General features: G+C 40.6%; 1 protein-coding gene across 4 annotated transcripts; it reads left to right on the plus strand.

Annotated features, from left to right (window-relative positions):
* Nucleotides 1-8,992: 8,992 nt before the first annotated feature.
* Nucleotides 8,993-51,465, plus strand: UBE2D2 (ubiquitin conjugating enzyme E2 D2). Of its 4 annotated transcripts, XM_086411959.1 has the most exons (8): nucleotides 8,993-9,346; nucleotides 39,225-39,288; nucleotides 43,693-43,724; nucleotides 43,804-43,881; nucleotides 43,969-44,074; nucleotides 49,214-49,307; nucleotides 49,528-49,591; nucleotides 50,535-51,465. In XM_086411959.1, the coding sequence occupies exons 1-7, from the start codon at nucleotides 9,323-9,325 to the stop codon at nucleotides 49,589-49,591; spliced, it is 462 nt and encodes a 153-aa protein (XP_086268085.1). In that variant the 5' UTR covers nucleotides 8,993-9,322; the 3' UTR covers nucleotides 50,535-51,465. The 4 variants fall into 4 exon arrangements, with proteins under 4 accessions (XP_086268085.1, XP_086268087.1, XP_086268088.1 ...); XM_086411961.1 differs by lacking the exon at nucleotides 49,528-49,591; XM_086411962.1 differs by lacking the exons at nucleotides 8,993-9,346; nucleotides 49,528-49,591 and adding an exon at nucleotides 10,388-10,463.
* Nucleotides 51,466-66,495: the final 15,030 nt, after the last annotated feature.

Raw genomic sequence — 66,495 nt, forward strand, 5'->3', positions numbered from 1 at the left:
AACACAGATGTTATTTTCTTCCTATAGCACATCCATTATCTATATTGTGTGATCTCTACACACTATTGGAAAAAGAAATAAGTAACAAATACTATGTAACTGTTAGGACTTCCCAGATTGCACTAGCGATAAAGATTTTGCATGCCAATGCAGGAGACACAAAAGACAAGATTCGATTCCTGGGTCAGGAAGATCCCCTGGAGTAGGAAATTTTTCTTCTACAGGTAGTAGAGGAAAAATTACATACTATGAGTAAATTTATTCTAATTAATTGGACAACTTAAATGAAATGAACAAATTCCTTGAAAAATGGACACAAGAAGAAAAAAAATCTAAATAGCCCCATACATATTAAAGAAATTAACTTATTATCAAACTCCTCCTGCAAAGAAAACTCTAGGACTAGATGGCTTCACTGGTGAATTCTATCAAATATTTATTTAAGGAAGAACAAAATAACAATCCTACACAAACTCTTTCAAAACACAGAGGAAGGAACACTTTCCAACTTATTTTATGAGGCCAGGATAACCTTGATATGAAAAGTTGACAAAGATATAACAAGAAAAGAAAATTATAAATTCTTATCCCTCATGAACTTAGATGTAAAAATCTGATTAGTCTTTGACAGAGCAATTTCATTTCTAGGAATTTATACCCAAAAGCCCTCAGAGTTTTACAAAAATTAACTACAGAATATCCACTATACCAATATTTTTGTTGCTATTTAGTCACTAAGTTGTGTCTGACTCTTTTCCACCCCATGGACTGCAGCATGCCAGGCTTCCCTGTCCTTCACCATTTCCCAGAGTTTGCTCAAACTCATGTCCATTGATTCAGTGATGCCATCCCACATCTCATCCTCTGTCATCCCCTTCTCCTCTTGCCCTTGATCTTTCCCAGCATCAGAGTCAATTTTTTGGTGCTCAGCCTTCTTCCTGGTCCAACTGTGACATTCGTACATGACTCCTGGAAAAACCACAGCTTACTAAACAGACCTTTGCTGCCAAAGCGGTCTCTGCTTTTAAAAAATATATATTTTTATGTTTCAGTTCAGTCGCTCAGTTCAGTTCAGTTGCTCAGTTGTGTCCGACTCTTTGCGACCCCATGAATCACAGCACGCCAGGCCTCCCTGTCCATCACCAACTCCCGGAGTTCACCCAGACTCACGTCCATTGAGTCAGTGGTGCCATCCAGCCATCTCATCCTCTGTCGTCCCCTTCTCCTCCTGCCCCCAATTCCTCCCAGCATCAGAGTCTTTTCCAATGAGTAAACTCTTCACATGAGGTGGCCAAAGTACTGGAGTTTCAGCTTTAGCATCATTCCTTCCAAAGAAATCCCAGGGCTGATCTCCTTCAGAATGGACTGGTTGGATGTCCTTGCAGTCCAAGGGACTCTCAAGAGTCTTCTCCAACACCACAGTTCAAAAGCATCAATTCTTCGGCGCTCAGCTTTCTTCACAGTCCAACTCTCACATCCATACATGACCACAGGAAAAACCATAGCCTTGACTAGACAGACCTTTGTTGGCAAAGTAATATCTTGGTTTTGAATATGCTATCTAGGTTGGTCATAGCTTTCCTTCCAAGGAGTAAGCGTCTTTTAATTTCATGGCTGCAGTCACCATCTGCAGTGATTTTGGAGCCCCCCCAAAATAAAGTCTGACACTGTTTCCACTGTTTCCCCATCTATTTCCCATGAAGTGATGGGACCGGATGCCATGATCTTCATTTTCTGAATGTTGAGCTTTAAGCAACTTTTTCACTCTCCTCTTTCACTTTCATCAAGAGGCTTTTGAGTTCCTCTTCACTTTCTGCCATAAGGGTGGTGTCATCTGCATATCTGAGGTTATTGATATTTCTCCTGGCAATTCCAGCTTGCGCTTCTTCCAGTCCAGCGTTTCTCATGATGTACTCTGCATATAAGTTAAATAAGCAGGGTGACAATATACAGCCTTGACGTACTCCTTTTCCTATTTGGAACCAGTCTGCTGTTCCATGTCCAGTTCTAACTGTTGCTTCCTGACCTGCATACAAATTTCTCAAGAGGCAGATCAGGTGGTCTGGTATTCCCATCTCTTTCAGAATTTTCCACAGTTTATTGTGATCCATACAGTCAAAGGCTTTGGCATAGTCAATAAAGCAGAAATAGATGTTTTTCTGGAACTCTCTTGCTTTTTCCATGATCCAGCAGATGTTGGCAATTTGATCTCTGGTTCCTCTGCCTTTTCTAAAACCAGCTTGAACATCAGGAAGTTCATGGTTCACGTATTGCTGAAGCCTGGCTTGGAGAATTTTGAGCATTACTTTACTAGTGTGTGAGATGAGTGCATTGTGCGGTAGTTTGAGCATTCTTTGGCATTGCCTTTCTTTGGGATTGGAATGAAAACTGACCTTTTCCAGTCCTGTGGCCACTGCTGAGTTTTCCAAATTTGCTGGCATATTGAGTGCAGCACTTTCACAACATCATCTTTCAGGATTTGAAATAGCTCCACTGGAATTCCATCACCTCCACTAGCTTTGTTTGTAGTGATGCTTTCTAAGGCCCACTTGACTTCACATTCCAGCATGTCTGGCTCTAGGTGAGTGATCACACCATCGTGATTATCTGGGTCATGAAGATCTTTTTTGTACAGTTCTTCTGTGTATTCTTGCCACCTCTTCTTAATATCTTCTGTTTCTGTTAGGTCCATACCATTTCTGTCCTTTATCGAGCTCATCTTTGCATGAAATGTTCCCTTGGTATCTCTAATTTTCTTGAAGAGATCTCTAGTCTTTCCCATTCTGTTGTTTCCCTCTATTTCTTTGCATTGATCGCTGAGGAAGGCTTTCTTATCTCTTCTTGCTATTCTTTGGAACTCTGCATTCAGATGCTTATATCTTTCCTTTTCTCCTTTGCTTTTTGCCTCTCTTCTTTTCACAGCTATTTGTAAGGCCTCCCCAGACAGCCATTTTGCTTTTTTGCATTTCTTTTCCATGGGGATGGTCTTGATCTCTATCTCCTGTACAATGTCACGACCCCATGGACTGCAGCATGCCAGGCCTCCCTGTCCCTCAGCAACTCCCAGAGTTTACTCAAACTCATGTCCATTGAGTCCGTGATATCATCCAACCATCTCATCCTCTGTCATCCCCTTCTCCTCCTGCCTTCAATCTTTCCCAGCATCAGGGTCTTTTCTAATGAGTCAACTCTTCGCATCAGGTGGCCAAAGTATTGGAGTTTCAGCTTCAGCATCAGTCCTTCCAATGAATATTCGGGACTCATTTCCTTTAGGATGGACTGGTAGGATCTCCTTGCTGTCCAAGGGACTCTCAAGCATCTTCTCCAACACCACAGTTCAAAGGCATCAATCCTTCAGTGCTCAGCTTTCTTTATGGTCCAACTTTCACATCCATACATGACTACGGGGAAAACCATAGCCTTAACTAGATAGACCTTGATGATGCTGTGAAAGTGCTGCACTCAATATGCCCCGAAAATAAAAGCCCCCCAAAATAAAAGTCTCTGTTTCTACTGTTTCCCCATCTATTTGTCATGAAGTGATGAGACCAGATGCCATGATCTTAGTTTTCTAAATGTTGAGTTTTAAGCCAACTTTTTCACTCTCCTCTTTCACTTTCATCAACAGGCTCTTTAGTTCTTTGCTTTCTACCATAAGGGTGGTGTCATCTGCATCTGAGGTTATTGATGTCATCTGATAACAATAACAAATGGTGGTGTCATCTGAGGTTATTGCTATTTCTCCCAGCAATCTTGATTCCAGCTTGGGCTTCATCCAGCCCAGCATTTCTCATGATGTAGTCTGCATATAAATTAAATACACAGGGTGACAATATACAGCCTTGACATGCTCCTTTTCCTATTTGGAACCAGTCTGTTGTTCCATGTCCAGTTTTAAATGTTTCTTCTTAACCTGCATACAGATTTCTTAGGAGGCAGGTCAGGTGGTGTGGTTCTCCCATTTTTTAAAGAATTTTCCACAATTTGTTATGATCCACACAGTCAAAGGTTTTGGCATAGTTAATGAAGCAGATGTGTTTCTGGATCTCTCTTGCTTTTTTGATGATCCAACAGATGCTGGCAATCTGATCTCTGGTTCCTCTGCCTTTTCTAAAACCAACTTGAACATCTGGAAGTTCATGGTTCACATACTGTTGAAGCCTCGCTTGGAGAATTTTGAGCATTGCTTTACTAGCATGTGAGATGAGTGCAATTGTGCAGTAGTTTGAGCATTCTTTGGCATTGCCTTTCTTTGTGATTGGAATGAAAACTGACCTTTTCCAGTTCTGTGGCCACTGATGAGTTTTCCAAATTTGCTGGCATATTGAGTGCAGCACTTTCACAGCATCATCTTTTAGGATTTGAAATAGCTCAGCTGGAATTCCATTACCTCCACTAGCTTTGTTCGTAGTGATGCTTCCTAAGGCCCACTCGACTTCACCTTCCAGGATGTCTGGCTCTAAGTGAGTGATCACACCATCATGGTTATCTGGGTCATGAAGATCTTTTTTGTATAGTTCTATGTATTCTTGCCACCTCTTCTTAATATCTTCTGCTTGTGTTATTATTTATGGCTGTTCTGAGTCTTCATTGCTGTGTGAAGGGTTTCTCCTGTTGCTGAGAGCAGGGACTACTCTCCAGTTATGGTACATGGACTCTAGGGCATGCAGGTCATGCGGGCCCAGCTGCCTTGCAGCATACGCGACCTTCCTGGACCAGGGATCGAACCTGAGTCCCCTGCACTGGCAGATAGATCTTAACCACTGGACCACCAGGGAAGCCCTAATGCCTCTGCTTTTTAATAAGCTGTCTAGGTTTGTCATACCTTTTCTTCCAAGGAGCAAGTATTTTTTAATTTCATGGCTGCAGTCACTGTCCACAGTGATTTGGGAGCCCAAGAAAATAACATCTGTCACTGTTTCCATTTTTTCCCCATCTGTTTGCCATGAAGTGATGGGACCAGATACCATGATCTTAGGTTTTTGAGTGTTGAGTTTTAAGCCAGCTTTTTCATTCTCCTCTTTCATCTTTATTAAGACGCTCTTCAGTTCCTCTTTGGTTTCTGCCATTAGGGTGCTATCATCTGCATATCTGAAGTTGTTGATATTTCTCCCAGCAATCTCGATTTCAGCTTGTGATTCATCCACCTTGGCATTTTGCATGATGTACTCTGTATATAAGTTAAATAAGCAGGGTGACAGTATAATACAATACAACCTTGATGTACTCCTTTCCTGGTTTTGAACCAGTTAATTGTTCCATTGTTAATATTTATTTATTTATTTGATTGCATCAGTTGTTAGTTGCAGCATATGAACTCTTAGTTGTAGCATGGAAGAATCTAGTTCCTTGACCAGAAATCGAACCAGGGCCCCCCACTCTGGGATCATGGAGTCTTAGGCACTGGATCACCAGGGAAGTTCCATATAGTAATATTTTTAATAGTAAAAATATTAAAACAACTTAAATGTCCCCCAAAATGTGACAATTAAATATGGTACATTTATGATGGAATATACAACCATTAAAATATAAGAAAAATATGTCTTGACACAGGAAGATTCGCCATATATTTTTTATTTTAAAAGTAAGTTACCTGACAACCTAGAGTGGGATGGGGCAGGGGATGGGAGGGAGGTTCAGGAGGGAGGGGACATATACATACCTATGGATGATATCATGTCGATAAGTGGCAGAAACTAGCACAATATTGTATAGCAATTATCCTCCAATTAAAACAAATATTTTTTAAAAGTAAATTACCAAAATTTCAGGTGTTTTCACTACACACACACAAAATGAATAGAGAAGTTAACTGTCGTGACTGAAATCATGCCATTATGTTTACCTATATCAAATCAACATGTTGTACACCTTAAGTCCATATTTTTTTTTAAAACAGGTATATGACGAAATAGTATAATGGTATGATCCTACATTTTCAAAGAAAAATATATATTTATATATAATGGGAAAACACAGAAAGGACAAAAACCAAATGTCACAAATGGTTAATTGTTGGATGATGGGAGTATAGTAGACTTTTATTTCCTTCCTTTTGCTTATCTGTATTATCTGTATTGCTTATTTCCTTATCTGTATTTCTTGCAATGAAAAATGTAAATTATTTTTTAATGCAAAGTATTGTTGAAAAAAAGTTTTAAAAATGTGACCAATGAGCATTTTTGTACCTCCCCCATTACAGTTCTTAGGAAGAAAAGATTTAGGACTTTGGAATCTTCCTCTCTACCTCCAACCTAAAACCTATCCATCCTGGGCTATTGGACATAGCTTTGCCCTTCTTTGACACTGGATCCATGGTGGCCCTGCCTTATGGGTCCAACCTGTATTTAGTAGGTTAGGCGTTAAAAGTTTTGCGGCTGACTTATGGCATGACTTTTAGAAAAATCCTTTTCCTTAGGGGCTCCAGTTTCTCCTCTCTTAATCAGTGATCTTTAAGGTGCCTTCCAGACAGAGGAAAGAACAGATTTAGAATCAGGAACCTCTGGGGGAGACTTGGGAATGTAGTCATCACTGCCCAGAAGAATATTACTTATTATTCTTTGTGTCTTCAGGGTCCTCAACCAGGTAAAAAGCATCTCCCAGACCAGGCCTTATAAAACCAGTCAGCCTTATATTTCTCTGGTCCTGGTTGCAGGGCTCCACACAGAGTAGTTGCTCAGTGAACTCACTTTTTGCCTCTATCTTTTAAAAGTAATCCCAGAATAAGTTTTCTTTTTTAAAAATTTATTTATTTTAATTGGAGGCTAATTACTTTACAATATTGTAGTGGGTTTTGCTATACATTGACATGAATCAGTCATGGGTGAACATGTGTTCCCCATTCTGAACCCCCCTCCCACCTCCCTCTCCATCCCATCCCTCAGGGTCATCCCAATGCACCAGCCCTGAGCACCCTGTCTCATGCATTGAACTTGCACTTGTGATCAGTTTCACATATGATAATTTACATGTTTCAGTGCTATCCAGAATAGGTTTTCTAAGCTTGCTTTTGATGGTGAGCTGAACGTAAAGTTGGTTTTAATTATTGGGGCACACATTGTGCAAGTTTTTTGCTGAGGTATTGAAAAAGCAAGAGAGTTCCAGAGAAACATCTATTTCTGCTTTATTGACTATGCCAAGCCTTTGACTGTGTGGATCACAATAAACTGTGGAAAATTCTGAAAGAGATAGGAATACCAGACCACCTGACCTGCCTCTTGAGAAACCTATATGCAGGTCAGGAAGCAACAATTCAAACTGGACATGGAACAACAGACTGGTTCCAAATAGGAAAAGGAGTACGTCAAGGCTGTATATTGTCACCCTGCTTATTTGACTTATATGCAGAGTACATCATGAGAAACGCTGGGCTGGATGAAGCACAAGCTGGAATCAAGATTGCCGGGAGAAATATCTATCACCTCAGATATGCAGATGACACCACCCTTATGGCAGAAAGTGAAGAGGAACTCAAAAGCCTCTTGATGAAAGTGAAAGAGGAGAGTGAAAGTTGGCTTAAAGCTCAACATTTAGAAAACAAAGATCATGGCATCTGGTCCCATCACTTCATGTCAAATAGATGGGGAAACAGTGGAAACAGTGTCAGACTATTTTTCTGGGCTCCAAAATCACTGCAGATGGTGACTGCAGCCATGAAATTAAAAGACGCTTACTCCTTGGAAGGAAAGTTATGACCAACCTAGATAGCATATTCAAAAGCAAAGATATTACTTTGCCAACAAAGGTCCGTCTAGTCAGGGCTATGGTTTTTCCAGTGGTCATGTATGGATGTGAGAGTTGGACTGTGAAGAAGGCTGAGCGCCGAAGAATTGATGCTTTTGAACTGTGGTGTTGGAGAAGACTCTTGAGAGTCCCTTGGACTGCAAGGAGATCCAACCAGTCCATCCTAAAGGAGATCAGTCCTGGGTGTTCATTGAAGGACTGATGCTAAAGCTGAAACTTCAATACTTTGGCCACCTCATGCGAACAACTGACTCATTGGAAAAGACCCTGATGCTGGGAGGGATTGGGGGCAGGAGGAGAAGGGGACGACAGAGGATGAGATGGCTGGATGGCATCACCGACTCGATGGACTTGAGTTTGAGTGAACTCCGGGAGTTGGTGATGGACAGGGAGGCCTGGCGTGCTGCGATTCATGGGGTCGCAGAGTTGGGACACGACTGAGCGACTGAACTGAACTGAACAGCTTTATTGCTTATTTGTAACAATTCAAGTGGAGCACCTCTCCTGACAAGCCAGAGACTGGGAGACATTAAAATTGTCACTTACTTGGGGCCTTCCTGGGGAAAACCATCTCAGGGCTGCCGGCGGTGTGCATGTAGAACCATAGTCCCGCAGGTGCCCAGGCTGTTATCACGCGGCTTCCCAAGAGAGATTTGACCAGACTCTAGACTTGAGGGAAGTCCCAAGCTATGCCACTGTGGAGCTGTGTGACCTTGGACAAGTCCTTTCCTCCTATGGCCCTACGTGCTCTTCCCCGGTAGGTTTATGCTATGGGGACGGTCGAGTGATCTGGAAAACATTCGCTTTTAAACGTTTATTCATCTCATGTATCACGCGAATGAGAGCCGAGAGCCCACAGGCAAGGCGATCAAGGACCACTACTGGCAAGCCTCTGCGACCCGCGCCACAGGTCTCGCGAGATTTCTCCTCTGCGCTTCGCGGCGTCATCCTCTCGCCGTCCGCGGCAGCGACAGCGACGGCGCGTGAGGTACACAGGGGCGGCCCGTATCCCTCCGCCGCCGGCGCGGCCCGGCCCTCCCTTCCCCCGGCCCGCCAATCCCCGCTCTCCCGACCTGCCCCTCGTCCTGGGCCCACCCCGCGCTCCGGCTGCCCCACCCCGGCGGCGCCGCCCGCCCGCGCGTCTCTCGGTCCACCTGCAGCAGGCAGTCCCTCCGGCTGTCCTACCCAGAGCCGCCGGCCGAGCCCGAGGCCTGAGCTCTTGCTCCCCGGCGGAGGGATCCGCGGCGGCTGAGGAGGCGGCGCTGAGCCTAGAAGGAAGAGGCAGCTACCGCGGTGGCGGCGGCAGCGGCGGCGGCGGCGGCTCGGGCGGCAGCGCATAAAGGGGCCGCCGCCGGGTGATGCGGTGACCGCTGCGGCAGGCTCAGGAGCCGAGTTGGCCCCGGCCCTAAGTCCGTCCCGCCGGACCCGCGCTCCGGAACTCCCCATCTTCTCCGGCCCTCCCCATCTTCTCCGGCCGATCCGCAATCACCGAGGAGGCCTCGCGCCCCCTCGCCCCTTCCCCGTCCCTCCCCTGCCCCCGTCCCCGCCCCGGGGCCGCCGCCACCCACCTCCCACGATGGCTCTGAAGAGAATCCATAAGGTAAGCGGCCAGGGATCGGCTGTGTGTTCGGGCAGCTAGGCGGGTCCGCCGAGCTGGCTGCGGCCTGCACTTCCCGCCGTCTTCTCCGCCGGACTCCCGGCTTCTTCGGACCGGGCTGTTGGCGATGGCCCGGCCGGGCGGCCTTCACACCCCACTCCCAGTGATGGCGCCCGTAGAGGCCCCGGCGCGCTGCCCGCACTTAGGCCGGAGGTATGCTCGCCGGTTCAACGTTCCTTCCCGGCCTCCTTTCTAGGCCCCGCGTGGTATGGAGTCCCAGGGCCTCTCCCCGGCCTGGGACTGCTGTGCCAGAGGGCCATTGTCCGGCTGTGCCAGGAGGGGGTGCTGGAACTGGGGCGTTGGAAGGCCCCATCGACGGAGGTCGAAAGGGCTCTGTGCCCCATCTCCGCCTGTGCACCCCCTATCCCCACCTGCCTAGGTTCACTCCGCAGAACCCCTTGAGCTTGGGACCCGTATGAGGAAACCTTTTTGTCCGATCCAGAAATATTTCTTGAGTTCGCTTGCCGTTTAGCGGCCGCACGCTTCCGTCCACTCTGCTCGTCCAGAAACTAAGTAGGAAGTTGAGGAAATAAGCATGACTTTTATAAGGAAGGAGGGAGGTGGAGGGAGAAGCATTTTATTCCGTGAGGTTGCCAAATGTAGTCAGAAACATACTTCAGTTTGCAGGAGTGGATTTAATAGAAAGGGTATTGTCAAGGGTAGAGGTAGAAACCTGAACATTTGAAAACCACTGGAGAGAATTTCACAAAGTTTCCTTTTACATTCTCTTCGCAAAATGGGTTTTAACGCTTAAATTAGGTGATGTTTTCTGGGAGATCCTTTTAATGTAAAAGGGATTTTGCTAGATTTTTCCATTAGAAAAGATTTCTTTGCCCTTTAAAATGAAGGGTTATCTGTAGTTGTCTCTACGGAAGCTTTTGTAATATTGCTTCTAGATTATGGACTTCGCTTAAAATTTAGGGTTTTTTCGCTTCCTTCTAATATTATAACCTCCTATTATCTCTCACTATCTTTTTTACTTAGAGGGGGGAAGCGGCACTGATGATTTGTTTCGTGTTTGACTTGGCTACTTGGAGAGGCTGTACTAAACCTCTAGCCAGTAAGTAGTAGATCCTGGGATACATTATCTAGGATGGGATGGAGATGCAAGGGGGAAGAGAACTAATTTTCACCTTGCATTTAACTCAGTAAAAATGGAGATCTGGTCAGTTTAAACACTTGAGTTCAGCAGTTGGTCCTGGTTTTATTCTTGATCAAAGACCTTTCCTGTGGAATTAATCCCAGTGGTTATTGTAAATTAGGTTAGATCCTCACCAACTTCTTTTGACTTTGATTTCTATCAAATGAAAAAGGGCAGACTTTAGACAGTAAATCTTGTACTAAAGTGAAGCAGGTTGTTTGTTAAAAGAAGCTCATCCCTAAGTAGAGCTCTTTTGAAACTTTTTAAGGGGCAGGAGCACACTGAGGACAAGTTATGCAAGTAAATAATAGCATTTTTAAGGCTTGAAGGAGTTAATAGATTCTTGAGGACTAATTGAGAAGTTATCAACTTGAGATTATACTTGTAGAAGATTGTGCACTTTTAAAACCTGAAGAAGAATAAATATAATGTGTGATCACTTACAGATCAAGAGATATAGCCCTTAATCTCTACTCTGAGTGATATGTGTGCTGTGGAGGTTTTTTTAGAGAAGGAAATAGCACTCAAAACATGCATTTTAATCGTCTTCCTTGCCTTCTTTTGAGATAATGCATGTTTGCTAGATTTTTCTCTAAAAGATACCTTTATTAAAATTTTAGTAAGAAAAATCAAGTGTATACCATGATTATTTGAACTTTTAAAACTCAAGTTTTTTTATTAACCTTTTTTCACCTGGTTTATAATCTAGAACTGTCCTCGAAGTATGGCTCAACTTAGACTGCCAGGGATTTGAAAAATAAACTTAATTTTTGGTATACATACTAGTCAATAATATTGTGAAAATAAAATGAAGATTTTTTTCCCCCAAGCATTTTGTATAACACTAATTTTAAATTGAATACAGACTTAACCTAGCTATGGATAAGACCAGTCCTATCTCACCCTCAGCACTAGTAATGTATCTGCGGTGCAGTCCCCCAAAGACAGACTTGGCTTACATAATTGGTCTTAGTCTTGAATCTTCCCAGTTACTACTCTCTGAGAAAGTAGTTCTGTTTAAATACCTCACAACTTCGGATAGCATGAACTACTGCATCTGGGTTCTAATAAAATTTTATTAAGAACAAATACTTTTGACCAAGGCAGCTTCAGGAATTCTTTGTCTTGTGTTTCATTGACAAAGGGTAATAGTGTTGTGTGAATCTCACAGTCCTTTAAATGCCATGACTTTTTTGGAAAAAGCTCTTGATGGACTTTATTTTGATAGAAACTTTAAGGTCGTATATGCTTTAACAGAGTTTACCAAAGAGTTTTCATTTTGAACATCCATTATGGTTCCATGAAGGGTTTGGGACCCTTTGGTATGGTTTGTATCTACACCAAATGGCCCCAGCCTGCTACATTTTGAGGTTTTCTGCTGACATTATGGGTCTTCAGCTTTGATTTTGATGCTTTGAGTGTCTGCCTCTAGCAGCACCACCCCCAGCCTTTTTCCAGTTGGCTGCGTCTCATCTGTTGTGGGCTGGGAAACCAGATCACTGAGCTTATTAAAATTATGTCTAAAATAAGATCCAGTAGGCTCTGAGTGAAGAGGGCTTCATGTGTTTTGTGAACTGTGTGGTCTGTTTGACTGATCAGAGACCTTTTTTTTAAACTTGCTTCCTGTTTTTCTTCTTTACTTTTGTTATACAGTGCAGGAGGCTTTTTTGTGCTCTTACAGTGCCACAATATTGAAATACAGGGTAAATTTCTTTATTTTGAGGAGGAGTAAAAGGCTAAATATCATGAGGAATTGAAGACAGACCAAAGTTAGGATACTAAAAGCTCTTAACAATAATAGTGACTTGTACATTTTAATGATGTCCTGCTAGATATAATTAACATTTGGTATACATAGCTTTAATGCCAGGACTACCGCTTGATTTACTGTATTTCTATGATTAAAGCGTCTTAAATTTCCTGAAAACCCCAGTCAGTTAGTTAATATTCCAGTAAAATAAAATTTCAAACTCTGATGACTAGGCAGGTAACCAAAGTGAGCAAAGGGAATTGGAGGGAACTAGAAATTGCACGTGCTTTTAGAAGAGGGCAGCTGCTATTCAGCTCCCTCCAAATGTTGCTATTGCCAGGATCTGTGCCCAAAGTTACCAGATTTTTTTTTTTTTTTTTTTTGAGGTAAGCCACAAAACCAGAGTTCTGGCAACCAATTCAAATTAAAAACAAGGACAGCAAAACCAAAAGACACCTCCACACTTTTTTTGGTAGATTGGTAGGTACCAGTTTAATGTATGAATTAAAATTAACAAAAGATTGAGGTTCAGCAAGTAACCAGGAACGTAAGGATTAAATCATTTGAACCATACTTTCTGTCTTTTTCAAAGTTTGGAAGTACTGCTTTATGTAAATAGGCACAATTAAGTAATTTTTGGGGTAAACTTTTAGTTAACTTCTTCAGTGAAGTTTTGTATGGTTATGGTTGTAGGAAAAACCAGTTTAGTAGACACATTGATCCCAGGCAGATGCTTACAACTTACTCTTCATTGTAATCTGTTTCATGTTATGAATCATCTTTCTGTAGACTACATACTTTCAAAATATCTACGATTGCCAGTTACCAAAGGATGAATTTTAAGGATATGGGAAGGGAGTTGTAATATCATAATAGTACTAGTTTCAAGATTATTTTAAAATAGAAGTGTGATATGATACATTACATTAATCTTATCAGAGGTAAGGATTCAGTTTATTCCAGTCAAAATGATGAAACAAATTAGCAAATAGTCTTGTGGAGTATTTGGAACTTTAATATAATAAGTGGTTGACAGAAGATGACTGTATTAGTTATATATTGGAAAACAGACATCCCTTCTTATTCCACAAGATAAGCTTCTTGAAATCTCTGGGAAGATTTTTTTTTTCCTTTAGAAACGATTCGTTGCTTCACAAAGGTTTGTTGAGTTGAGAAACTTTCTTTGGCTCGTTTGGGGTTGCTATTTAAATATAATTTAAACAGCCTTCATTAACTTCATAAATCTAGGGGTGTGTGGGGGTGGGGGGGGTTGTGTATGTGTGTGTGTAAGTCTCCCAAAGTGGGGTGGGTGTGTGGGTGTTTAAAATCTCCCAAAGTGTATTACTGTACTGCTGACTGACAAGGAGGAAGTTTTGACAAAGTCCAATTCTGGATATTTTAGTCCAGAGAGAGAAGGCTGCTAAAATATCCTAGGCAGTTCTCAGGATAGGAATACCTGACTCATGCTTGATGCTGCCAGCAACCTTTGCAGCCTCATCCCAAAATTGAAGGCGCACACTTGTTTTTTCTGTAGAAATAAAGTTTCGGTGGTGAGGTTCCCAGGCTAACCTTCAAAACCATGTTAAAAATATTACATAGAAAAATAAAGTACCGTTTCTTCTTCAGTATACACAATCAAGTGAGATTTCAAGTAATAGAATCATAAAATTTTAGCTCTGCATCACATCTCAGAGCTACGGCCTAAAAAGGCCATGTGACTTAGTAGGGCCGGATTAAGAACCTGGATTTCTTGACTGCTCAGTGTCTTTTCTGGCAGGCACTGTACCCTTACACAGTCATTAGGGGTGTAATCCCAGGGAATGCAATTTTTTCTTTTGTTCAAACAATTGAGTATTTATGCTCTGGAACCAGAAGATTTTACCTTTGGCATCTCTTTTTATTGTTGGAGAGGTGTCTATGAATTCCCTTAAAACAATGCCATTTTTGTTTTGTTTTTCAGTGTTTTAATTCCCATAAAGCAGAAAAATAAGAAACTATGCAAATTTTGGGTGTTCTATCCTCCGTATATCTTTCATCATAGTCAAATGGGTTTTTTAATCTCTCCAAAAGACTAAGAATCACTGTCCTACCTCCTTAAACACTCTGTTTTAATCTCAGTAGGTGACCCAATTACCTATTCTGTAGAGAAAATAGAAATCTGCATGAATCCTTTCAAAATTTCCTTTGAAGACTTTAAAAAGAAAAAAGAAAAACCAGACCTCACAGCTACAATCTTCAGAGTACTCAGTGTGCATCATTCAGAATGACTGAATCTTCTGAACAACCCTGTGAGAATTCTGTTCTCAGGTTAGAAGAGAAAATGGAGGCTTGGAGAAGTAAACAAACTTGCCTGTGATTATATGGCTATGATATGAGGAGCCAGGATTCAGATGCATTCAGTCTTGACCAGGGAGCCAACCATTGCTCCAAATATATCTTGGCCATCACTCTTCTTCCCTGTTGTCTCTGGAGAAGCTCTGCTTTTCCCATTGCAAGCTAACTTTTGCTATTCATCCTATTCTTTTGCCAGGTCCTTGCTCTCTAGTAATTGTCCCTGTTCTCCTAGTTCTCTCTTCTTTGACTCCTCTCAGTATCCAAACTTATTTAAGACTTTCCTCCTTAAAAAAAAAAAAAAAGCTTTTAACCTCCTCTCCCCAACTAGAGCTGATTCCTTTCCTTCCTCTTCTTTAACGCTTCCATCTCTGACATTTCAGTGCCAAAATTCTTGACAGAATAGTGTCTATTCACTGTTTTGGAACTGTTCAGTAAGGTCACTGATGATTACTTTATTGCCAGATGCAATGGATACCTCAGTTTTTATTTAATTTCTGTAACAGTTGATGTGATTATTACTCATTTCCCTCGGCTTCTGATAAACTGTTTCCTCCTTCTGCATATCTAGTGTTCTAATAAAGTTAGTGTTTCCTAACTTTTTTAGAATAATTTTAAATTAATATTATTGATGGATACAAATAAGAGTTCATGAAATAATGTATACTTGGATTAAAATTGACAGCACACATGACCCCAGATAAATTAATATATAATATTACAAGCACAAAAATAGGGAAATTATTTACAAACAAAATACATTAAGAGGAAGTATTGTTCACTGTCATTTTGCTGTAAAGTAACAACTAAGAAGAGTATTTTAAGAAAATAAAAGGGATCATCATCAGATGCTGCATTAAATGTGTTACTCTTGAGAATTCCCTGTGGTCCAGTAATTAGGACCCCTCAATTTCACTGCTCATTTCACACCCACTTTCACCTGGGTTCAATCACTGGATAGGGACCTAAGATCCCACAAGCCACTTAGTGTGGCCAAAAAAAGATGTGTTACTCTGTGTTGTTTTCATTACAGTATACTGCGACATTTGTTTTAAACAGGTGCACTGCAGCGAAAGAAAGAATTAAAGTTGCATATTTTGCAATATTCATGCAGTTAGACTACTACCAACATTATTGTCTCATGGACAGACAGGTCACTTAATTAAAAAAAAAAGTATTTGCTTTACTTATCTTTATTTTAAAATAATCTGTTATTTTTGGGTTTAAGAAAGGACTCTGCTTTTCCTTTAAAACTTCCATATTCTAGCTATAGGCCCATAGGGAATGAATTGGTATAGTAGAAATATTAGTGTTCAATATGCTTTGATTAAATAACTTTTCAAATGTGTATTATAATCAGAATAAATCACTGAAGTTAAATAGATAATACCCATGGTTAAATGCTGTTTGTGCATCAGAGCATAGATATAATTTGCTTTGTAGTGTGCAAATTTCTTGAGGCATATTACTGCTTTATATTAGTGTAAATATGTAGTATTTCTTAAAAACATGTATTAAAGATAGGTAAAATTTAGGACAAAAATATTGCCATCTTTATCCCTGTAATACATGTTAGCATCTCATAAGAAATACTACTGTAATTGAAACAGTTCTCAGAATTATTTTCCTTTAGTCTTTGTGCTTTTCTGTATGCCTTCTCAACCCACCCCCTCCTCCTTCTGAATTCTTATTCATCCTTGGATATCCAACAGACCACTTCTCTGTGAAGCATGCCCCAGGCATGCAGGCAATAGGGTTCTACTATAGAACTGTTTCTTAGTATATAGACATGATTGATTATTACCCCCTCTAGACTGAATTCTTCTGGGCAAAGTCCCTGTCTTATTCATTATATTCCCAGTACCTGACACATAGTAGGCATTCAGTTTTTGCCAGCAGCATTTAGTGAATGTCAACAGCAAGTAGTATGGTGGAAAAACTAGTAGAATTTTGGAGCTCCATGTCTACTCAGTCATGTTCTAACCCTGTGTGTGTGGCCTTAGGCAAGTTACTTCACTGATTTTCTTTGGTCTCAGCTTTCTTGCCTATAGAATGAGGATAATGTCATATACTTTGCAAGCCTGTAAGGGATGAGTAGAAAGGAAATATGGACCACATAAAAGATAGTTGTTAATATTAATTACCACTGGCTTAATTGCCCAGTAATGTTGACCCGTGAAATTGGCAGAATCTTGAAATCTTAGATGGTGTCAGTGGTAAGTGTTTTCCATTTTACTTTGTTGCCACCCCAGTCAAAAAAGAAGGAAAAAAATGTACACCCTGATGTTGTAAAAATTATGTTTTATAATACTTCTAATCGGAAAAAGGGATTGAATTCCAAATTTTTTCTTCAATAAACTATCTATTGTAATCTTAATATATTTCCAGTACATGTGATGTTTTTGTAAGCTTAGATGTAAGAACAATTTTCTTAACAGTATCTTGTGATAGAAGTATCTGCTTCTGTCCTTTGAGCACATACCCCTCCCCGCCCCCGCCACTTGCAGAACGTCAGTACCTGTTTAAATCATAACACTCCTTCGTCAACTTTTTAAGGGCCTATATCAGATAAAAAAATTTGAAATCAAAGCTGAATTTTACAGAAGCCACAGTGATAATAGTTTAGAAATAGATTTCTTAAAATAATAGTATACTATTGGGAGTGAGTGATTTTCTTTAGATTAAATGTCCTCATGTACACCAGCTGTATCAGCTTCGTAGGGCTGCTGTAATAAATGACACAATAAATTACTGAGTAGCTTAAAACAGCAGAAATCTATTCTCTCACAGTTTTGGAGGCCAAAAATCCAAAATCAGCATACCAGCAGAGCCACACACCCTCTGGAAGCTATGTGGGAGAATCCTTCCTTCCTTCTTCCAGCTTCTGGTGACTGTAAGCATTCCTTGGTTTGTGGCCACATCACTTCAGTCTCTGCCTTGTCTTCACACTACTTTCTCTGTGTGTGGTTTCTCTTTTGTCTTTTAAAAGGATACTTAGGGCCCATCCAGGTAATCTAGGATGATCTTATCTCAAGATCCTTAATTTTAAGTATGTTTACAAAGACCCTTTTTCTAACTAAAGTAACATTTATAGGTGATAGGAATTAAGATGTGTCACATGTCATTTTGAGGAGCATTCAATGCAGTGTACCATCTAATCCCCAAATTCTAATAAATGACTGTTTTAGATTGTAGTTGCCTTTAGGCTTTTCTGTTTTTAACTTTCTAAAATTCTGAAACAGTCTCAGACCTACAGGGAGTTGCAAATACAATACCTAGAACATCTTTTTCTTTGACTATTTCAGAGTAAGGTACCAACATGATGACTCATCAACCCTGAATACTTTAATGTATGTTTCTTACAAACATGGACATCAAAATTAGGAAATTTCCATTGAAATATTACTGCAATCTGATCCTCAGACCCCGTTTAAGTTTTTCCAGTTGTTCCAATAATGTGCTTTGTAGAAAAGGATCCAGTCCATAGTTACTCGTTTAGTTTCCTTTGGTTCCTTAGTCTTTCCTTTGCTTCATGGCCTTGACACTTTTAAAGATTAGAATCCAGTTATTTTGTAGAATGTCCCTCAGTTTGTGTTTTTCTGCTATTTCCTCAAGATTAGGTTTAGGTCACGCATCTTTGATAGGAATGTCACAGAAGCATTACTCTTTCCCTCTCTGCATCCTATCTAGTGATGTGTGATTTTGGTTCATTTTTTTCATTCCATCCTGTCAGGTACTATTCAATTTTAGTTTGACCCATTATGGAGAATTTTCACTTCTGCCACTTGATTAAGGGGGTATCTACCAGGGTTTCATACTATGAAGTTACTTTTTTTCCCCTTTATAATGAGTAAATAATTTGTTCAGAGACACTTTGAATATATGTACTTCTTCTGTGTTGTTTTTTTTTTTTAATTTATCTATTGCTGCATAAGAAAATACCCTAAAACTTAGCTGCTTAGAGCTGGGTGGTTCTGGCTCAGGGTCCCGTGGTTATTGGCAGATCTCAGTTCTTTATGGGTTGCTGGACTTAAAGATTCATCTCCTCCCCACATACATTTCTCCCCACTGAGGGCTGCCTGAGTGTACTTGAGACATAGCGCTGGGTTCCCTCAGAGTGATCTGCCAGAGATGGAGCAGCCAAGTGAAAGCTGGAGTATCTTTTATTAACTTAATCTCAGAAGCAACATACCATGACTTCTACTGTGTTCTGTTGACCTCACAGATTCCCCCCCAGGGCGGTGTGGCAGAGGAGTGAATATGGGAGTGAATACCAGGAGTTAAAGATCACTGGGAGCCAATTTGGGTACCATGCGCTTACTCAGAAGTTTTAATTTATTCATTTTAAAATTTATATTTGTGTGAACTCGTGCTTTCTTGTTTTTAATTCATGTGAGTTATACTAGATTACTATCATTTACTTTAATGCTCAACTTGTCCCCAGTTTGCTTTTTTCCCCATCAGTTGAGCACTTCTTTAAGTTCTGGCACAAAAGATGTTTCCTCCTTTTTCTTACACTTTCCCTGCTCCAGCTCTGTAATCATCTAGGTATGCTGATTGCTTTTGGAATCTCACTGTTTCCACACTTTCTCAGTGTAATTAGTGGATGTAGCTAGGGAATATGTGAATGTGTAGATTTGCTTTTCTCTCTGTGTATCAGAGACCATGAATTTACACTGATGAATCTTAATTCCAGTCCAGTACCATAGGATTCATCCTGTATTTTTTCTTTTCGATATTGACATTCCTTTTCTTACAGTGAAAAACTTGGCTTTCATTAATGTAATTACTCATTTGATCAGTTCCTCTGTGTATAATCAACTTCCCATTGCTGTGGCCCTCCTGCATAGATACTGTTCTTTGCTCCCCTCTCTCCTAGGGGTGCCCTTCTTAACTCCGTCCTTCCTGACTTGGACATCCTGCCCTGAGTTAGGCCTATCCCAGTGTGGATAGCCTCCCTATTTTTAAAAAACAAAATACAGGACTTATTTGACATAAATATTTAGATTAAAAACTTTAAAATAGTAGTGCTAATTGTTTTTTAAAACAGATATGGAAAAATCAAGTCTAGTGACTGTGACCACATAGCACTTTTCCCAGTTAGAGAATATGGCATTTTCTGTAGTCCTTTTTTTGAAAAGACTAAAACCATAATTTTAGTTTAGTGTTATTATTATGAAACAATTTTGGTAATTCCAGAAGCCTGTGTAAACTCATCTCCATTCTTAGAAATAATTGGAAACAATCATAATTTAAAATCCTGAAGCTTAATCTTTTATTATGTAAGTTTTAGATACTGGTAATGACCAACACCTAGGCGCTTACTATCCAGCTTAAGATTCAGACCTACCTAATTTAGCTTCAGTGTTAAAGTTTAGTCAGCAACCATGGGTTCTCTTGATAATTTATGAGCTTGGGGTCTTTGCATATATTTAGAAATAATCATGTTTCGATAAAAGTACATTGTTGTTAGTGATGGTTGTGCAACCTCCTCTACTTTACCCATTATATCAAGGCAGTAATATATCATCACTGAGGTTATAGTAGGTCAGTTTCCTGAGGTTACATACAACATTAATAACAAGGTTAAGAAAATTGTTCAAACTTTGAGGAACAAGTAACAATGTATTGGCATTTGAATCATGAACATGACTTGAATCTCAGAGTCTGAGGCACTCTTTTTACTTTTATAATCAGTATTTTCATTATCTTCTAGCTTCTGTTAAGTCCAAAACTATTCTGATTCGTGATCCTATATATGTTACTACTTGCCTTTCTGGAAGCTTACAGATTTTCTCTGTCCCCAGTATTGTGAAATTTCCTGATGTTTGGTGTGTAGGTCAATTTTCATTTGTTTTGCTTGACATTCAGTTGGTCTTTTTGGGTCTGTCTATATGGATTTGCTTATTATGGACATTTCATATAAATAGAATCGTACAACATATGACCTTTTGTATCTGGCTTCTTTCATTGAGGCAGTGTTTTCAACGTTATCCAAGTTGTAGCGTGTATCGGTACTTAATTCCTTTTTCTGACTAAATAATATTCCATTGTATGAATATACCATGTTTTCTTTTTCCGTTTATCAGTTGATGGGCATTTGGTTTGTTTTAATTTTTTAACTATTAAGAATAATACTGCTATGAACATTTATCTTCAGATTTTTGTGTGAACATATTTTCATTCCTCTTGGATATATACCTAGGAGTGGAATTGCTGGATCATATGGTAATTTTATTTAAAATTTTTAAAATTATTTCCTTCTAAGAGTTTTTTAGCTATAACTCTTATATTTAGATCTTTGATCTGTGTTTTCCAATTTTTAATTTTTGTAAAATACATATAAAATTTACCATTTTCACTGTTTTTAAATATACAGTTCATTGCTAGTAAATATATTTGTATTGTTGTACAACCATTGCTATCTCCCGAATTCATTTTTCAAAAGTTACCTTTCTCCCTAGCCTTTAAGAACCCACCATTGTACTTTATCTCTCTATGATTTTGACTTGGTTACTCATGGAAGTAGTATTTCTCTTTTTGTGACTGATTTTTTTCACTTAGCACAGTGTCCTCAAGATTCTTCTATAGTGTCAGAATTTCCTTCCTTTTTAAGGCTATTTAGTACTCTGTTGTGTGTTTATACCATGTTTGCCTATCCATTTATTTGCTGTTGGACACTTGGGTTATTTACACATTTTAGCTCTTCTGAGTAATTCTGCAGTCAGCATGGGTGTATGTTTAAAAGATCCTCCTTTCAGTTATTTTGGGTATATACCAAGAAGTGGAATTGCAGGATCATATGGTGATTATTTTTTAATTTTTGAGAAACTACTGTATTGTTTTCTACAGTGGCTCTACTGTTTTACATTTAGCCCTTGCTCCCCCTCCCTGCTTGTGATACACAAGGGTTTCAATTTCTCCACATCCTCACCAGCACTTATATTTTCTGTTTTTGGTTGGTTTGTTGGCCCCCCCCCCCTTTTTTTTTTTAATAGTAACCATCCTGATGGAATGGGATGGTGGTCTTTGATCCATTTTAAGTTAATGTTTATATCTAGTGTTCAGTAGGCATCTGAGTTCATTTTTGCATGTAAATATCCAGTTGTCTTAGCACCATTTGTTGAAAAGATCATTCTTTCCCGCATTGAATTGTTTTGGCAGCTGTGTCAAAAACCAATTGGCCATAAATATATGGGTTTATTTCTGGACTCTCAATTCTGTTTCATTGATCTGTATGTCTTTTCTTATGCCAGTACCATACTGTCTTGAATACTGTAGCTTTGTATTAGGTTTTGGAATTTGAAAGTGTGACTCCTCCAACTTTGTTCTTTTCCAAGACTGTTTTGGTTTTTTAGATCCCATGCATTCCCTATGAATTTTAGGTTCTGCTAGGTTTTTTTTAATGGCAGTTGGAATTTTGATGGAGATTGTATGGAATCTACAGGTAAATTTGGGGAGTGTTTGAGCTAGTTTTCCTATATTTTCTGTTTTCCATGTTTATCTTTTATCTGTTTTTTGGAAAGACTTTCTCAGAATGTTTGCTTGCTTGCTTGTTTTAAGGATTTTCCTCTTATTTCATAGAAGCAGTAGCTTCTCTTAGCTTTAAAGATATTCATGATAGTTTTTAACTTTTTTCTTCTCCCTGCATGGTCTTTGCTTTTTCCTGCTTTTTTTTTCTTCCCGTTGTTTTGGTCTTTATATGTTGAGTGATGTTGAAGATGGCCAGTTTCTTTCACTGTTGTTGTTTATCCTTATTTTAGAATAGGGCATTAAAAAGCTGATTAAAGGGTCTGAGCATAGGGGAGTGAGGTTTGGCAACTGATACTCTATGGTTTGCTGGCAGGGCTATTCTCCAGATGAATCACTGATGTCAGTGAGTCATATAGCTCTTTATCTTGTGCTGGTCAGTTTTTCTTGAGAAGGGTCTTTTCATCTCCTGCCTGGAATGTACAGGTCAAACTTCCCATGTTTTCAGGACATTGTGTGTATGTTTTCAGGACATTGTGTGTATGTTTTCAGGACAAAGTGTGTATGTAAACATTCACTTAACCTTCTGATTTCCATACATCATTCATGCCATTAACTATGCTCCATGTCTCTGAGTTCTGAGATCTTATGTTTTATCTTCTCTGGAGAACAAACCTTTGGTTTGCTTGGATGGGAAGGACAATCACTGGTAGAATCAGGGAAGTGATCTAGATGTCATTTTTAGTTTTTATTTTCAGCTTTTTACCCATAAACAACATATAATACTGCTTTGGATGTTGTCAATTTACATAGATGTTATGGAAATGTATACATTTTAAATAGCATGCATTTTCAATGAATATAAATATTCCAACAATATATTTAAAATTTATTCCTCCTATAATAGACATTTTGTTTCCAAGTTTTTATTAGTAAAGACGCTGAAGCTCAGTGTTGCCTTGATGCACATAGGTGAGAGTTTCTCTTTATAGTCAGTAGGAGTGTTTGGTTGTAGAAAGAGGCTCTTTATTTTTGTAAGATAATGCCAAATTAACTTTTTTCTTTAAAATTTTTCATTATTTTGACCATAACAGGCTATATAAAGGTACACAAAAATGTGAAGTCGCTCAGTCATGTCTGACTCTGTGACCCCATGAACTGTAGCCCCCCAGGCTCCTCCGTCCATAGGATTTTCCAGGCAAGAATACTGGAGTGGGTTGCCATTTCCTTCTCCAGGTATCTTCCAGACGCAGGGATCCAACCCCGGTCTCCCACATTGCAGGCATACTCTTTACCATCTGAGACACCAGGTGTCTAATAAATTTTAGTGAAAATTTCAGATATATCCAGACATTCAGTAGTCTACAACATATCACCATGTGTCCCATCACCCGTCATTTTGTGTTTATTCTTGATTACCTCTTCCACCTTTGTGGATTATTTCAAACTCAACCCCAAATGTCATATCATTTTATCTGTAAAGAATTCAGAATGTGTTACTTAGAGATAATGCATTGGTTCTCAGTAGGGATAGTTTTGCCTACCAGGTGACGTTTGGCGTTGTAGACATTTTTAACTGTCACAGATGGGAGGCTACTGGGTGCTACTGACATGTAGTAGATAGAGACCAGGGAGTTACTGAACATCCTACAGTGTGTAGGACAGGCCCCCACAACAGAGATTTATCCTGCCCCAAATGTCAGTCATTTCCCAGATTGAGAAATCCTGAGATAAGGAAGTCTGAGGTACATTCAGTGGTTCTTCCTGTATATATTTCTAAACACATGCTGTTGTATTACACAAAAATTTAATTTCTGGGAATTATAACTCTAAAAGAATAAACACTTTAAAAGTCATACAAAACTCCTGTGAATCTTACTCTGTTTATGTGGCTGATAAAAGTATTGGACATTTACATATTTTTAAAATAGTTCATGAATATTATTTGGTGTTATAAAGAACCCTGGGCAATATATTGAAATGTCAATTCTGAAGGAATGTGGATCACTTGAAATAAACTACTTTTGTCATGACTTTCCACCTTTCTTGGGCCAGTAACTTTCAGTAGCAGGGTAGTTTGGGGTGGGGGTTGTGTGTGTGTTTGTTTTCCAGTATGTTGCAGAATTAGAAATTGGTATTGTTTTGCTGAGAAGTTGCTATGGTAATAATTGTTGGAAGGATCTATCATTGAGTCTTATTATTTTTAGAGGCTGCCTAGGGATATTTATCAGTTAGTTTTGCTGTATAACAAATGATTCCAAAACATAAAACAGCAGTGATTTATTTCTTAGGATTCTGGATTGACTTGAAGGTTTTGTTTCATGTGTTATCAGCCACGGTTATTCTTGGTGGCTGTGTTCAAGGTTAGAGGGTCCAAGAAGATCTCTCTCATGTGTCTGGGGCCTTGATGCTGACTTGGCTGCAGTGTGCACCACTGTCCCCCAAATGGCCTTTCCAGCAAGAAAGCCTGGACTTTCTGTGTGGTGGCTTAGAGCTGCTGTGGTGGAAAGAGCAGAAAAAAAAGCTGTCAAGTCTCAACACTAGACTTGTAACTGATGCAGTGTCATATTTGCTTAATTTTTTTTTGGTTGAACAAGATCCAAGGCCAGCTGGGATTCAGGAGGAAAGGAAATAGACTACTTCCTAATAAGAGAAGTGGTATATTCTTACAGGGAAGGAAAAATTGTTGGGATCTTTGGAGATTATTTACTGCAAGAGAAGTTGTAGTAAGCGTTGTCTTATACTGGCATATTTACTTCTTGGATAAGGTCCCTTGTTATAAATTTAATTCTGTAGTAGTAGAATTTTGCTTCTTTGGATTCATTAAAAACAGTTCTGAATGGTTGAGTAATATTAAGTTATTAATAACATTTTTTCCAGTTTTAATTCAGAGAAGTTTTTTATGAAGATTTGTTTGGCCAATCAATAGGAGGGAGGAAGGGAAGAGTAGAGGGGAAGGGAAAGGCTTGTTGGATGTGAAATGTAAAAATGTGGTTGTTTTGAGAAGAGGTATATAACCGTTTACTTGGGGGTTTGTCTTTTCCTGTCAAAATAACCTAAGTTTCTTTGTTTACCTGCTTTATTTTTAATAAAATATATAATTGATATATAACATTGTGTAAGTTTCTTATACAGTGTGAATTTGATATTTACATAGTGTAAAAAGATTACCACCATAGTGTTAGCTAACACTGCCATCATGTCCTATAATTATTTCTTTTTTTTTTGTGGTTGGGACCATTTTAAGATCTACTCTCTTAGCAAGTTTCAAATATATAATACAGTATTGTTAACTATAATTGCCGTGTGCATTAGATCCCCAGAACTTATTTATCTAATAACTAGAAGTTTGTACTCTTGTTGTAGGAACAAATAATTTTATACTACCAGTCTTATTCTTTCCAAGACTGTCACATAACTCATGATCTTGATAACATAAGGCTGACTGCTTCTGCTGCTGCTGCTAAGTCACTTCAGTCGTGTCCAACTCTGCTCGACCCCATAGACGGCAGCCCACCAGGCTCCCTGGTCCCTGGGATTCTCCAGGCAAGAAGACTGGAGTGGGTTGCCTTTTCCTTCTCCAATGCATGAAAGTGAAAAGTGAAAGTGAAGTCGCTCAGTCGTGTCTGACTCTTCATGACCCCATGGACTGCAGCCTACCAGGCTCCTCCATCATGGGATTTTCCAGGCAAGAGTACTGGAGTGGGGTGCCATTGCCTTCTTCGAAGGCTGACTAGGATATGCTGGGTTTTTTTTCTTTTCTACTTGATTCATAATGTTTTCATACTTTTCCTGTTACCATAACAAAGAACAACTTCTGCCTGTCACCTCCTCTTTGTTAAAAAGTGCTCTCAGAATCCTCAAGTAGCACCACTATAATGCCTATATAGGTTAAACATTCTCTGTAGGTTAATTGGTCAGATCTGCCATATCAAAAACTGCTTAGGAGAACTAAGCTTTGTTGTTAACATCAGGAATTTAAAATGTTTTTGAAGCAGGTAATAGTACCAAACCTTTCTCCAGCCTAACTATCGACTTGAATTTTCTATCTGGCCCTCCCCTAATCTTTGCTGCAGACAAAATGGAAATCCTTTTATACTGAGAATTTCATCATAGCAAAAAGGAAACCGTTGTTTTCTCTTACTGTCGTGATACTATAGTACCTTCCCCAAGATAGTAGTACATGTTTCTATTATTGTGTAGCATATAGTTGATTAAATGGCATATCAAGTGATTTTAATGTGGACAGAGAACTCTCCTGTCTCTAGGCTAACTTAAAATGTAACTTTGAAAAGACATTTCTTCAGATGTACCTATTCATGCTTTGGTTAATACTGTTTAGTGTCATGTTTTAGAGGTTGGACTGTTCCTGAGGGATGGACAAGTCATTTTTTTATCTGTCTTTATAGTTGTTCTAAAGTACAATCCCAAGCAAGTATGTAGCAAGTCATCTAGCAGAGTACAATTTAAGTTTACTTGAGTGTTGGTCACATCTTATAGAGATTTCAACCTGTAGGAAGACTGATTTAACTGTGGATAGATTCATCATCTTGAACAGGTGGTGCAGTGGTAAAGAATCCACCTGCCAGTGCAGTAGATACAGCAGACTTGGGTTCAGTCCCTGGGTCGGGAAGATCACCTGGAGAAGGAAATGGCAACCCACTCCAGTATTCTTGCCTGGAAAATTCTATGGACAGAGGAGATTGGTGGGCTACAGTCCATGGGATCACAAAGACTTGGACATGACTGAGCAACTGAGCACATGCTGATTCATCGTCGTGAACTCCTTGAGTTGGTGTTAGAGAACTCATGAAACAGAAGCTGTGCTTTGGAATAGTGAAGAGTAAAGTCCATGGAAAGTGTTATTTTTAAGTTTTGAGGATTTACAGTCTTATAGTGGTTTACTCACTAAGTTATGTCCGACTCTTACGACTCCATGGACTTAGGACTCCATGCAGGACTTACAACTCCTGCCAGGCTCCTCTGTCCATGGGATTCTTCAGGCAAGAATGTTGGAGTGGGTTGCCATTTCCTTCTCCAGGGGATTTTCCTGACCCAGGGATTGAACCCGGGTCTTCTGCATTGCAGGCAGACTCTTAACCAACTGAACTACAAGGGAAGCCCTAGTTAAATAGTATTTATATATTTCAAAGCATCTGAGTACCAGAACTTAACCATATGCTACTACTAAAAATAGTACACGTGAATTATTTTAGGGGCGAGTAGGGTCTCATGGTTTTATGGAGTATAATGAGAAAAAGGATGTCGTTTTTAACTCTTTTTAAGGTCCTCATTGTCCTGCCACTTTTAAGTAGCCTAGAAGCACACCAACATAGTGATAATGTCATTTGTTTATTTCCCCATTTTCTCAGACTTTGGACTGTGGTACATGGTGATTAGTGCCATAAAAGAGTTCTTTAGGTTTCTAGTTTGTTGTGTAGTTGTTAACTGAGGTGGAATCAACTGGTGTAGATTCTGGTTATTCGAATGCCAAGAACAGAGCTCTTTTCTTAGTTATTTCAGTGTTTTCTTCTGAGCTTAGTACTGAAATCTTTTGGCATATGTAATAAGCGCATAGACTCTTCCTATCTACTTGGCTATATGCCAGGCTCATTTTGGAAATAGAGTGTGGAAGAACACTGACCACTGCCTCAGTAATTAAAGGAGAGGTAATTTCAGATCCTGACAGAGACCCTGTGTGGAGTCTGACCTAACCTTACAATTTAGCTACCAGCCATCATCAGCTCCAAGAGCAAGAAGCCGCTACTTGCCTGTTTTGCTTCTGGTACCATTTGTACCTCCTTAATATTTTTGTCCCCTTAATTATTACAGAATTAGTCTTCTGGAAGACTTGTGATTTTCCTATCATAACTGTCATTTACTCAGGCACTTTCTACTTTGTCCTTGATTGCCAAAATTCTAAACTTGTTCTTTGTTAGGTATTCATAGGATCCTTTGGCTGCAGTATCAGACTATTACTGCCTTCTCAAGTGCCTTACTTCATTAAATCTAAGATGCTATCCATTGAAAGATGTAGAAGTGAAGTCACTCAATCATGTCCAACTTTTTTGTGACCCCATGGACTGTAGCCTACCAGGCTCCTCTGTCCATGGGATTTTCCAGGCAAGGATACTGGAGTGGGTTGCCATTTCCTTCTCCAGGGGATCTTCCCAACCCAGGGATCAAACCCAGGTCTACCCGCATTGTGGGCAGACGCTTTACCGTCTGAGCCACTAGGGAAGCCTTGAAGGTTGTACTACTAAGAAAAAAAGATATTGCCAATGAAGCTGACATACCATTGATTATAGTAGGCAGTTTGATGTCAGGTATATTAAAAAAAATCATACAATCAATGAAAGATAGTATTATCCTTCTCTAGGTACTTAAAGGAGAAGGAAATGGCAACCCACTCCAGTACTCTTGCCTAGAGAATTCCATGGACAGAGGAGCCTGGTGGACTGCTGTCCATGGGGTTGCACAGAGTTGGACACGACTAAAGCGATTTTGCATGCATGCATGCATTGGAGAGGGAAATGGCAATCCACTCCAGTATTCTTGCCTGGAGAATCCCAGTGACAGAGGAGCCTAGTGGGCTGCTGTCCATGGGGTTGCACAGAGTTGGACACGACTAAAGCGATTTTGCATGCATGCATGCATTGGAGAGGGAAATGGCAATCCACTCCAGTATTCTTGCCTGGAGAATCCCAGTGACAGAGGAGCCTAGTGGGCTGCCATCTATGGGGTTGCACAGAGTTGGACACGACTGAAGCGACTTAGCAGCAGCAGCAGCAGCATACGTAAAATTACTGTGTGTAATTGTAACAATCTGTTCTTCAACAGGTATTTACTGGGACTCCCTCTGTATCAGGAACTGTGCTGGATATCAAATTCCTATTTGTCATTGGGTCGAGAGACATTAAATAATCATACATATAAACTATCTTGAGTTGCTAAGGCAACTTGCACTTTTTCATCATAGTATTTAACAGAAAATGGGGGAAAGGGGCTTCTAGGAAACCTCTCAGCACATTTAAGTGAAGGCTAAAGGTGCTTGTGGTAGGAGGGTGCCTAGAGTATTCCAAGAACCCTGTTCTGGAGTCTTGAACTAGTTGAAATTTAAAAGCTAATTGACGAAGAAAAAGCTTTGAAATGAGTAAATGGTAGTTCATATAGGTAAAATAAGGTCTTGAAAAGGTTCTTGATCCTCAGTAATGAACAAAGAATATTATCTTTAATTAGAACATTTTCATCTAAGTGGTTATTGCTAAAGTGCTCAAAGAAATGAACTCCTTATTCTCTAGTGTTACCCAGTCTCACTCAAAACACCTATTCCATTCATGTTCAGTAATTAAATCTGAATATATTTTTGTCACTATAGACTTTCTATTTTCTGGCACTGTAGGTGATTAGGCTGAATTGGACTGGACTTCCTCCTGGAAGTTGTTAATGTACTTTTGTTTATCATCTCATTTGCCAGTGTTTAAACATCAGTTCGGCTTGATATTGTGCTAGACATTCATTCATCTACTCATTCAGAGATTTGAGTGTCTCTTAAGTTCCACTCTGGAAAATGCGGTAAAGATTGTATTATACCTTGTCTCTAACTCAGGGAATTTAGAATTAAGTATTCCAGGGGTAGCGTTAAGGGTACACATAAATTTTGATAGTTGTGAATAAAAAATTGATCATAAGGTATTACTATACCATATAATGCTAGATTTGTATAGTATAGTTAATAATAAGCTGCTTGGAAAAAGAAGGAAGTCTCTGGGAAATAAGATTTTTTTTCATCCTAAAAAAAAGCAGTATATGGACAGTAATCTTTTAAAGTGAAAATATTTAGTGTTGATGTGTTTTAAAATCATAACTGTGCTATTGTGAAGATAGATGAAAGTGAACTGGGCCTAGCTTTTTTAAAACAATTTTTTAACCTCAGATTCATAATTAGGTTAATCACATGCATTGTCAGAATTTCATATTGGTTTCTCCTTTGTGTGCCAAAACAAATATGAATCCTTATGACTCAGCTGTAATTTGTTTTATAGAAATTTCAGGGAATTCACTGGTTGTATAAGCTTTCAGTATTTGCAAACTTTTAGTTTGCAACAGATAAGATTATATAAATGACTAATTTTGCTAATATCTTTATATAGCATATCATTTCCCCTTTAAAAGATATGTGCTCCCCCCCCACCCCTTTCTATACAGAAAAAGTATTTTAAGCCAGAAACACATCCGCTATATATTTGATCACTACTGGAAGCTATCAACATTGTCACACAAATAGCACTTGTAAGGATTTCCTGGAATTTGACAAAAGTAACTTCATAAACAAACAAAAAAAAACTGTCTTTAAAAATTAATAAAAACATGTGATTGCCTTAGAAAGGAAATTTATATTGTATTAACTATATCTGAAAAGCTATTCATAATGTGCTTTCTCTTACTATAAACATTTTCTTAAAACATTTTGATCACAGTGTTATTAATGTACTTTATACCACTGAACTGTATACTTAAAATGGAAAAAAAATGGATAAGATGGTAAATTTTATGTTTGTGTATTTTACCACAGACAGAAAACCACACTGAAGTAATTTATAGTCCAGATTGGGGGTGGAGGGGACAAGGTATAGATAACTTTAGGACAGTATTAGCCATGTTGGGTAGATTTCTTTATGTCATGTTTAAAAGTCTTTTATTCTACAACAAAAAAATTTCTTTAGGATAAAAAGTGTTCCTGGTTTCTTCAGACTTATTTCTGACTTTGCTGCAGACATTAGGCATTTGTGAGAATAAAATCTTGGGTGGGGAACATGGCATTGGAAGAATGGGCCACAGAAAGAAGCAAAGCCTGGTTCTGTGCCCAAACAATAGTGTTGCCTTTATTCAGAACTTGCTTAGAATCTTGAATATTCTTATAAGGATGTGGATTATAACATTTCCCAAATTGATTTAACCCTTAAACCTATAACCAAACCATGTTTTTTTAGTTTAACTTCATTGTTTTATAGATATGGGAGTTCTGATCTGGAGAAGTCGAATGACTTGCTTAAAGTTACCTAAGAGCAGAATAATAAAACATCAAGGGATGTTAAGACTTCGGAAAAACTGACTTCTGCCTGTTGCCCCTGTTGATATCAGCAGGAACATAGTTGTAGAATAACCATTATAATCCTTATGAAGCTAATTTTCATTTAACATAATTACACGATATGGTTAGTTTCCAGTATTTACAGAAGGCTTGTCAGATAGTGGTGAATGACGATTCAGATGGCAGATAGTTTCTATCATGTTCATCTCTGTGTTCTTAAATTGTTGGCAGGTGAATTAACCTCTTGGTTAAGCATGCTCTAGGAATAATTTTCCCATCTCTAGGCAATGATTGGGTTTGCAAGTTCCAGTGTGTTGAACAGTACAGTTATTTCTGCCTGGGTGTATAGGTTGAGGAAATAATTTTTTTAAACCCATATATAATCAAAGGCTTTGATACACAGTTAAAAAAGAGGAGGGGTACTTATTATTTATAGGGCTTCCCTGATGGCTCAGCGGTTAAGAATCCACCTGTAATGCAGGAGACGCCTGCTGGAGACATGGGTTCAATCCCTGTGTTGGAAAGATCCCCTGAAGAAGGAAATGGCGACCCATTCCAATATTCTTGCCTGGAAAATCCCATGGATGGAGGAGCCTGGTAGGCTACAGTCCATGGGGTCATGAAGAGTCGGACACGACTGAATGACTTCACTTTCACTTTTATGCATTGGAGAAGGAAATGGCAACCCAGTCCAGTGTTCTTGCCTGGAGAATCCCAGGGACGGGGGAGCCTGGTGGGCTGCCGTCTATGGGGTCGCACAAAGTCGGACACAACTGAAGCGACTTAGCAGCAGCAGCAGCGTTTAGATTGGGCTAAACTGAGTAAAGGTCAGTTTTCATTCCAATCCCAACGAAAGGCAATGCAAAAGAATGTTCAAACAACCGCACAACTGCAGTCATCTCACACACTAGCAAAGTAATGCTCAGAATTTGCCAAGCCAGGCTTCAACAGTACATGAACTGTGAACTTCCAGATGTTCAAGCTGGATTTAGAAAAGGCAGAGGAACTGGAGATCAAATTGCCAACATCCGCTGGATCATGGAAAAAGCAAGAGAGTTCCAGAAAAACATCTACTTTTGCTTTATTGACTATGCCAAAGCCTTTGACTGTTTAGATCACAACAAACTGTGGAAAATTCTTAAAGAGATGGGAATACCAGACCCGCTGACCTGCCTCCTGAGAAATTCGTATGCAGGTCAAGAAGCAACAGTTAGAACTGGACATGGAACAACAGACTGGTTCCAGATTGGGAAAGGAGTACGTCAAGGCTGTATATTGTCATCCTGCTTATTTAACTTATATGCAGAGTACATCATGAGAAACGCTGGGCTGGATGAAGCCCAAGCTGGAATCAGGATTGCCAGGAGAAACATCAATAACCTCAGATATGCAGATGACACCACCCTTATGGCAGAAAGTGAAGAAGAACTCAAAAGCCTCTTGATGAAAGTGAAAGAGGAGAGTGAAAAAGTTGGCTTAAAACTCAGCATTCAGAAAACTAATATCATGGCATCTGGTCCCATCACTTCATGGCAAATAGATGGGGAAACAGTGGCTGACTTTATTTTTCTGGGCTCCAAATTCACTGCAAATGGTGACTGCAGCCATGAAATTAAAAGATGCTTGCTCCTTGGAAGAAAAACTATGACCAACCTAGACAGCATATTAAAAAGCAGAGACATTACTTTACCAACAAAGGTCCGTCTAGACAAAGCTATGGTTTTTCCAGTAGTCATGTATGGATGTGAGAATTGGTCTATAAAGAAAGCTGAGCACTGAAGAATTGATGCTTTTGAACTGTGGTGTTGGAGAAAACTCTTGAGAGTCCCTTGGACTGCAAGGAGATCCAACCAGTCCATCCTAAAGGAAATCAGTCCTGAATATTCATTGGAAGGACTGATGCTGAAGCTGAAACTCCAATACTTTGGCCACCTGATGCGAAGACCCTGATGCTGGGAAAGATGGAAGGCGGGAAGAGAAGGGGATGACACAGGATGAGATGGTTGGATGGAATCTCCGACTCAATGGACATGCTGCTGCTGCTGCTAAGTTGCTTCAGTTGTTTCCGACTCTGTGCGACCACATAGATGGCAGCCCACCAGGCTACCCGGTCCCTGGGATTTTCCAGGCAAGAACACTGGAGTGGGTTGCCATTTCCTTCTCCAATGCACGAAAGTGAAAAGTGAAAGTGAAGTCACTCAGTCGTGTCCAACTCCTAGTGACACCATGGACTGCAGCCTACCGGGCTCCTCCATCCATGGGATTTTCTAGGCAAGAGTCCTGGAGTGGGGTGCCATTGCCTTCTCCCAATGGACATGAGTTTGAGTAAACTCCAAGAGCTGATGATGGACAGGGAGGCCTGGTGTGCTGCAGTCCATGGGGTCACAAAGAGTTGGATACGACTGAGCGACTGAATTGAAGCTGAGTAATAGGTTTTTGCTGGGTATTTTCTATAGTCTTAGTTGACTTGAATTTTTTAAAAAGAGTACAGACATTAATCTCAAATAAAGTTACTACTTCTGCTTATACTAAGTTCAGGGAAAGATTGCTGTTGATAGATTTTTTATCAATTTGTCTTTAAAATAGAAGGTAGCATTATTAAGAGGGAAATAGAAAATATTTCAGAGTGCCAAGGGATTAAGTCTATCAGTACCAGATATAAAAGATTCTGTAATTTGCTATTTTCAGAAATCATAATTTTTTTTCAAACTGATCTAGGATAACTGAGTTACTAATATTTCCAGAGTTTTAAAAATTTGTAATTTTAAATACTCTAGCAGTTAATTTTTAAATACTAACTTCAGATATTATGCTGGACACATGAGTTAGCGTTTCTGTTGCAACCCAGGTGAGATAGGGTATGGCAGGGAGAATGCAGTACTATGGTAATGACAGACTGCTTGCCTTCACTGTGTCTTGAAAATGTGGAAAACACCCCTTTCTTGAGTTCTTCATTCTGTGCTGCCATGTTTTCCTTCAGCTTCCCTTCATTTTGAGTCTTGCTGGTAATGAGTTTTCTAGCCTTGTCTTTTGTCTTTGATTCTTAATTCGTCAAACATAAAGGCAGTCAGGATTTAGTGTACATCACAATTTCCTGGGGGACTTGTTAAAATGCATCTTGTTAGGCTTTGAAACAGCAAGAGTTTCTGATTCGGTAGGTCTGGTTGGAGCCTGAGAATTTGCATTTCTAATAAGTTTTCTTGTGATAATGATGCTGCTGTGCCAGGGTCTCATTTTTGAGAACTACTACTTATCTAGCTGTTCTTTTTTTGCTGTTCATTCATCTTAAAGGAGGTTCAGTTATAGATTCTCAGATATTCTAACTTGGACATTTCTACTATTTTAGATTCAGACTAAAGAAGCATGATATAATAGAACATATATAGTAAACCATATCCTTACTCTAATTATAAGTTTTCCTTGGATTAGCTACTTTGTATCTTTTTATATATATAAAATGGGCGATTAGTCTAGATATCTCTTCTGATGTTGAATCACAATTTCTGCTTAAATCGTCTCATATCCTGATTTTCCACCAAAGACCTTTGATTTGTACAGGAAATTTTAGAACTATTAACGCTTGACTTTGAAGCCAATTTTCTATGAAAGTAACTACAATCTCTCATTTTCCCATCTTGTTCCTTTTACCATTTGCCATAGGGTAAGACCAAAATGGTGAAACAAATCTGTGTTCCATACTATGTATATTTTGCTTCATAATTGTTAAGACTGGGGAAACAGGGTTTTTTTAAATAGCTAATATCATTAAGTTTTAGCAATTAATGACCTATTTGAGTATTTGAGGATACAAGGAAAGTCAAGTCAGCATAGCCCTTGTAGGACCCCCTCCCCACAGTTAGGAAGTCCTCTTTCTTCTTGCTATAGTGCTGTAATACAGAAATATCCCAGGCTTAGAGGCTTTAATGTTTTGTTTTCTTTAACAGTGGTCCCTTTTAAAGAAGGGTTAATCCTTTGGAAAATAGGTATTCTTAAGATAATAATATACAAGGCATTATAATCATTCCTGTGTGTCTTTATTGGAAAACATATTCCTGAGCCAAAAAAGATAGTAGTAGGAAATGTATTTAAAAGTTTGAGGACTTCCCTGGTGGTCCAGTGGTTAAGACTCCACGATCCACTGCAGAGGGCAGGAGTTCAGTTCCGGTCAAGAAACTTAAGATCCTGCATGCCACGCAACATGGACAAAAAAGTTTGTAGTGAATTAAACTTTACTTGAAAATAATTAATTGGTATAAGGTTTGAGGGCTGTTTGAACTAAATTAAACACTTGGGAAAGTTTCAGATAATCAAAATTGTCTATAACCCTTAATCTTTAAAAATAATGGTTCTGTATACCTAGAAACAAGGGGAGTGTACAGTGTCAAAGAAGAAAATCTTAATTGAGAACTCTATTAAAATCCACAGTTTATTTTTTTTTCACAGTTTATTTTGAAAATAAGACCTTTATTGTAATATTTTTTTAGATTTCAAAGGTAAGACCATAAAGTCTCTTTAGAAATTGAGGATTCTTTACCTTAACTGTCAAGCTTCCCTCCTCCCTTTTTTTCCCTAAATTTAATTATATGTACTTTGTCTATAATGGCTTCCCACGTGGCTCAAATGGTAAAAAGTCCACCTGCAATGCAGGAAACCTGGGTTCAGTCCTTGGGTTGGGAAGATCCCCTGGAGGAGGAAATGGTAATCCACTTTACTATTCTTGTCTGGAGAATTCCATGGGCAGAGAATCCTGGTGGGGTACAGTCCTTGGGGTCACAAGGAGTCAGATATGACTGAGTGACTGACATTTTCACTTTCTCTCTATTGCTCTTTCTACAGAAAAGTTTTCCAATAAACAGAAAAATTGCTTGGTTTTGGGTTTTGTCCTAGCTCTACTCTGAATCCCAGTAATGTATGATTTGCTATATGATATACAAGACAAATCTGAATACTATTTGGGGGGAAATAAAAAGTCAAGAAAATTAATGTATAGGTATAAAGCCATATGATAAAGCCAACAGCCTGATGTAATAGGGTATTTTTTTCTGCCCAGTGATTTAGATAGATGTGCCTTTAATTTCAAGATTTATCTTTATTTTGTTTTCTTTTTGCCACACCACTCGGGTTGCAAGATCTCAGTTCCCCAAGTCCATGGTAGTGAAAGCCCAAAATCCTAACCACTATACCAGTAGGGAACTCCCTTCAGTTTTTTTTCCCCCTTCAGTTTTAATCATAACGCAGGGACATCAGATTTTGTGGTTGTGGTTGTATAGTCGCTAAATTATGTGCAACTCTTGTGACCCAGTGGACTGTAGCCTACCAGGCTCCTCTGTTCCTGGGATTTCTCATGCAAGAATACTAGAGTGGGTTGCCATTTCCTTCTCCAGAGGATCTTTCCAACCCAGGGATCAAACTTGTGTCTCCTGCATTGTAGGTGGTCTTCTTCATTGCAGGTGAATTCTTTACCACTGAGCCACCAGGGAAACTTCAAATTTTGTAGCTTCTGTGTTTATTTAGTCTAACTGGGTTTTCACTATTCTGATTACTGTTCAGATAGTCACAGCTTTTTCAGAATTATTTTTCTTTTATCCAAATGTATAGTCAGAACTGGTACGTTATTTTTTAAATAGACAATAAATATACTTGTTAAAGGTATAAAAGAAATACATGTAGTTCCTATTCTTACCCCCAAAGCAAAGTTTCCTTCTGAAGGCAAATACTTTGAACTAGTTTTGTATCTATTCTTCAGAGATACTGTATGCATAATATGAAGATGAATGAATATATGCCCTTTTAGTAAACAACTTTATGGTATATACAATAAAATCAACAATTTTAAGTATACAGTTTGAGTTTTAATGAGTATAATTCACAGTTTTGCAGTCCCTACCAAAGTCATAATATAGAATATATCCATAGCCCCCCAGATTTTCCTCATGTTCCTTTGTAATCAGTCCCCTCCAACTCCCTCTAGCACCTAAAACTATTAATCTGGTTTCTATTGTTATAAATTTGCCTTTCCTAGAATGTGTATCAATGGAATCATACAGAATAATAGTCTTTTTATGTCTCATTTCACTTAGCATACTTAAGTGAGTGCCTTCAACCAAGGAAGTGTTGGAATAAGTATGTTAATTGTGAATTAGCACAAATTTGAGTTAAGGTTTTCTTTTTTTTTTTTTAATTATATAATACTGACTTATGAAGAGGACAAGGATTTTTTTTTCCTTTTAGCTTTTTGAGATGTAATTGGCATAAGTTTAAGATGTTCAGTATAATGATTTGACTTACATATATCATGAAATTATTATCATGATAATAAGTTTAGTGAACATCCATTATCTCACAGGTACAAAATAAAAGATAAAGAGAAAATTTTTTTTCCTTGGGGTGAGAACTCTTAGGATTTACTCTGTTAAACTTTTATGTATAGCGTACAGCAGTGTTAATTAACCTCTTCTTGCCTGGAAAATTCCATGGACAGAGGAGCCAGGTGGGCTACAGTCCATGTGGTTGCAAAGAGTAGGACACAACTGAGTGCATGCGTGTGTGCACACACGTGCACGCACGTGCACACACATACATATTACAGCCCTACCACTTACTTAAAAGTGTTAGTAAGTATAATTGACCTACCACACTATGTTACTGTCTCGTATACAACATAGTGGTTTGATATGTTAAAAAGTGATCACCACCTGATGAATCCTTATATTCAACTTAGATGAAGTTAGTCAAAAGAAGTGGCTTAACTTTTGTGTTTCACATCAAGCAAGCTCTCTAGTTATAGTGACCTGTATTAGAAACATTTAGGAATGTGAACTGTACAGTAGGTTTTTTGTTTTTCTCCTTGAGATGGGCAAGGAATCTCTGTTGTAGAGAAATACAAAATCCTCAAATTGAGATGTGAAAGAAAGTAAATATTATTAAATCTTTATCTCAATCCCAGCACTTAAAAAAAACTTAACAGAACTTTATTTCTATACTTTATGCTTTATGCTTTATCCTCCAAGCTTACAAATAGGATAAAACAAAATAATTGATGTAATGACTGGTTGAATAAGTTAACTCAGAAGAAGGAACTTACACAAGTATCTGTGTTGCAATTTAAAATATTTATATAACTCAATAAGGTTTGAAATACTTCTTAAATGGTAGGTTTTACCGTTGTAGTTTTAAAAGATAATTAAAACTAGTCCTTCCTCAGAGTTTGTTTTTATCTCACATACCAAGCCAAAGGGAAAGGGAATATAGTATGATTTCCTGCTTTGTGGTTTTTAAGGCATCCCCACCCAGTAACAAATCTCAAGTTTGTGGGTTCTTGTGTTAAAATAGCTAAGAAGCTGACATCTTGTAGAGCATGACTACATGTAATTCCATCTCTGATTTCAAGACTTTATGATGGGTTATATCCAACCAGCCTTTGTAATATATCCCTTTTAAAGTTTTTCCTACTACCTCTGGAAGCTTTGTAGTGGATATGAGCTGAAAAAATACCAGTATCTTGTCAGATGGTTCTGTATAATTTGGAACATTTATGACTCCTATCTGAAGTGTAACTTAATGGTTTTGAGGGACAAAAACCAGCTGTTGATCTTTATTGGAAAATAATAAGTAAAGTGTTTACTTAAAAACAGTTTTTGTGAGACTTCCCTGGCAGTCCACACTCCCAGTGTAGGTGCATGGGTTCAATACCTGGTCTGGGGACTAAGATCCTGCCACATGGTGCGGCCCAAGAAAACCCAAAGAAACAGTTTTTGTGGCTCTTTAGTATATGATCCATGTTTACTTTCCTTATATTTAATACCCATTAAACTTCAAACAAAGCAAAAATGATCTACTTTTAAAAACATACATTTATATTCAGGAATCCCAAATATTTTAAAGAATTAATCTACCTTTCTCTTCTCTGACTTTGAAGGAGTGCTGCTAAAAGCTTTACTGGTGAGACAGAGATTATTGGTAACAGTGATGGTTTTATTAATGGATAATAGTTACATTTATGTTAAATACATTTCTTTTTCTCTCCTTCTTGAAGGAATTGAATGACCTGGCACGGGACCCCCCAGCACAGTGTTCAGCAGGTCCCGTTGGAGATGATAGTAAGTATCTAAAAGGAATACTAAAACATAAAACAGCATAACAGTCTGCCTTTGGTGAACTCTGTTACTAATAAATATATATCTGCCAAGATTATTTGTATGAAGAGTTAATTATGCAATTTACCTTTATTTGCCCATAAAAGGTGCAGTTTTATGTGTATCCCATCATCTTTTGTACTGTATTTCATTTTGAATTCTTCTGCCAGATGTTGTCTGTGTAGTTGTTCTGGCTCTTCCTTCCTATCCTTTGTCCCTTCTGGGTATTTACCTAAGACAAAATATTCAAGCTTTTGTCTACAGCAAGCTATTGTTCTTTAGTTAGATAATAGTAAGTATGATTGGGGGGGGCAGTGTGTATGTGGGTCTGTGTCTTTCTTTGTATTGACTCATATTTGTGAAGACAGCTACAACTTACCTTTAATGTCCAGTTTATCTTCTTAATCCTGTTTGAAATAATTTATTGTATCTTACCATACATGTTGGATAATAATTTTGCTTTTGTTCCACTTTGTCTCAAGACAGCTTTTCCCCCTGATGCCATCTTTCAGCCTTTTAAAAATGGAGGATATTTGAGCAGGCTGTGTAACTAATTCTCACACACAAAAATGCAATATTTAGCAAATAGGGGAAAAGTGGAATATACTTGGGAGTATATTTAGAAGCATTTGTGTAAGGGAAGTGTATAGGTTAAGAAAATAAATGAGGTTATATGGACTTGTGTGTAAGATTAATTTTTTCCTCATTTTTCTTAAGATTGTTGTCTTGGTTTGCTAAATCCTTAGGAATCAAAGCAGAATCCTTGTACAAGGATTGCTTTATAGATGAAACAGATGTTATAAATTATAAGACTTAAGTACTTGTTATGAAAAAATCCCATTTATGTTATGTTTAGATCTGTCCAGTATTATTGAGTATATATAGTATTTGATATCAAACAGGACAGGCCAAGTATTTAAACACATTATCTCATTTGCCTCACAATTCTTTAAGTGATTGGAAGAGAAATTGTTAACTGTTTTAGAGAAGAATCCAGTGAGAGACTTGTGGTGGTTCTTGAAGTAGACTTATTCTCAGATTTTCTGATTCTAGTTTTGTCATTCCATGGTATCATATCCATCTGCATCAGTGTGGTTGTTCAGTTTTGAAAGAGTGTTTTTATTTCAGGTAAATTGCTCAGAGTTGAGAGAGGCTGATTTTTTTTTTTTTTTTTTTGAGAGACTGATTTTTAATTAAAAGTGTTTAAAGTCTGGGAATTAGATTTCACTTTTGAAGTTCAGTACTGTAGTGTGCTAAAGTAATTTGCCTTTGCTTCTACCATAGTTGGTACTACTACATTCCTTTCTCAGATTGAAAAGTGGTTACCCTGGAGAGTTAAACTGCCCTAAAGCATAAGCAATAAAAGAAAAAGAAAGATAAAGTAGACTTCATCAAAATTTAAAAATTAGGTACAGCAAATGATACTGTTAAGAAAGTGATTTTAAAGTCTTTATATTTCAACATTATTAAGATAAATAACCCAATTTTAAAGTGAACAGACGATCTGAGTAGCTTTTTCTCTAAGATATTCAAATGCAGTAAGAACATGGAAAGATGTTCAGCATCATTAATTATCAGGGAAATGCATATCAAAACCATAATGAGGTGTCATTTTACACCCACTAGGATGGGTAGAATCAAAAGGTCAAATAGTAAGTGTTGATGAAGATTTGGAGAAATTTGAACCATCATACTTTGCTGGTAGAATGCAAAATGGTACAGCCAGCTTGGAAGACAGTCTGACAGTTCCTCAAAAAGCAAAACACAGAGTTTACCGTATGAACCAGTGAGTTCATTCCTAGGTAGGTGTCCAAGAGAAATAAAAACATATATCCCTATAAAAACTCACACATGCTTGTTCATAGAAATTTTATTTATAATAACCAAAAAGTGAAACAACCCAAATGCCCACCAACTGATGAAGGGATAAATAAAATATGGTGTATCCATACAGTAGAATATTATTTGATGATTAACAGGAATGAAATATTGATACATACTACAACATGAATGAGCATAAAAACATTGTGCTGAAAAGACCTATACTCTGAACACCATAAGATGCTGGTGAAAGAAATTGAAGATGACATAAATAGATATTGTTAAAATGACCATATTGCCCCAGGCAATTTACAGATTCAGTTCAATCTCTTTTGAATAACCAATGGCATTTTTCATGGAACTAGAACAAAACAAATTTAAAATTTTGGAAACACAAAAGATCTCAAATAGCAAAAACAATCTTGAGAAAGAAGACTTCCTGACTTCAGACTGTACTACAAAGCTACAGTAATAAAAAATAGTATGGTGGTTGCACACACAGAAAAAAGCATATGGATCAGTGTAACAGGGTAGCAAGCCCAGAGGTAAACCTATGCATTTATGATCAATTAATCTACTGCAAAGGGAGCAAGAATATACAGTGGAGAAAAGTAAGTGATACTGGGAAAACTGAACAGGTGCATGTAAATGAATGAAATTAGAACATTTTTTCACACCATTTATAAAAATAAACTCAGAGATCTAAATGTAAGACCAAATACTCTAAAATTCCTAGAAGAAAACGTAGAACACTCTGGCACAAATTGCAGCAATATTTTTTGGATCCATCACCTAGTGATGGACAGACAAATGGGTCATAATTACTTAAAAGCTTTTGCATAGCAAAGGAAACTAAACAAAACAGACAACCTGTGGAATAGAATGTATTTGCAAAACGATGCAACTAACAAGGAATTAATTTCCAAAATATACAAACAGCTCATACAGCTAGTTATTAAAGAAATGCAAATCAGAACTACAATGTGGTATTATCTTACATTGGTGAGAATGGCCATCATTAAAAAGTCTAAACATAATAAATGCTGGAGAGGGTATGGAGAAAAAGGAACCCTCCTACACTGTTGGTGGAAATCTAATTGGTGCAGCCACTGTGGAGAATAGTATGGAGGCTTCTTAAAAAACTAAAAATAGAGTTGCCATATGATTAGCAGTCCCACTCCTGGCATTTATCTAGAGAAAACTCTAATTTGAAAAGATACATGCAGCCCAGTGTTCATAGCAGCACTGCTTAACAATAGCCAAGACATGGAAGCAACTTAAATGCATTCCAGAGAGAGACCTAAGTCAGTGACTCTTAAGTAGGTTTTCTTATATATAACCAGTGTGGCAGAATATGCAATTAAGATTTAAAATGGTAGGTCTCCAAATGGTTTTTGTTAATTAATATGGGGCCTTTAATAGAACCTTTGTTGAAGATACTAGGACTGATCTTAGTGACTCAAAGTAACTTTCTCCTTAGCTACTTAATCCATAAAAAAATTAGTTGGCAGAAGTTAAGAGGAATTTTTCTCAGTACTAATGGTGAGTAATCTAAAAAGGAGAGCCTCAGCAATACCTACCCTTTATTTTTAATCCCTAGTAAACAGACTGCTCTTTGTAGCTTCAGGCCCCAGTGAGGGGCAAGCCAACCATAGGGGCAGTTCTCATACAGATGATCAGAAGGAATTTAAGGGTTTGGGCTGACATCCGAGTGGATTTTTGTGTGGCTCTCTAGTCTTCACATTACCTCCTTGCATCAAGAGTTAGCTGGTTTGAGTTGCTCGTGTATAATCCCATTGACAGCTTCCTTTAGTGTGCTCAGATCCTAGTGTGAATGTTAAGTGCTTAGTAGCTTGCTTAGAAGTGAAGACTGGGTTTTTGATTTTTGTGTTGTACTTAGTGGCATCACCTTTGAAACAGAACATGCACCGTTTTTTGCTGTTTGAAGAGAAAATTTCCTTACTAAACAAGTTTATGATTTATTGGGATTATCCCTAGAGTTTGTAATCAAGCTTGGGACTTCCAGCATATGTTTTCTTTATTTATTGAGATACCAGTAATTCTAAAGATCTACACATGAGAACTGGACATTTTTTTCTCACTGGGAAAAACTAGCATTTCCTAATTTGAGTATTATCTACTTTAAGTTTACTGTTCTGCTCTATACCAGTACTATAAAAGAAGTATATTATAGATATTAGTGTTGGGGAAATGATACAATCAAAGAATTGAATCTTGTGGTTCTTTTTTACCCTTTGCGGTAAGGAAGTGCCTGTTTAAAAGTGAAACTTTCGGCCTTGTCAAGAATTTTGTCTCCCTGTCATGAATTTTTAAGACGTTTTAGCCCAAATAACTTTCTTGTTGAGCACCTTATCAGTGTTCTACACCATGCTAGTCATTTTTGTTTTCTCAGACTCCAAGTTAATTTAGATGACTCACCATGTTTCTTATGAATGAACTGAGATTACATGGGGAATAATATGTTGTTATGGTGTAGGTATACTGTTGATATTACTTCATGGTGACTTTTTGTTGTTCTTTTTTCAGTGTTCCATTGGCAAGCTACAATAATGGGGCCAGTAAGTATTCAGATTAATTTCAGAATAAATAGTTTAGGTAATTCACTCATTTTAACCCAACTTTTTTTGTTATCAACAGAATGACAGTCCCTATCAGGGTGGAGTATTTTTCTTGACAATTCATTTCCCAACAGATTACCCCTTCAAACCACCTAAGGTAACTGGAATATGCAAACTATGTTTTTTATCTACTTTCTACAATGCTAATGAAACTGTTTATAAGAAGTTTTCCTTGTTTTGATAGGTTGCATTTACAACAAGAATTTATCATCCAAATATTAACAGTAATGGCAGCATTTGTCTTGATATTCTACGGTCACAGTGGTCTCCAGCACTAACTATTTCAAAAGGTAATGGAATGGATATTTGATATCAACATAAAGCCTACTATTTTTTTGTGTGTGTTTGTGTCTTTTTTAGGTTACTTATTCTTGAAAGGGTTAGTCAAATTCTTTTTTAAGAGAATGTAGTGGTCCCCCTTATTCTTGATCTGGGGTATAGACCCACTAGAGAGAGTTGGATTTTTAAGCATACGTGTTCCTTGGTGCTGTGATTGCTCTCTGTCCATTGTTCTTGCTCTTCAGGCATAGATTAGAATATGGCCCTTGTGAATCCGTTTTTTTAAGAGCATGGTTAATGTAGAAGACAAGTAATGTCTTTCCAGCCTTGAGATCCATGAATGGAAAGGATAGATAGTGTTCAGGAATAGGAAAAAAACAGCCCTTGTAGAGGAATATTTGTACTATAATTAAAATATTAGTTTCTTGAAGGACAAAGTATAGATGAATTCATATTCACATTATTTAAAGTTTTACCTGTTCTTGTCTTTAGGTTTCTATCAAGAACAGAATCATCATCTAAGATAATCAATTTAATGTATATGTTTATGTGAGCATCTTAGTCTGTGGTATATTGGTGCATGCGTGTGTGTGTGTGTGTGTGTTTGAAAATGTGTAGAGAAAGTTAGTTACTAACTTTGTGATGAAAGATCCAGTAGTTCTTTTAAATACGACCTAATTATATGAGTAGATTGGAGATTTTTTTATATCCCTGAACTGAATATTATCTTACTTGTTGATTTGAAATTGTACAACCTTTCAACATGAAATCACGAGGATTCAGATCAGATCAGTCGCTCAGTCATGTCTGACTCTTTGCGACCCCATGAATCGCAGCACGCCAGGGCTCCCTGTCCATCACCAACTCCTGGAGTTCACTCAGACTCACGTCCATCATTAAATGTTGTCAAAATACAGTACAAGAAATAGGCTACAAGTATGATAATGGGCTGATTGGATTGGGAAGATCCCTTGAAGAGAATGGCAACCTATTCCAGTGTTGTTCTTGCCTGGAGAATTCCATGGATAAAGGAGCTTGGTGGACTACAGTCCCTGGAGTTGTGAAGAGTCCGACATGACTGAGCAACTAACACATACACACACGCACACACCTATGATAATGGGCTAGTATGTTTAACAGATATGAAGAACATATATAAATCAGTAAGAGGAAAAACCTAGATCCCAGTAGATGAATGGATAGAAAGGAACAGAATAGTCAAGGAGATAAAAATTAAAATAAGTACCCATTCTTCACCTTTTGGGGCTTCACTGGTGGCTCAGACGGTAAAGAATCTGCCTACAATGTGGGAGACCTGGGTTCAGTTCCTGGGTCAGGAAGATCCCCTGGAGAAGGGAATGGCTACACACTCCAGTATTCTTGCCTGGAAAATCCCACAGACAGAGGAGCCTGGTGAACTACATACAGTCCATGGGATCACAAAGAGTCAGACATGACTGAACAACTAACATTTTCACTTCACCTTTTTAATTAACAAAGATCTTTTAAAAAGGAAACTAAACATTTTTTCTTTTCAAAAGAAAAAGTACATTGAAGTACTTCATGAAGTACATTGGAATGATTGCTTATATATGCTACAGATAGATTTGTTTAGTCTGCCTGTATGTATTAAGAGATAGGAGATTTAATCATTAATATTAACATCCTTTGACGCAGTAATTCTAGGTTCATTTGTTTGTACTAAGAAAACAAACCCAACTGCTAAAATCTACATCTGCAACAATGTTATTTCTGAAAATTAGAAATGACATATAGGTTCAACAGCAGAAAAAACACATTCGGTTCTGGCACATGCATTCAAAAGAATATTGATCCTTACAAATACTGTGGAAAATGGGAAAATACAGTGTTTGATAAAAGCAGGAAAGAGAGAAAATGTTATACACTGTAACTTGCATTGTATAGAAGGTATATTAAATAGCTAGAAAGAAATAGTTTGGGTATTTGAGGCTGAAATTTGGTACATGAAATTTTTTTTTTTCCTCTCTACTTAAATTTTATCATTTCTTTAATGCATACATTTAGACAGGAGGCAACATAGTTTCATGGTAAAGAACGTAGATTCTGGATGCAACTGCCTGTGTTAGGATCTCCGCTCCACATCTTATTGGTTGAGATTTGAGACGGATTAGCTTCTGTATTCCACAGTGTTTTCATCTATAGAGTAGGGGTGATAAAAACTATTCACTATTATTCTGGAGATTAAAAAGCAGCAAAAATGCATAGTTAACTGATTCCTTGTAAGCACCCAAATAACTGGGATAAAGGCACTATTGTAAAAAGTATTGGATATTTGTCATGTTATAATTACGGTAACACTTGTATACCCTTCCACATTAATTTTTTAAAGGCACAAAAACTCTGAGGCATTAAATTAAGATTTCTGGGGTCCTAGGCAAAAATGTGAACAAAAAAAATCAAAGGACCACATTTTAAAAAGTTGTGACTGAAACAGTTTTACAGATAAGTGGCCCCTATTGTTTTTGTAGGCCTCCATGCCATTCAGTGGTTGCTTGTGAAAGTATTCATATGCCTGTTCTTGTGATTTCCTGACCTGTTTGTTCTTATTTTACCAAGTAACTGGAGATATAAATCTAGCTATAAACGGGGCCAAGAGAGGTGGGACTCTGTGTGTGGGTGAGTTGGGTGGGTGGATGGTGGTGGGGGGAGTCTGTCTGGATAGCTGAAATTGTCATCATAGCTTTTTTTTCTTCCCTTCTGTGCCTAGTGGTGGTGTTTTTTGTTTTGTTTTGTTTTTCAGTTATTCTAAGTCATAAGGGTTGTTAATTTATTTGACTTGGTATGTTCTGTCTGGATAGCTATCTTTTAAAATAACTACAGTACCATTTTGTTGAATTTGGATTTATCAGGGTACCTAGGTTTAGTGTTATAAAGACTCTTTTGTAAATTGAAGTATGGGCAAGCATTTCTGTGAAAGACCCAAATTCTGTGTATGATATAATTATTCTTTAACATATTCTGTTTTAAAGGGCAATAATCTAGACCCAAAATGCCCTCCTCTTTGAGTATATAGGTAAGGGACCTAAATATACAGAAAACTTGAAGCAGGTTAACTCTATCGTAAAGCTACTTGGTTATATGGTTTTAGAATTGGAAGTGATTGAGTTATGACACTAATGAAATTGGTTATTTACTGAAGAAGAATATATATATATAAGTGAAAATTTAGTTACTTCAGTAAAGAGTCTCTACAAGCTGTAGAAATAGAAGTTACTCTCTTTATAGAAAAAGAAAGTATAGTATATTATAAGCCAAAATTAATTTTCTACCAATAAAGGAACTAAGTAGTGTACTAAAAATCCTTTCACTAGATCCAGATAGCCACCATCCTACCTTCCTTTCCTGGAAAGAAAGTGAAGAAGGTTATTTACTTAAAGCTTATCTTTTTAAAATGATGCAAATGAACTTATTTACAAAACAAACAGATTCACAGACAGAGAAAACAGATTTATGGTTGACATGGAAAGGGGGATGGGGAGTGATAAATCAGTAGGAGTTTGGGATTAATAGTTATACACACTACTATATATATAAAATAAACAAGGACCTACTGTATAGCACAGGAAACTATATTCAGTATCTTGTAATAACCTATAATACGAAAGGATCTGAAAATGAATGTATATGTATAAACTGAATCACTGTGCTGTATACCTGAAACTAACACAACACTGTAAATCAACTATAATTAAAAAAATATCTCTTTAAAGTTGCCTGTTTTAAATAGTTGGACAATAAGTAAAGGGAACTTATACTAATTTGGTAGTGTATCTAATTTTAGGTGAAGAGTCAGTTGTATTCTTGCCAGCTTGATAGGTCAGACAAGTTTCTTCTGTAGTCAATAATTTCATGAACAATCAAAAATCTATAACTCCCTGTTGTCATTTCCAGGAAATACATGAAATCTTTCCTAATTGCTGTTAGAATGTTCTGTGCTTGAAGAGGGCATCAGGTGATACACCTGACAATGGGAAGAGAAGATGTTTTGGGAATGCCATCTACCAGAATTGTGGGCAACAGGAATGAAGAGTCAAAAAACATCTTTCCTGATGTTTTTTATTTTCCATATACTCTTAAGGCAAGGAAATAGCTTTTTTGTTAACAACTGAATGATAAAGGGCATGTAAACTTTCTTCATCTCTCAGAAGCCCTTGATCTCTGTAGGATAGATTTGATGGGAAAATGAATAAATTCCTTTTCCTGCTGAATTGATGTTTTGGGAGTACAGTGGGCTCTGAATTATTGTCTCTTGCTACAGAACATTAGAGAGAAACAAGATAGCTGAGTTCTGTTAACATCAGAATAGGAGGATTGGAATTTATTTTGGTATGTCAGAGGCCACTGGATTTAATATAATTAGTGGCTTGGGCTTCCTCTTTGCCTTCAATAAAGGAATATGTAAGTTAACAAATTTAAACAGAGGAAATTGTACTATTGAGATTTGTCTGCCACATTTCAGGTTGTCGTTGAGGAAATGACTGAGATGAGATTTGAAATCGTTGCTGAAGATAATTTGAGACTTTTGTTTGAGATACGTCATATCATCTGTAATAAGTGTGGCCAGCTCCATTTGGGGACAAGTACTGGCCTCTGTGTTCTTAAACTAAATTGTTTTCAACTAAAAATGAAACAAATCCATTGCATCTAAATATGGTACCTGCCATCAAGAAAGCAATAATTGTTGGATTTCATAGTTGTCATTTCTTACTAAGAGCATTCAGTAGTGTGGTTGTCTTTAGAATTTTGGAAGCCATTTATCCCTGAACATGGGCTTCCAAAAATGGAAATTTATAAGCTGGGGAAAGTCTTATTGGTCTAGGATTTGAAAGACCTGTATTCTTATTAATAATTCCACTCTGATTACTCACTAACCAGGGAAATGGGGCAAGACAGTTCACCAGCTTGGGCCAGCTTTCTTACTGGTTCAAGCTTAGAGAAGTCTTAGAATCTTTGTTAATTGCTATTACTGTAAACTTAGGTAGAGCTTACAAACCTGCTAACACTACAGTAAATAGGGTCTTAGAATTTTCTCGTGTGTTGGCATCTCATATTTCTTTCAGTCTTTTTGCTTTTATCCTCTACTAATTTATATGTTTTTTTCATTCTAGTACTTTTGTCCATCTGTTCTCTGTTGTGTGATCCCAATCCAGATGATCCTTTAGTGCCTGAGATTGCTCGGATCTACAAAACAGATAGAGAAAAGTAAGTATGGTCTCCAGACAGAAGAGTGTCTGATAGGGTGGAGATGTTTGTGTCTAAGGTCTGAGCATGAATCAGACACTTAAAACGAAGTCGTAATATACTCAGTTGGGGACAGGAAACAGCAGTATTTGCATCAAGTATTATAAGTAGATGATTTTATCTCCGTTTTGTATAATTCCTACTGTCTAGAAGAACTTTTCTACAATATATTTTCCAACAGCTTTATGTCTTCTTCTTGGTTTTTGACGTGCAAAGATTTTGCATCAAGAGCCCAGTTGTCTTAGGTAGGTATTTATAAATTAATGGGAAAGAGAATTGATGTTCTACCATTTGGAATAATCTAAAAAAGAAAGTAAATAAATGCTACAAGACCCCAAAACCCCAAATTTCCTTTAAAATAAAACTTGGAGAATTTGCACGTTTTAGAATTGTATTATGAATTATTGAAAAGTGGTCAGGGTATCAAAAGATATAGTAAATGAAATGTTGTAATCTTTTGTTTGTTTTGCATATTATTCAATAAGATTGTGAAGGAGATAGATGGGGAGAAAATGATTCATTTTCAAAAGTTAAAATATAAAAGATTAAATAGTTAATTGAATTATTGATAGAGAGGCATATAGATAAGATATTTTAAAAAGGAGCTGCAATGAGAATGGGGTATTCTAACAGCAGTTGGTCTTAGTTTTTTTTTTTTAATCTGAATCTACATAGTATCTATAAAAATTAAAGATCCTTTGCCCTGCTTATTTTATTACTGGAATGTTCTTCTGAAGCAATAAACCCATTCATTTTAGCAACCAAATTGTTAAAATAAGTTCTGCCAAAAAAAAAAATAAAATAAGTTCTGCCAGAACTGGTTGGTTTATTGATGCAGGAAAAGTATTATGTCAATTTGATCATTTTTATGTGATTTCAAGAACCATATAATATAGAATTATATTGAACTCCAAATAAGTAAAACAAGGGTTGAAAATCACCTCAGAAATAGGTCAGTGAAGTAGAGACTGAAGATACGCCAGCAAGTGCTGAAATTTAATTAGAATCCTATATAGCGTTTATCGGATATTTCTAACATTTATTAGAAATTTGGAGTAGGAAGATGGCTTCACTTGAAGTTCTATAAGTTCTTCCCCTCGAGTTACTAGATGGGATAATGAATGAACTCTGTTGCTTTCTGACTGACTCCTCACCTATGTTAAGCCAAGCTTCTCTTTGTGTGTACAGGTACAACAGAATAGCTCGGGAATGGACTCAGAAGTATGCGATGTAATTAAAGAAATTATTGGATAACCTCTACAAATAAAGATAGGGGAACTCTGAAAGAGAAAGTCCTTTTGATTTCCATTTGACTGCTTTCTATGAGCCCACGCCTCATCTTCCCCTGTGCACATGTTTACCTGATACAGCAGTGCTGCGTGTTGTACATACTTGGAACAACAAACTAGAAATACTGTACTTCTGTACCAACATTGCCTCCTAGCAGAGAAGTGTGTGTGTGACAAGCCAGTTCTCCAGGCATAACCTAGGTGTGAGACTAAAAGCTTTCCTTATTGACTTAAATTTGGATAACGGCAAGGTGAGGGGTGGTGGGTATGGTGTGTTCTTGGATGGGGAAGAAAAGCTCCACTGACCTGTAGGAGATTGTTTTTTAAGTGAAATACTATTAAACTCAAAACAGTTATGAAAAGCAAGGTGAAAAACGTGAAGCTGTTTCTGTATTCCTTTTATTCCGAAGGACTTACGTCTTAGGTGAAAGTTATGACCAACCAGATTAAACTCTACCCACATCCTGTATTTTAAGGTCTAAGTTTAACTGGTCAACATTTAAATGGATTGGAGCTATTAGTAAGTAACATGTGATGGGCTTTGCTCCCAACTCTTTTACATCTCCCCACCCTTCAACCTTCATCTTTCAGCCCCTCTTTCTCTCTTCCATATTCTTTGGTTTGTATGTGGTTTCTCAGTTAATACATAGCTAATAGCTCTTATTTTTCTTATGTTTTTAACTGCTTAGGTCTATCTGGATGTAAGGGTGACAATTCATTTGATGGAAATACTTGTGTATATTTAAAGACCCAGTTGCTCCTCTGGAGCTTGTACGTTCAAGAATGATTAATCTGTGTAATAAACTGATTACTACAGTCATTACATATAATTTGTGTGAATAGGCTTTTTGATTTTAAGAACTTTGTCTAGCTGAGATTAGTGGTGGATTTTCTCCCACCCCTGATATGTTTTCACTTATATTGGTTGCACTTCAAAATCATGAAACAATTCCAGTTTACACAGTAAAAAGTATATCTTGAAAGTAATTTTATTGAACAAGATAAACACATAAGCTTAAAAGAATTTCCATGAAACATATGTGCAGTATTCTAGGAACATGACTGTTACATAAGAAATTTGCTTTATTATTGAAATTAAGCTGCATCTCACCAAAACCTTGTGACATTCCTCTGATACATAGGGCATCAAACAAAGGCCTTGCTGTTTGGTAAGTTAAGCTTCTGTGATTGTGATTGTAAAAGAGCAACATTGACCAAACCTGGGAAACATGAGCACAATCTTGTATTGGAGAGTCTACATAATTACTTTGCACTAACGTCGCAGGATGTTCATCCAGTTTTAAATTGTACTGTATGTGGCTTTTTGAAGTCTTCCCTTGACGCTAGTAAAATGTAGTTTGAAACTTGTAAACAACTGTGTTTGCCAGAAACATCGTTCGTGTGAACTAGGCAAGTTACCGTTTTCCCCCCTACTTCTCCTAATCTAATTGTAAATCAGGCTAGCCTGAAAGCCATGGCTGATGCTCTTTAGCCATCAGGTTCTTTCAAATGCATCTTTACACTCTTGCACAAAAATTGAGGAATAAATGTCCACTGCTTTTGGTTTTAAACTTGTTTAAGTTGTCTTATCTCTCAGTGTCACTATATCTCAGAACTGAAGTGTGATACACCAAACCTTTTAAAATGCTGCATTTTAGCTGCTGGCTACTTATTAGTATTTCTAGTATCCTTGACTTTGCAAAGAAGGTTTGACTGTTAATAGTTGTGGGTAAAGGAGTTAGAATTGAGCTCTAACCTAGAATTACCCTCATTCTCAGTATCGTGGGTAAGTGGGAATTCAATTTTTGACTGTTGACCGTGGATTAGTTGCACAGATCCTGAAAGCCTCATTCTGTGGTCATCTTAGAGACCAGCCAGCTTATTACCATTTATTAGGCCATAACATAGATATTTTTACAAGAGTGCTTTTAAGTCAAGTGCTAAAGTAAAAGTCATTGTCCTGATGTTCAGGTGCTGAATGAACTTAAGGCCTTTGAATGCAATTGGTCTTGCTCATTTGAGGTTGGAACATATATTGTCAAGTTTGGTTGTATATTCCTTGGCCAGAATGAAGGCTCAGTGAGGGAGACCATCTTCCCTACTCACAAAAAAGGTGTGTCATTTGGAATGGGTCTCATCTGGGATCACGTTGGTTTTTATAGAACTGTCTCTAGTTTTATCACAAAAGCTTGTTTGCAGTAGATTTGATTATCTTGGTGAGGCATTGGTTACAAGGGAATGTCAAGTGTATGGGTTGCTTTGCTTATTTTTTTTTTTTTAATTGAAATATAGTTGGTTTACAATGTTGTGTTAGTTTCAGGTATACAGCAAAGTGATTCAATTGTACATATATATTTATTTTTTCAGATTGTTTTCCCTTACAGGTTATTATAAAATATTGAGTATAGTTCCCAGCGCTATATAATAGGTCCTTGTTGGTTATCGTTTTTTTAATATAGTGGTGTGTATATGTTGCTTTGCTTCTCAACAACTTGGAACGCTTGATCAAGTTATGGTTGAAGCAGTCTCTTTCAGTAAAACTACATGATTTCAGATACTCACATACTCTGTTACTGGCCAGTGGCCATTGTCCGCTAGTTTCTACATTTTCGGTAATGTAAAGATTTGGAAAGAGGACTGTTGGGTAGGGGAGTGGCAGGGAGGTCTATAAGAGAGACGGATATGGTGGTCAGAGAGGAGTCCATGTTCTCTGCACTAACTTAGCAAATGAAGCACTCTTTTTCTGCTTCCAGAAACTATAGTATTCCACTTTTCCAATCATTCGTCTTTGCCTCAACAAGTTATTTTGAGCCCTATTGTGAGGAGAAATGAATTATTTCTAAACTATAGTTGGAAAGCCTATAAACTGCCCCTTGACTGCAATTAAAGTGAAACTGGCCTTGTCTCATATGCTGTACCATACCCCTTAACAAATCCAGGGGGTAGGTTTTAGTGGAAGAACTTTCTTCAGTTCCTAGGTCTTCTGAATTATGAACACATCTTTCCTTCCTTCCTACTTAGGAACAGCATCTTTGTTACCCCTGCAGAAAATTGTCAGTCATGTTAGGAACCTGTCTCCTTTTGATTCCATTTGTGAAACAGTCATTAAGTGATGTGTTATTCCAGTGAGTGTGGTGTTATATAAGAGAAAGCAGATTTTTTTTTTAATGATGCAAAACACGATGCTGATTTGACATAATATTCACATTAAGCTTTTTCTCTTATATTAATAATAGATTTGTAAATCCAGGGGAACTGTTACAATCACGATATAAAACATACTATATTCACATTTAAAAAGTTTTTTCCAACCCATTTCTTCTTTATAATCTAAAACATCTTCATTATATGTAATAAGATAGAGCCACAAGAAGTTGGAGGTACCCAAGACCATTCCAACTTTCAGCCAGTCAGAGTTTGTCATGTGGTAGCTCCCAAACATAGAACTTTGAACTTGCTAAAAAGCCACTCAGGATCCTGGCTGGGCCAACAGCCTGGAGAAGTGTGGAGAAAGCAGATTTTTAATATGAGAATAACTATGAAGGTAACAGTCTATCAGAACATACATCCATATTCACCCAAGAAGAGAAATAGACTTCCTTTGGGACACTCCTAGAGCCTGTTCCCTATTTCCTTATTACTTTTGTGTGTGCTTAGATGAAAAGTGGCTCTGAGTTCTCAGTACCAAACAAAAGCCTTCCTTAAAAACTTTTTCTTAACCTTCAGTTCAGTCTCTCAGTCATGTCCGACTCTTTGCGATGCCATGAATCGCAGCACACAGGGCCTCCCTGTCCATCACCAACTCCCGGAGTTCACTCAAACTCATGTCCATCGAGTCGGTGATGCCATCCAGCCATCTCATCCTCTGTCGTCCCCTTCTCCTCCTGCCCCCAATCCCTTCCAGCATCAGGGTCTTTCCCAATGAGTCAACTCTTTGTATGAGGTGGCCAAAGTATTGGAGTTTCAGCTTTAGCATCAGTCCTTCCAGTGAACACCCAGGACTGATCTTCTTTAGGATGGACTGGTTGGATCTCCTTGCAGTCCTAACCTTAGCCCCAGCTTTTCCTAACCTAACCCCCAGCCTTCTTGATCTTCCCAACCCAGGGATTGAACCCAGGTCTCCCTCATTGCAGGTGGATTCTTTACTAGCTGAGCCACAGGGAAGCCCCCAGCTAATGTAAGTGGTTGCTGTTGAGGCCCCTCTGAGTATTTCCAGGCCAGTTCCTGGGATGGGCCTAGAAATAATGAAAAGTGGCTATGGGCTCACTTTGTTAGAGTGATCCCAAAACAAATACATTTCCCCATTGTTGCCATATTTTACCCTAATCAATATAAGCGGAAAAACTCAAAGATTGAGACTGACTATACAACTTTTAAGGCCTTTGGCTTCAGTGTAACACAGTCACCAGCCAGCTTTGCCCTTTCTCAGTGCCTGTTCCTGGGCTGGTTAAAGAAGAGGTAGAGTCGGACATTTCTGTGACAAGTGATTACTTTTCATCTTTGAATTTTTTGTGGAGCTGCATCTGAACCAGAGCAAACTTCAGATGCCTGTCTTCAAACTGCCTCTCATCAGATGAAGAATGGTATGAAGGTCTTATCACCAGAATAGCAGTTTAATAGTTTTCCGCTGCATGGGGGTTTGTTTATAACCTCCAGTGTGAGTCGTTAGTAGAATGGCCTTTTCCAGGGCTGGGGTTCCTGATAACCTGATGGTGCACACTGAAAACAAATGGTTGATCACTTTGGGAAAAGTAAAGAAAAAAGTTACTAAGTGCCCAGGTCAGGCCTCCGGTGACTGATGTCCAAAGAAGAGCAGTGCCCGCCTTAGTCAGTGTGCTGTGTTCCTTTTCAGACTTCTCCAAGGATATGAGTGGAGACAGCCGCCATTTTCCCAGGCACCTCACTTCTTGCCCTGAGCCACTTGTTCTCCTATTTGAATTTCTTCCTAAATACTTGCAAATCTTGACTCTTAAAGGATACTCCCCTACCATAAATTGTAGGGTCTATTAGAGAACAAGAGTTAATGAGTAGGGAGGGTTTGGCTAGCTCTTTCACCCTTGATTTTCCATAGGAAATGAAGGTAGCTTTGGAAGCTCCACAGCTGCTGCTGCTTAGACCATCTGACTTGGAGGTTTCTAGAAACAGTACACAAATACAACCTGACAATTGGGCTCCAGAGCCAGCTCAGGGGTGAGAGAGGTTCCATGCTTGAGTTAGCAAGTCTAGGTTAACTCCCTTGACAGCAGGGGCATGGGATCTTCCTCCAGCTAATTGAGGGGCAGTACTGGTTCTTCTGGGCAGTGTCCCCTCTACCTACATTCTACATCTCTGCCATCTTCGAATGGTGTGGCTGCTTGCAGGGTGTTGAAGTAAAAGTTGGGAGCCGGCATTTCAGAGGTGCCCAGGGACTTTCAGTCACCTGCTGCAGTGTAACAGAAGGAACCAGGGGAACAAAGGCTTTCTGAGACCTGCCAGAGAAGTTGAGCTTTCTCAAAGAATGGCTCTGGGTCATCTAAGCCTGGCCCTTCTTTGGAGGGGACAAAGAGCATAAGGCAAAGAGTAAGGGGGAGGTTCTAGTGCATTGTAAAAGGTTATGGGGTGGGTGCTGTTTTTAACTTCTAAGCTGGATAGAAAGGATACTTCAAGTTTTGGGTGTAAATTTTGGGAAGATTTGACAGAATTCCTTTGTGATTTCTCCTCTTAACACCGTCCCTGGGTTCTTCCCTGCTTATCCTGACCCCTGCCACCCTCTGACTTTAACTAATAGTTGGGTAGGTTTAAGTTTCTGTGCCCTCAGATGGAGGAGGTGACTGAAAGGGGCTTTTTGCTTGGGTAGAGAGCGAGCTGTGTCTGAGTGGATGCTAGTACCTGAGTTGCCAGCAGAGGGCAGTGGTGACCTATGTAACAATCATGAAGTGGGTGGTCAGTAAATCTGCTTGGACAGAATCTGGGAGGGGCTTTTTGTTGGGCTGGGGAGGCCTGTTTGGGCTTGGCTTTGTTTACAGATTATCCAAAACTGGGTGGCCTGGTGCCTAGCTCAGTTACGCTCCATCATAGCCTTAATCACAGGAAACAGGTTAGTATTCTAACCCAAGGTCTGCCAGAAGTATCAAGCCACCTTTTCCCCTCAGCACTAGTATAGTAGCCATGTGCATGTGTGTGGACAGGTTCGTAGGGACCAGGCCAGGGCCTTTGCCACCTAGCTTTAGGTTGCATGGGCACAAAGACCTGTCTGTTACTTCATGTGAACAAAGGGACCCCATATTTCTAGTACTTCTCTGCCTGGTGCCTACCACTAACCTTTCCCCAAAGATTAGGCAGTCCCTGTGACTAGCCAACTAGTCTTGGCTGCCTACCTACTCTGGGCAACCAGGACATGACTTCATACCTGAGGGATGGAGGCTGAGGACAGGAGGAACAGAGCTGGGAGTGGTAATAAGACCTGGGAAATGTTATTCCCTTGTCCTTTTCAATCTTATCTTGTGTTTAGGGGCCCCAGACTCCCCAGTCTTCCAGCCCAACAGCTGTGAGCCTCCAGGGCCACTACCCGGAAGCCAGCTGCCTCTTCTTGGGGAATTCTTTGAAATTCCAGGCTTGGCCATCTGGGTATGCAAATAACTCCAGATTTGCTGAGCCCGCCAAGTGGTTGCTCCCCAGGCAGAGCTGTGAGAATTTAACTGCTACTACCCCCAGATGGGGAAAACTGCTTAGGGGCTCTTGGTGCATGGAACCTATGCTTTTACCTATTGTGAGACTCTTAGAGTGGTAGAGAGAGGAGTCCTGGGGGCTCCCTAGGTCCTGCTTTAGTTACTAACTGTATAAGGGATTTTGCATCCAAAGGGTGAGTTGGGAGACCCCTGGAGTCGTCCTGGAGTGTGAAGCTCTGAGCTTCACAGCTTCCAGCTCTCAGCCCTGGAATAAGGAGGGAAGCCTTGGGTCTGGTGTGGCTGAGAAGATGGGGACTATCTGCAGGGAAAGCTTCTGACTTCCTACCATGCTAGACCCAGGGAATAGAACTGGCTTAAGCAGCCCAGAGTAGGGCCAGCAGTCCGGCCCCCAGAATGCCTTGCTTTCTCCCAGGCCTCCCCCTGGGGCTGGTTATCTGGCTGTAGCAGGAGGAATGTGTGCTCTGAGTAGGGAAGGGGGGGGTGGCAGGGTCAGGGCAGAAACCTGGGAATGTGGACTTGCTGCCTGCCACTGTCCCTGTTGGAGGGAGGGAGCCATGGAGAATGTGGCTGACAGGCCCCAGGCGTGGGAGAGTGTAGGCCTGCTTGTGTCTGTTTGTGCGGGAGGGGGCTGCCCATGTGTGTAGGAACTTGTGAGAGTGTGAGAGAATTGTGAGCATGGACATTCCTTAGTGTTTATGCATATGGGTGTGAGCCTAAACTGTGTAGCCTTTGAGAAACAGAAGTCAAATCCGGATTTGAATCACAGGCCCATGACTTTTCAGTTGTATATTCTTGGGCAACAAATTTCTCTCTTGTTTGGTTTTCTCATCTAGAAAATAGGCACTTGACCTAACCTGGCCTATAGCAATGCTTGGTGGAAAATGACCTTAACATATTAAAGGGTTGGGGCTACCTGTGAATGCTCCTGGATTCAGGGAAGTTGGCCTAGGTAGTTGCACATCTTTGCTGGACTCCTATACAGGCCAGAGGATTTTGAGCAGCAGCATCTCCCAGGAAACCCAGGGACTTGGGGCATGTTTTCTGGGCCCCTTTGAGGCCTATGCCTTACTCATTTGGGCAAGGCCTGAAAAAATTTACCCAAAAAACAGATAAGCATTTAGATGGACATGCCTAGCCAGCCCGTGTGTCCCTGTACAGGGTCTGTGTCTGTTTCTTTTGGGGAACAAACAAGGGGTCCAGCTACCCTTTCTAGTGAGTAAAAGCCTGGAATGGAATGCTGGGAAGAGCAGCCTCCAGCCACCTGGGAGTGGGGATGATGTGGAAGGAGGCCAGACCTCCCCTGCAACTCTTTCTCCATCCTACCTGGAGGATGAGAATAAGGGATGAGAGGTAATTGTAGCACTGCCCACAGCCCAGGATCCTTGCTTTCCCCCATCCTAGGTCACAGGCTACCTAGTGGTTCTGCAGCTCTCTTAAAGAGTGCCTGTGTGTGTATGTGCACGCGTGCAGGAGGAAGGGAAATAGCTGTTCTGGAAGGGGAGCAGGTATTGGAATCTTGGATCAACTGGCAAGATTTGGGATCCAGGCACAGAGGTTGAGGGATTAGTCAGCTACACAGCCAGACAAGAGAATGTTTGAAGTCTTTACTGGTGGAACATTTAGGGGGCGCTCCCTGGCTGCAAGGGATTTCTGGAAGCCCCTGGGAGGGCCGAGGCCTTAACTGGAGGAAATGAGGGCTCCAGCCCAGCTAGCCCTACAACTGGAACCACAGGAGTGGCTTCTAAGGGTGTGTTGAAGGATCTTGGCCTTGTTCCTACACACATGTACCATTAGGAAATGGTGTCTCGGGGTTGAGGGGTGGATTTTTTGATCTGGGGCCAGTACTCTTTCCTGATTTAGATTTGTAATAGGGCTCTGGACCTGATGCCTCCATTTCTATATGAGAAATGAAGCAATGGAGAGACTTGATTTGCCATGGTGTTTAAGGAGTTTGTGTGGGGACCCTGTTGTAACTGAGTGTATCACTGTTAGGTGGGAGGCCCTCTGTGTTCTCAACCTTGTGAGAGAGGCAGGAAGTGGGGCCAGTAACTATGTACTAGTTGAGGTGTACCTGATGAGAGATTGGAGGTGGTTTCCCCACCAAAGTCCCAGAGTGTGTGTGGCCAGTGTGGCAGTATACTAAGGGAACTGATACGTGTGACCACTATGTGAATGAGTACAGCAGTTTGTGATGCTTGGATTGTGTTTCCCAGGTGCGTGTAATGGCTGAACTAGTTTAGTTGCTGAGATGAATCAGATTTCTGGAGAGGGATGGACCTATCTGGAGAGAGTGATGTTATTAAGTAGTAATAATCATTATATTGATATGACTTAATTAGTATACAGACATTAAAAATAATCCCAGTACCCACTGTGTTTTGAATGCTTACCAGGTACTTGGCCCAGCACTAAGTGCCTAACCTGCAGTAAGTAGCTCATTGGTTCTGTAAGAGCCCTCAGAGTTAATGCTGGTTTGCCTGTGCCATAATGTTTATTTTCCCATGTTATATTCATATTGGGGGATGGGGTTCAGCTGCATCTGTTGTCTTAGTTGCTGAAATGCAACTTGTGGCAGTGTGGGGCCCTGTTGTATACCTGGGCTCTCTATCCTTTTGGGTTGCCAATATGGGGCACTGTTGTTTCTTAGTTTTAAGACCCAATTTGACACTGTTCTTTGAGGTGATGGTGTATAATTCGGCTGTGTGACTTTTTTGCTTTATTGTGTGACTTTGTTGTGCAGCCAGAGTATGTGACTCCCTTCTGTCATGTAGTTAAGACCAGCTAGTGGAATGTATAACTTTTGTGTCTTGGTGATAATTGTGGGTGTGTAGTGTAGGATCACCGGTTGTGGTGGTAGTGTGAACTGGTTGTGTGATACTGTGGTTGTATTGTTATTTTTGTGTGTCCGTGGGAACCATTTGTTTGACCCCTTGACCTCCTGCCTTAACTTGTGTCAGACACTATAGTAGTGTGCAGTAACTCCATGTGGTGAGTGTGCTTCCTTGGTGGGGGCTGTGGCCCATAGTAACCCATCCCTGTACAGATTGTGTGTCCATGTGACCCCATGTGCCGCTGAGCCGCTTTTGGGGTCTGCGTGTTATGTGACCTCAGCCGCAGATGCCCCCACCTCCGCCAGCCCCGCTGCCCCTCCCCCGCGCTGCCCGCCCGCGCCGTGCAGCGATCGATCGCCATTGATTGTCCCTGACGAGCTGCTCCACTTTCCAGCCAATGTCAGGAGGGGGGATCTCCGCCGCCCTGGCGGTGTCATTTCCACACACTCCCTGGGCTGCCGCCACTGCGGGCGCCAGTAAGAGCCGGCCTGGATCGCCCGGAGTGCGGACCGCGCCGCCCACACCACTCCAGGACGCCCGACGGCGAGGCCTGACCAGCGCCAGCGCCCCCCCACCCCCACCTCCGCCTGCCTGGCCTGCGGCCCTGCACCCAGACCCTCCTCCCTGGGTGGGTGGATGTCGATACACCAGTTTGAGCTGGCCCCGGGGAGGGTGGGGGCACGCTCCTTTAGCCAGTACGCTCGGGTTGGGGTGTGAGTGGCCGTTTCCGGCGGGCGGAGGCGCCTGCGGGCCAACTTTGCCGCGGCCCAAACAGATGCTAATGATTTTCCGGGAGGCGCCGGTTATCTCTGGCCCCAGCCAGCCAGTGCTCGGGCCTGGGCCGGGTGTAGTTCCCCACCCTCCCCTTCACCCTTCTGACCCTCGCCAAATGAACACCTGGCCCCAAGTGGACAGTGGGGGTCGCAGGCTGCCCAGGGCGCCCCCAGAGCTCTGGCTACAAGGGGATATTTACTCCTGTTCACCAAAAATGCTGCTGCATCCTCCCCTGACCCCCTTCTCAACTCGGGCCTCTGCCCCTCAGCGCCCAATCTGAACAGGGGAAACTGAGGCTCGGGAAAGCCCGATGCAAAGTCATGCTGACACAGCGCTTGCCGGGCTGAGTGGGTCATGCTCTTTCGAGGCCACCCTATCGGGGTCGGGGACTCACAGCCTTCCTGGTCCCCCTTTGCTCAGGGGCCAGAGCCAGTTTCCAGGCTCCCCCGTGGAAGTGCTGACGTGGCTTTGGGCAGCTGTCTGGGGCCTGGAAGCGGGGCAGATGTCACAGCCCAGGGGAGGAGGCGGCTCCAAGGGGAGGGCGGGCAGGGCCTCTTGCCTGGCGAGACACGCCTCCTCCCCTAGCCTGGCGTTGTCTGGGGCTGGGGCACAGCCACTGGCCAGGCTGACCCGCCTCCAAGTGTAGTTCCAGCACCTCTGTGTGGCAGCTGACAAGCGCTGTAACTTCTCTGGTCTTCTTCCTTCCCCCTGGAGGAACAGAACAGCACCTGCTTTGGATGAGTGTGAACCTCAGATGAAAGCAGAGGTGTGCAAAGCCCCCAGTCCAGTGCTCGACACACTGTTCCCGCTCAACATGTGTTATTTATTATTACTATTGTCATTATAAGTGGGACTTTGGTGCGTCCAGAAGCAAAACCGAGTCCTGAGAGTGCCAGCTGGCTTCAGAGGTCATTCCAGCGAGCCTCCTGCCTTGGTGCCCCTGGCCTTCTGCATTTCTCATGCCTGTCTAGCTTTGTTTCTTCTCATTGAAGTGTCAGCCCCCTTCAGCTCTGCCTGCTGCCAAGCTGCCCCCACCCCCTCTTATCGGTGTGGTTCCCGCCTATCTGGCCGCCACATTGGGTCCCTCGAGCAGCACAGCCCCCCTGGGAACAGCAATCGATGGGGCGGAACAGCCTCCCTGACAGATGGACCCACGGAGGCTGGGCTGCTTCAGCAGAGCTCCCTAGGAAACCAGAGACAGGAGCGGAGCCACCGTGGCTGCCTCCTAAATAGAAGTGGGAGGGGGCGGAGAGATGAGGAGGAGGCCAAAGCTTGCAGCCAGCCCCAGGCTGAGCCAGCCCCCTGGGGATGGGCCTGGAGGGGTAGGGCAACCCCTATGCTTTTCTATAGGCCCAGATCCTCTTGAGGGGAGGACTCTGTAGAGCTCCCTTGGTAGGTAGGATATGTCCAGAGTCCTGCTCTTAGGCAGGTGAAGTTTTGCCACGCACCGCGCCACCCCCCCACCCCCCCCACCCCCGCCACGGGCACTTTTACTGACAAGCCCAGAGGCTGGTGGGAAGGTGGGTAGGCAGGCAGCTTACCACATTCCTCAGGCCACAAGGAGTCTGTTGCTCTGCCTGTGGGCAGTAAGAGATGATGAAGTGTGTGTGTGTGTCTGTGTATGTGTGGAGAATGCCTCCTGTCTCCTACCAGACTCCTAGATTAGTCAGGGACTTCTTCCCAGGGTTTCTCAACCTCAGCACTAGTGACATTTTGGGCCATTTGATTCTTTGTCTTCTGCATTGTATGATGCTTAGCGGCAGGTGAGATGACCAAAAATGTCTCCAGGTATTCCCCAGTGTCTCCTGGGAGGCAAAATCAGCTCAAGTTGAGAACTGCTGGTCTAACCTGAAGACCAACCCCCTGGGTTGGAAGGTGTGGCTAGGACCTCACGGGTATGCCATATAGCCTCTTAAATATTGAGTGTAAAGGGAGGTTTCCAGAAAGGCTCTGTCCCCAGCTGCCTCAGGCCCAGGAGGGTGGGAGACACCCTCCCCGCCTCCCCATGGCCCCAACTGCTAGGTTGGAGGGAGCCGAGCTTGCCTGAGACGGCAGGGCATTTGGCGTCACTGCTCAGCTGCACCAGGCTTGGTGCCAACACCTTACTGCTGAGACTACATAGCATGGCGGTGGGGGAGTTGGGGCGTTCATGGGGATACTCAGGCTGCCTGGGAGACCTTCTGTCCAGCCAGCTTGAGATGAAGGGAGCCAACATGGATGATCAGCCTCCTCCCTTCCCCTGGTGCCCTGGCAATGTCTCTGCTGCCTCCCCTAGGCCTGTGTTGGTTTGGGAGTAGGTCTAGCAGGCCTAAGAGCCAGTGGGGGCTACTGCCTGGAGTAGGAGGATTGTGGACACAAGTCCAGCGGGCCCAGCCAGCTGGGCCACCTGAGTGCTGAGCTCTCCCCTTTAGGAAAGGGAGAGAAGAATACATTGTGGGCTGGCTAAATGGTACCTGAGTCCCCTCAACCCAAAAACCCTTGGGCCAGGGGATTGGGGAGGGGACTCCCTCTGGAGTCATTTACCTTTTCCTGCCCAAGCAGACAGGCAGACATTGAGGAAAGGGAAAATCTTCTAGAACACAGTCTCACTGCTCAGAAGTCTCTACTTATATCGAACCTACTTCCTTTCTTCCTGCAGTATCTGCCCTATCCTAGCTTGCGTGATCTAACCCCAGCAGAGTCGGGGTGCAAGATTACAGGTTCTCTGGCCAGGGTGTGCCCTTATTCCTTAGGATAAGCACCCCACAGGAGAATTTTCAGTCGGAATAAAGGTCAGTGGGTCCTGGTGTGGGTAGAGGGATGAGGGTACCTAAGTGGGCTCAGCCAAGGGATGGAGAGAGGCATCAGTGCTAGTTGACAGACCAGGGCCTACAGAGAGTAGGGGTGCCCCAAGACACATTGAACCCTAGAGCCTAGGGGGTTCTAGGGTGGGGAGGGGGAAGTGGCAGGGAGATGGGCAGTGGCTTTGTAACCAGAGATGGCAAGCCAAGCGGTCTGAGGCGGCAGCTTGGAGCTGGAGTTTAAAATAGCGCCTCGGCCTGGCCGGGATCGGATTCGGGTCACCCACAAGGCAGTGTGGCCACCACCATCCGGCTCAGGTTTCTTGCCTTCCCTGATGATTTAATGGAGGAGGTGACTACCCAGGCAGGTAGGCCTAAGAAAAGGGGTCTAGGCACTGCCACTTCAGTCCCCTAAGCAGGTTCTCGCCTGTCCTTTCTCCTCCACACCCACCCCCATGGGACAGATTGCCTTCATGCCCTCTCTCCTCTTCAGTAAATATTTGACACCAACTGGGAACCAGGTACTGGACAGAGCGTGGAGGTGAGTTAGGCCTTGCCTTTTCTAAAGCCCACAAGTTTTGGTCCCCAGGAGGGGGAAGGTGATGAGTATTCCAGAGACTCTCCATGATGTCCTAGCCTCAATCCTGAAAGTCCTAGGCATGAGGAAGCAAGGGGCAGAAGGACCCCCACAGGCTGCAAGAGAGGAGAGTTGGACCTCGAAGAAGTCTTCTGTTTCTTCCTAAGAAATGGCTGTGGCTGCGACAGAGAGGGGAGAATGTCTTCTCCAAAGCCAGTGATCATCCTTGAAAACTCCCCAGGGTGGTCTACTCCCCCAGTGTTCCCTGACCTGCCCCCTCCCCCAAGGCAGAGCCCTCAGACATAGATCTGAGAGCACATTCTGGTCCTTCTCTGTCCATATAGAGTGACCACTTCCTCAGGCCACCCCAAGGAATAGGGCAAGGGGTCAGGGGATATGAAGCAGTGAGTCCCCTCTTTAGTTTTTCGAATAAAGTAGTTCTAGCCCTGCCACATCCCATTATGCTTTTGGAAAGTGGGGAAAAGCTACTTCAGTCAATAAAAAGTTCCAACCAGGGACTTCCCTGGAGGTCCAGTGACTAAGACTCTGCTCCCAATGGAGGGAACCCAGGTTCGATCCCTGGTCAGGAAACTAGATTCCATATACTGCAACTAAGAGTTCGCATGCCGCAACTAAGACTCAGCACAGCCAAATAAATATTTTAAAAGTTCTGACCATTATCCCTCTGCTCCACTCTCCCTGCCAGAGTCTTTGGGCCCCTAGGGGCAGTGGCAACCTCTGAGCAGCAGCTCTTGGAGCCCAGCAGGTATGGTTCCTCATCACTTTGCCCTTCTTCCTCATCTATGAGTCTGAGGAGATGACACAACAGGCCCAGAGAGCTCCAGGCCAGATCTCTCTAAGTGGAGCACTAGCCAGCTGTCCTGACAGAAATCACATATATCTAAAAAAGCATCTTGTATATCTTAATGATTTCTCAACAGCCCCTGATTGAAGCATGCTCAATTTAGCCGTGCCGTAAGTAACTTTTTATATTTCCTTGGGGAATCATTTCACTTATGAATCTTTTCTGAATCTGCAATCTCGATTAAAAGTTGATTTTTTTTTCTTGTCTCTGTCTCCTCAGCTTCTGAGATGTTTCCCTAGCGAAAAGGGTGGTAGCACCATCAATCCTCTCTTGTTAGCCTGTCTGGGTCAGGAGAATTCTTCCTGAAGGGTCCTGGAAGCAGCAGTCAAGCCTCTTCTGTGATAGCACCTGGGGCTTTGTGACCTGAGGGGGAGCTGCCCTGGCCAAGGGGCTTATAGAGAGGTTGGGCGCATTGCCAGTCTCCTACCCATATACACTCCCCTACCAGCCCCCCCTACACACAGCGTTACACTGGGGGGACTGTCTAGCCCATTCTGCCTTTAGAATGTCTCCTCACTAGTAGTTTAAGAATTTAAAAAGGAGACAGAGAACCCTTTAAGGGTTCAGCTTGAGAGTACACAACAGGTTCAAATCCTGGCCCCGTTCCTGAACAACTGTCACAGCCTGGTAAGTCACGTCTCTGGGAGCCTCAGTTTCCCTATTTGCAAAATGAGAATGTGATGACTAAATAAATTGCCAAGGAGATAAAGAGTTTAGCATAATATCTTCAGAAAGGCAGCCTTTATTTCTCTTGAGGGAACCCCAGCACCAGGGAGCAGGGTTGGAACAATGCCGAGGGTCCTATCCCAGTTCTGAACAGTATCTAATTCTTTTCCCCAACCACTCATTATCTAGTCCTAGTGACACCCCTTGGGCTGAAGTGGTGGGACTGGCATGTTATCTCCCTGAGATTAAGGGTCTGGTGGGGTTGGGACTTGCCCAGGGGCTGCCCCATGAGGCCCACCCAGAGTTTCTGACTCTCCTGAGAGACAAAGGTCAGGGCTACAGTGGGAAGGCTAGAGGGCAAACTAGGGTGAGAAGCTCTGAAGTTAGAAGGGCCTTTGCCATAGACAATGTCCCCATATACTCCCCGCCCCCCACCTCCCTCCAATCAGGGGAAGGATTTGTCCAGGTGCTGGGACCTCTGGCTGTGACCTCTAACCTCCTACTCTGGCCTCCAGTGGGCTTTCTGAGTCACAACTGGGGGTGGGGCTGGGGGACACGGCAGCACAGGCTGCTCTGGGAGTTAACAATTTACGAGGGGCCCCTTCCTGAGGCCTCCCTCCTCACAGGCCAGGCAAGGCAAGCAAGCAACCCCGTGACAGCCCAGGCGACTAGACACAGAACCAGTCCCGCCAGTTCAAA

The sequence above is a fragment of the Bos grunniens genome, chromosome 7 (assembly GCF_055505025.1).
Source record: "Bos grunniens cultivar Pamir isolate PY7600 chromosome 7, Bosgru_T2T1.0, whole genome shotgun sequence".
Taxonomy (NCBI): Eukaryota; Metazoa; Chordata; class Mammalia; order Artiodactyla; family Bovidae; genus Bos; species Bos grunniens.

Coding starts and splice junctions, on each gene's coding strand:
- UBE2D2 (XM_086411959.1), top strand. CDS start 9,323: ATGGCTCTGAAGAGAATCCATAAG. Junction 9,347..39,224: donor CTCTGAAGAGAATCCATAAG/GTAAGCGGCCAG, acceptor TCCTTCTTGAAG/GAATTGAATGACCTGGCACG. Junction 44,075..49,213: donor AGCACTAACTATTTCAAAAG/GTAATGGAATGG, acceptor TTTTCATTCTAG/TACTTTTGTCCATCTGTTCT.